Source organism: Lynx rufus, unplaced genomic scaffold (assembly GCF_022079265.1).
Source record: "Lynx rufus isolate CCGP_SWC_20201006 ecotype Redwood Valley unplaced genomic scaffold, mLynRuf1.p SCAF_7, whole genome shotgun sequence".
Classification (NCBI taxonomy): domain Eukaryota; kingdom Metazoa; phylum Chordata; class Mammalia; order Carnivora; family Felidae; genus Lynx; species Lynx rufus.
In genome coordinates, this window is record NW_025814889.1 from 111,326,236 (window position 1) to 111,398,324 (window position 72,089).

At 38.5% G+C, this 72,089-nt stretch overlaps 1 long non-coding RNA gene and 1 pseudogene across 2 annotated transcripts; both read right to left on the bottom strand.

The window, feature by feature from the left end:
• Positions 1 to 4,641: 4,641 nt before the first annotated feature.
• Positions 4,642 to 59,086, bottom strand: LOC124502219 (uncharacterized). Of its 2 annotated transcripts, XR_006959874.1 has the most exons (5): positions 59,002 to 59,086; positions 53,598 to 53,686; positions 53,194 to 53,410; positions 15,459 to 15,563; positions 4,642 to 4,906 (listed from the first exon to the last, which is right to left on the bottom strand). It is a non-coding gene; the product is annotated as an uncharacterized LOC124502219 (long non-coding RNA). The 2 variants fall into 2 exon arrangements; XR_006959875.1 differs by lacking the exons at positions 53,194 to 53,410; positions 53,598 to 53,686; positions 59,002 to 59,086 and adding an exon at positions 38,473 to 38,546.
• On the bottom strand, positions 46,559 to 47,134 carry LOC124502217 (60S ribosomal protein L23a-like; annotated as a pseudogene).
• Positions 59,087 to 72,089: the final 13,003 nt, after the last annotated feature.

The window sequence follows — 72,089 nt, forward strand, 5'->3', positions numbered from 1 at the left end:
TACCAGCAATTGAGAAGACAAGACAGACAAATAAAGGGCAATGAGAGAATGAAAGAACAATTGGCTCCAAGTATTCAAATTCATAATCCATTAACAAAAAGTTGCAAGTAAAAAGAAAAGTGTTTTATGTTCTATTATTTGCTTGCACCAAAATCTGAAGGCTTTATGAATACTGCCCTGAAAGAGCCAAATTTGTGTTGGGGGGGTGGGGGGGCGGGCAACATATGTCAACAATCACCAATAAGCATTTATTTCCTGGCACTCTGTACAACTCCTTGCCACTTAACAAATTCACAAGTCATGGCCCTCGTACCTAAGGCCCTCACAATCCAAGTTCGTTTTCCAATTGAAGAGGAAGAAAAAGTGCTTTATTTTTTGGCTACTTGAAGTTCCAACAGGAAATATCAAAGGAGAAATCTGTTCTTGCAAGATTCTCAGCCAGAAACAGAAACATTTCCATCAAAACTATAGCAAATAGGACTGTTCTCCTGAGATTTCTAACCTAATTAGTCAGATGAAAACACCTTTCAGATATTCCTTTGCTAATGTGTTTAGAGATGATAAAAAATCGTGCAGTGTATTTTCTCCTTTGCTATCTATGGAACACAGGCTGTGTCACTTGAGGTAAAAGGAGGCTGACGAAAATGAATTTGTGGGTCATTTGGAAAGAAAGCAGGACTGGAATGAAAATAAAGGAGCCCAGACTAATTCTCAGAGATTCCCAACCAATTCTCATCTAACTTCTACTAATGCTGGATGGTTTGTACCTCTAAACCAAATGGCAAGATTGAGTGGGTAGTTCTGAGTTAGTTGAGTGAGGTTAATCGAATCAAGCAGGATTTTACCACAGGATCTTTTGTGTGATAACAACCCCAACCTGAGCCACAGTCAGCCAATGAGAGCATGAGCAGGGGAGGGGCAGAGACAGAGGGAGACACAGAACTCAAAGCAGGCTCCAGGCTCTGCGCTGTCGGTACAACTCGTGTCTCGAACTCACAGACCACGAGACCATGGCCTGAGCCGAAGTCAGACCCTTAACCAACTGAGGCACCCTGGTGCCCCGACAATTACTTAAACAAGCAGTCCAGTCCAGGTTAAGAAATACGATATATCAGCTCCGGAGAAGCCCCTATGTGTACCTCTCCCCCAGAGATTACCACTATGTTTACTTGTGTTAATCATTTTCTTGTTTTTCTTATAGTCTGTACTACTTTTTTAAGCATTTCTAAACAATATAGTTTGGTTTTGTCTGGCTTTGAATTTTATAGGAAGAGAATCATAATGGAGGTGTTTTCTATGCCATGGTTCCTTTGTTTAACCTTATAATTGTGACAAGTTCCATGATATTGCCTGTAACTATTGTTTGTTCATTTACATTACTGTTTAGCATTCCTTGTATTTATCCATTATCCTGGGGCCCATAGGCAAATTCTCTAGGGTATATTCTGGAATTGCTGGGCCATATGGTATGTATATCTTCAGCTTTCCTCTATAATTCTAAGCTTTCTTTCAGTGTGGATTTTACATCTTAATTTTAGCCCATCTGGTCAGTATATCATTACCATTTCAATTTTCATCTTTCTAATTGCTAATGAGGTTGAGCACCTTTTTCTAGGTCTACTGGCCTCCTTCATTTTTAATTTAATCGTCAACATCTCACATTCATACACAACCAGTAACGTGACTATTTTCCAATCATTTTGGAATGATTTCTTCACTATGATTTTAAAACTATCATATCAAATTTGCTTCAGTTTTAACCAGGCATTGAAACAGCCTGCAAAAGATAAAATATTTTTTCATTACATCTGCAGCCTAATGTAATAAAGAAATGTTTTTAAGTCCCAGACTGTATCTAGTCCTTAAACTAATCATGGTGAAGTTGTACAAAGATAAATAATGAAACTTGAACTGTTCTGCCACAAAAAGAAGCCTGTTTAGCACAGAAACTGAGGACTGAAGATCCATCAATGCAGGGCATTATGAAAGTAGCTTATTGAATTGGTTTCTATTTTCTGAGTGCAACTGCAGACTTTGATATTTAGGGTAACACTAGTATTCTCTTCTTCTAACTGAAAGAGGCCTACAATTTCAGAGTAAGAAAGATGTAATGTGCTATTCTGTTTCTTATACAGGCAACCATTAACTATTTACCTCACATGCCCCAAATGGTCAAGGGCAAGCTACGCTCTCACTGATCAAGAGCATTTTCTGAAAGAGTCTCTATTTTGCAGGAATGTGGCCTGCTCTGTATCTGTATAACCTTGAGCACACAGAGCAGAGCCTCCCTGTGCCTGGCATTAATCTTTTAATCCTCTTAGATCATTTGGTTTATTGTCCTAATCTGCATGTTTTCATTGTCTTTCTATTACAAATCAAAAAGAATCTAGCAAGTACTAGAAAATATTTTTATAAAAGGAATTCGAGACTGCTAATTTGGTGGATATAAACTTAAACAAAACTGTTTCAGTTTCTTTCTCAAATTCCATGCATGTATATCCATCTTCTAGGGGGGGTTCTCTCCTTTATGAAAAAAACAAATTTTTCTAAGACCTATCCACAAAGTAAGTATGCTGTTAAAGTACATAACTATAGGGAATACGCTTGAAAGTCAGACGATTCAAACTGCGTAATTGCACACACAGCAAAGAACTTGTTCAAAGACCTGCGTCTTCCGGGGAATTTTGTTTATTTTGCTTTTTTCTGTCTTTTTCAGAGTGAATACCAGACTTACCAAGGAGCACTAAATTCAGTATATAAAGGAAAAATAACTTGTATGTGAGATGTGATGTAAACGCAACTAGCCAACTGTCACTTAGATGAAAATAAAACCGATTGCTGAGCCCGAATTGAATAATACATTTATTCAACAGTTGCTTCAGGAAGCCTGAACGTTTAACGTTCCGTTAAACGTCCGACTCTTGATTTCGGCTCAGGTCATGAGCTCATGGTTTCGTGAGTTCAAGCCCCACATGAGGCTCTGCGCTGACAGCACAGAGCCTGCTTGGGAATCTGTCTCCCTCTTTCTCTCCGACCCTCTCTCATTTGCTCTCTCAAAATAAATAAAAACAAACTTGAAAAGAACAGATAGGGGCGGTGGGGGCGAGAAAAAAAAGAACAGTTGCTTCATCTGGCCGTTGGCTTACTGTCTTCAAGAAGCACATCAGAGAAGTAGAATTGCCTCAAGTATGTTAACAATATACTCTTTATCAGTGGTGTGTACATGAGGCAATTTTCCTAAATGGGCAACTGCTTTTAGATTTCTAGCAAATGTTTCTGACAAGGAGAGTTTTACTTCATTTTATATCACAATATGTTGAACTATTCTTTTGAAACCCATTTCATGTTTGAGACACGATATCAAATACAATATTCCTAGTACCTAGCACAGTGATAAGTACTTAGTACACATTTAAATTTTTTAAAATAAATAAGTGAATTTTGTAGCCTACAACTTACTTCATTTTAAAGGTTTAACTTGAAAAGTACGGTATACTCATTGTTTTTAAATCACAGCATATACAATTTTTGGTTTAGTCCCGTTAAGGCTTTATAACCAGAGCAGAGCAAGAGAATCTTTCATGAACTTTCTCTCCAACAGCCAGCATAAGCTTCAATAATCCAGTCAGGAGATTTTAAATTATAAAAATAATGACTGAAGCCTTGTCTGTCTCATTGGAGGGGAAAAAAATCTCTCTAATAACATTACAGGAAGGATAATTTAGCCCCTTTATCCAAATGCCTCACCGTATATTGGAAAGAACATGGACACTAGCTCCACTCACATTTATTCAGCAAATATCTGTTGAAAACCTATGTCAGGTATTGTGTCAAAAGTGAGCAAAGTAGACAAAAAGTAAAGGAAAGACAAACAAGCAGGTCTGGCCAATCTTACCTTTGTTTGGCGTGTTCCATTCAGTGTTGTGTTCAAAATTCATTTTTACCACTTAAATGACTTTAGACAAACTGAGATCCCAAAGTCTCAACCCAACCTGTCATTTGCCTACTTTCGAAAGAGAAACTGATGTTTAAAATATTGTACTTATACCTTAACTTTACTCTATGACAAACAACCGTCCAACCTGGACCCGAAGTGGCAATTCAGTCCCAATGTCAAGGAGACATTGGAGAGTGGAGGGAGCTGTGTCAGATACAGCACATGGCCCTTGGAAGTGGCGTGGGAAGCTCATTCCTCAACTCCAGTCACAGATAATACAGGTCCAGCATGACCAATCCTCTCCATTTCTCAATTTCTCAGAAAGTTAGATTTATGCTTTAGCATTGGAGAAAAAAAAATTTTTTTTCCCAATTATAAGCACTCTGAAAAGTCCAACAAAACACATCTGATGGTCAGACATGCCTTGTGTACTCTTGCTTGGGCCTCCACTAAACATCTACCCTAAAATAATTTTGTGTGTCTGTATGTGTGTGTTGGTTGGAGGTGGTGGTGATGAGGAAATCAAGGGCATCATGTCCTACAGAGTGGAGAAGTGGAAAAGAAAAGAATGTGAAAGTTTAGGTCTACTAGAAGTTGAGTTCACATGTTGCCTTGCTTCTTTTCATTAGTTGAAATAACTTATAACCTCTAATTATAAATTAATTGAGATCATTCAGAGCTCTTATAGTAACTTCCCCTCTTCATGAAATCGACCGTGATAGATTTTATTAATTTATGACATCATATCTAACAAAGTTTTGGTGGCTCGAAACTTCTCAAAACCACCAGAAGAACTTGGCAAAATTACTTCCGTGTGCTCCAATTCTGGTGTCCAGCTTAATTGCTTGACTTGATAGAAGATGATAGAAGGGGTCCTATGCCAGTTAGTTTTCTGTCAACTTGACTGGGCTAAGGGATGCCCAGATAGCTGGTAAAATGTTGCTTCCTGGCATGTCTGTGACGGTGTCTCTGGAAGAGATTACATTTGTATTAGTAGACTGAGTAAAGAAAGAACCTCACCAATATAAGTGGGAAAACCATGAGCCAATTTCTGAAATAAATAAATACATAAATCCATCCTAATTATATTTCTCTGGAGAACCCTGTCTAATACAGATATTTTGGTATTTTGGTGAGATTAGTATTTGAAATGATGGGATCAATGAAGTGGGTGACCCTCCCCCCCAATATGGGTGGGCATCATTCAATGCATTTAACATCTGAATAGAACAAAAGACAAAGGAAGGAGGAGTCCATCCCCCTTTTTTTTCCTGTCTCACTGATGAAGCTGGGATGTCTCATCTCATCTTCTTCCTTTGAACATCCACTACCCAGGTTCTCAGGCCTTCAAACTGGGACTGAATTACATCACCAGTTTTCCTGGGTCTCCAGCTTCTAGAGGGCAGATCATGGAACTTCTCAGCCTCCATAATGACATGAACCAACTTCTCGTGAGAAACATATCCTATTAGCTTTGTTTCTCTGGAGGACCCTGACTAATACAGGTTCTTTTCTGAACCAGAGTAAAAATGTTGCAGACCAGACTGACTCTGGCCAACCCAGGGAGTTTGCTGATTTCCTGCGTCTCAGCTTTCATTGCCTCATACGGTGACTATCAAAATCTCATCTTCACCATATTTCACTCCCAACATTCTACATTTTTAAATCCTTAATTAATTTTTGGCTTAAATGGAGCATGTTCATAATTCTTCTTTATAAAAATATATTTTAGTAAAAGCTGGTACTTAACTGAACCTTTTTTCAATTTCAGTTGGTCCAAAACTTACCTACACTTAACTACCGAAAGAACAACTCTAGCAAGGACAGCCATTCCTAATCAGTGCCAACTGTTCTTTAAAAAAAAATGTCAAAGCATTTCATATCAATGACCTGAAATGACAATAACCTGGATTTCTGACAGCCTACAAGAATAAAAAGGTTTCTTTTCTTGATAATTACACCACATCTGGATAGTGGTGAAATGGGAAGAGTTTCAATGACTCAGTATTGTACAACACCAAAGGGGTAGGGGAAAGACAAGCAAGCACAAGGAAACTAAGAGCTACCAACTTCCTTATTTCAAAGAAACAGAAGTACTGAGAAATGGAAGCTAACTCTATATTATCCAGAAACGGCTTTCAGCTCTCTGATCTTCCCAGTGTTAGTTTTCTGATACTGGTGAAATAATTTATTAATCTCCAGCAAACTCTCAGTTGCACACTCTGAAATGGAAAGATGGAGGTGATACAGAAACATCACATGGGAAAGAATCAGTGGAATATTTTTTTTCAAGTACTGTACATGTTTGGCTTTGGCAGGAACCTCATGCTTTCATGTAGTAACATTATATTTCCTTTCCTAATCAAGTTTGGATTAGTTGAAATGAAAATTAGTTTCTGTTTCCTAAGCCACTGAAAACAAGGGAGGATGGCTTCGAGCATTCTTCTGGCTAAAGCGATTGCTGTTTAACCAAGGACGTGCCACAAAGCAGAATCCCACACTCCGATAATCTGGAGCTCAATTTAACACAATTCTGCATAAAAGAAATCCAACATTCATGACTAAGAGAACCCAACTCAAAAGCAATAGCATCACCTTCCTTCACTCCCACCAAGTGAAAATAAACTGGAGAATGGCTAGGCTCCAAAACAGTGAGTTGCTAATCATCATGGTTTTCGCCTCTTTCAGAGGAAATGAGATGTAATCCAACGCCTGCATGTGCCTTTTCAGGAAATTGCTCATCTGTCTAATTAAGCTCTTCTTTCTTCACAGGTCTGCAGATACACTGAACAGACATATGGTTTCCAGAAAACCTTCTTGCCCTCTTTCTGTTGGTCACTGGAAATTTCTGAGGTGATGGAATCTCCTTAAAATGGAGATTTTTTTTTTTAATCTCCATTTTAAGGAGATTCCATCACCTTGTATTAATCACTGGCTACACTTCACTGACACTTCATTAGAAAGTGTCATTTCCTATCGGGAAGCACTTTTGAAAGAGCATAAATTAAAAGGCCTTAGAGACAATGCAGATGGCTTCATAAACCTTGTCACTAGAACTACCATAGAGCATCTAGCTGCTCATAGACTCCAAGTTTATATGTACTCAGGCAAGAATGTTCCAGCTTGTTTATTTGCTTTTCCAGTGGAATAAGTATTGTACTTTGCCCTCTCCTCCTTTCATAGCAGACCACAGAGAACCTGCCCTCTGTCCTACCTTCCACCAATTACCTTTGCTTTATTTCCTGTCCTTGCAAAGTTAGTATAACCTACTTCACTTCTACCACCATCATTTACCATTTCCTTCCTTCTGAGTCAGCTTCTCTATTTCTACTGCAATTAAAGAACAATGTAACAGACATTTTTGGAGTCCAATGTCAGATCCTGGGGACATGAAACAAAATAAGATGAATATTTTGTCCTCAAGAAACTTGCAGTCCACTGGGAAGAAAAATACCGAATTAACCCCAACCCCCTCATCCCATTACAACACGTGTTAAAAAAGAAAAAGAAAAAAAAGAAATGTCTTATAAAGAGCATGTTAAAGAAGCCAAGAGGAAGATGCAAGACGGACTTATCCTCTCTACTTATGGAAAAAAAACTATTATTACTTTGAAATGCTTTGATACGTTGCCAATAATACTGCTTAAATATATGGTCATTCATACATAATTAGAGAAGGGTGGCTACCAAGCGTCCTCTGCCACTGGCCTATTGAATCTAAAATACTTACAAGAAAGAAAGCTGATTCTTATTTATGAAGTTACATGCACACAGAATATAATAAGTGAAGTTAAAAGAAACGAAGATCATAGCACTGAAGTCTGTTGAAGCCAATAACCTCCACCACCATCTCAAAAAGCATAATACAGGGATAATAGTACAGGCCTAGAACCTACGTCTCATTCAGCTTTACCCTCTGCGTAACCTACCTTGAATCAAAACTGCACAACTTCTTAGATCTGTTGAAAGGCATCACAATAGAGATAATTATGGGCCTTCAAGCAAATCTCTGAATTTGAGATTTAACATTCCAGTAGTTCTGGAATGCTTTCAGCTCTATTCATGCACACCAAAATGGTTGGGAAAGGATTTAGTTCATCTCAGTGCAACCCAAGCCTGTAGGCTCCTAACATCTGCTACATTTATAAGGTCAGAGCAGATCCAGGCCGAGTCAGTTCCATTTCATTCAACAATTATTTGAGCCGAGGGAGTCCTTATTATTTGAACCTACATTAGGCCCCATCTCACAGTTACCTGGTCGCTTGGGGAAGCACAGAGGCACCATCCCACAAAAATATTCACAAAGGGGCAGACTGATCTCTTGTAATACTCAGTCGCCACTTACCCTTCACTTGGCCCTAGCTTGTATCTCCACCCATCACATCAATACCAACTGTGACTTACAGTTTAGATGTTGTAGACATTTAATCAAACAATGCAAATGCAATGCACTAGATTGCCAAGGAAAATGACAAACATTGCAAAAGTAGTATTTCATAAGATTGGTGAAAGTGATTTTGGAAAACTCCTTGGATCACACACAGAAAAAATGAATTGGCAGAGGTGAATCTATTAAAAATTAATGAATAGGAGGGGCACCTGGGTGGCTCAGTCAGCTCAACATCTGATTCTTGATTTTGGCTGAGGTCATGATCTCACAGTTCATGAGATCCAGCCCCACGTGGGGCTCTACGCTGACAGAGCAGAGCCTGCTTGGGATTCTCTCTCTTCCTCTCTCTCTGCCCCTTTGCCACTCAAGTGCAGTCTCCTCTGAATCTGTCTGTCTCAAAATAAATAAACTTAAAAAAAAATTATGAACAGGAAATCAAAAAAGATATGAGTGTGATAGGCATGGCAAAAAAAAGAATTATTTGATAAAAGAGATTAACAGAGTCCTTTAGGATAATTGAGAAAGCCCTCACTTAAGGCAAAAAAATAACCTTGATTGTAATACAAAATGTATACATCCATTAAGTGAAGATTTCAATATTGCTGTAGTATCATTTTGTTAGAAAATGAGGCTGAAAAAGAATGATCAGTATTTGACTCCTTTCTGTTTTCTTAAAATACTAAATATAGTTTTTTTCCAGTAACGGATACAATTTTCTCTTTCTTCAACTGGCCATGTTAAACTTAATGAAAATGATAAGCATTAACAAGGTTCTGGGGAAGATGGACAGTGTACTTAGGAGAATAGTTTGACAATATCTATCAAGATTTTTTTTTTAATGTAGTTGACTCACAATGTTACATTAGTCTCAGGTGTACAACATAGTGATTCAACAAGTCTGTATATTATGTTCTGCTCACCACAAGGGTAACTACCATCAATCACCCTACAAGGCTCTTACAATACCATTGACTATCTTTCCTATGCTGTACCTTTTCTCCCTGTGACTTACTCGTGCCATAAAACTGGAAGCCTGTACCTCTGCTCCCCTTCATCCATTCTGCCCGTCTCTCCATCCCCCACTCCTTTGGCGATCATCAGTTTGTTCTCCGTACTTCTGGGTCTGATCCTGCTTTTTGTTTGTTTAGTCATTGTTCTGTTCTTAGAGTCCACGTATAAGTGAAATCATATGTCATTTTCTTTCTCTGACTTATTTCTAAAGTGCTAAATACAATTTGACTTAAATTGATTTAAATATAAGCAAGAACAAACAAATGATCACCAGGAGATCTAGTTTCCCTTTGAAGGCGCAGAACCAATCATACTTCTTTTTCATTATTCTTATAAAAAAATATTTTAAGTCGATTCATTTTCAAAAGACTTAAAGATATATATTTAAATATGCATATGTATATATTTAGTAATTTTCCTCGGATAATGAAGACCCATTCGCTATTGCAGCCATGGTCCTTGTCCTGAAGAAGCCTCTGAAATCCTGCCAGGCTGCATCACCCAAGTCACAGGTGAGGGCTATGGCTGCAGCTAGTGCAGAGGAGTCGTCCGAATGTTGCTCCCACATATCCATGGTCAATTAACTTGGTGCTGATGAGAGGGTTTTGCTACTTATTGTAACCTAGGCTTTTCCTCTGATTACAAGGAAGGACCTACACACTAACTTCATTTTCCCAGGACTCATGAAAGAACATCCATCAAAGAAAAAAGTCTCTATTGAATTCCAGGTGCCTCAGGTGGCTAAGGATGCTTAGTTGGAAAGGTCAGGTGCAATACTACAAGGCACACATAAGCACAAGAGGATCCTGCCCTAAATCAGCCTTTGGGTAAAGCAAACAGCCTCCTCCACCCCAAACACCCTGGCCCTCTGGTCACGGAAAGTTTTCTGGAACTCTGTTGGGAAAACTCTGGTCTCTCTACCATAGGCTACAAAGCCCTCCATGGGAATCAATTTTATATCAGCCCTTTTCTTCTGAAGAGGTAACCTTGTACAACATAAAAGAGCCCAGATGTTTGGAGTCAGACAGGGGAGTGTCAAATTCCACCTCTGTGTTTACAAACTGTGTAACTGGGACACATTTCCTACCCTTTCAAAGCCTCAGTTTCCACCTCTGTGATATAAAAGTAATAAAAGCTACCTCACGGAGCGGCCAAAAGACTGCAAATGAAGCAATGGTTCTGAATGCCCAACAATGTGCAGGCTCCACAGTAGGCACACTTTTAAAAAGAAGTTGGTTCCCACCACTTCCCCCAGGGCTAGAGAGATTATGGGGAAGCAGAACCCCTCTGGCACCTGGTGGGAAAGGAGGAAGTGAAAGGCGAGTAAGGGAGTGAGGAGGAAATGGAGAGGGTGAGACCCACTAGCCTTGCCAGCCCCCCTCTCCCCCACCCTGTCCCGTTTCACCCACGACTGCTTCTCATTTCACAGGGATGAGGGTGATGTGTCAGAAAGTACAAACTCAGTGCATCTGACTCAGAAACCGGGCCAAGTTGTCCAGTTTAATACATAATCATAAATAAATACAATCACCCTGATCTAATGCCGAGGCATGGCCACTCCCAGCCGAGCGGTTCTCCTATCACTGGAAGGAAACCCGCTCCGGCCGGCATGGGACGGTTGCTAAAGGTTTTCTAATCTCAGTGTCAAACCTTTCATGAATGAGGCTCGATGTGTTTGTGTGTGTGTGTGTGTGTGTGTGTGTGTGTGTGTTTTAAAATGGTATATAAAAGAAGGTCTTTTTCAGAACTTGGAAAAACATAGATTCAACAAAAAACTGGCCAATGTTTATGTTAGTCTTTATCTTCAAGGTCTGAGTACTTTCATCTGTAATCAGTCAACAAATATTTATTAAACCCTGAGAATATTTGCTGTGCCAGGCACTGTGAGTAATACAGAAGAGGCAGAAGGTGTGGACTCCACTCTCAAGAAAACTGCAACCAGCTGGGGTGCACAAGACCAACCCCAGTATGAAATAACTGGCCAATGGGACAAGACAAAACCTCTATGCTCTAGTGATGGTGTGCAAGAACATCTCCTACCTCAGAAAGTTGTCCTGAAGCTCACCTACCATGATACAGAGAAGGCTCCTAGCAGGAGCAAGTGTGTTTAACAAATTCATTTTCCCTTCCCCCTGGGAGAGAATCTAGGGCAGAGCAATGTCAAGGCCACAGCAGCAGGCCGTTACAAGGAGGAGGTTATCAACAACTAATGCTGCTGAGAGATTTTGACAAAAAGGAAGTTACAACTGACCGTTTAGAGAACTCTTTCTGATGTGTGATGATCAAAGTCAGTTAATAGCAAAGAGTTAGGAAACGAAGGCATATCTAGAAAGTGAAGGCAAACAGGCATAAACTGTACCTTTGAGAGGCTCAGAAGGGAAAAGGAAGAGAGCCATAGGATCTACTGATGGTCATTCTGTTTCTTCTTTACAACATGGATCTCTGTTTAAAAGATTTTTCTACAAAGGGGGAAAGCATTAAAATATTCTAGAACCTTCTACAGCTCGAATCTGAAGCCAACAAGGCGACCACAAGGCATCATGTCTCCAAGGAACCCAAAAATAGATGGAACCAATTCCTTTTTTAATTTTTAATTTAAAACATTCTAAAATAAAAATAAAATCACTTCCCCGGGATTAAAAAAAAATGAACAGCCTTGTTTATTTTATCAGAATGTGATATAACAAGGCAGGCAAAAATAGTGGTTAATTAGTTTTGTCTACAGTATAAAGTTAAGGGACTTTTGCCTAGGATCTTGCTAATCTTTGTTCAAATTATTAAGAGTTAGTCTATCCTTTAAGCCAAGAAACATTGACTTATTATATTGGCTTTTTATATCCTCCTATCACTGAGTAATATTATAGAAAATATAGGGATGTTCATGGTAAACCCTTTGCCCTCTTCAACTCAATATAGACGACAGAAAATGTATAAACAACTTGTGTATAAAGGACAGCGTGACCAATTTAATACAAGGCTAAAGATATTAGGAGGAGAAAAGAGAAAGAAGTTAATTCTGGGCTGGGAGAATGGAGTTTTCCAAAAAAAAAAAAAGGATTTAAGTTGTGTTTTGAAGAAAACAGGAGTTTCTACGGCAGATAGATACGGCAAAGCCAAAGAAAGGGTGAGGGGAGGTGCATTTCTGCTGGAATCCAGGCAGGAAGAAGGAACGAACAAAACCAAGGGTCAGGGCGCCTGGGTGGCTCAGTCAGGTAAGCATACAGCTTCAGCTCGGGTCATGATCTCGCGGTTTGTGAGTTTGAGCCCTGCATCAGGCTCTGTGCTGACAGCTCGGAGCCTGCTTCAAATTCTGTCTCGTCTCTCTCTGCACTTCCCCCACTCAGGCTCTCTCAGTCTCTCTCAAAAATAAATAAATGTTAAAAAATTAAAAAACAACAACAACAAGGGTAACGAGGGCAGTCGTCAACAAGACACCAGTGCGACAGCATAAGACATTTGAAACATCCACTGCACCAAAACAGACCTGACCAAATGCAAGTCCTCTAGATGGAATATCCACACCTCTGGGCCTTTCTGTCTCATTCATTATTGCATTATTACTCATGCCTCTGTTTCCTAACTTCACATTTCAGCTCTAGGATCTGTTTTTTTTTTCCCCCCATTGTACTCATACAGCAGAAAGAGGAAATAACTCATCCAGCAGTGGGGATTTCTTCGTCGGGTGTTGAAGAGAGATGCTGGGGGTGGCTGACTCGGCCAAAATGTTTCCTTTTTCTCTTGCTGTTTGTCAGATATTGCTGTTGAGCAACCCTGGTCAGTGTCATCAACATGCAATCTCATCTGATTTATCTTCCTTTACTCACTCAAACTCAGCCCTTTGCCCCCTTTTCTTTTCTGGCTCATTTAGAGTTTCACAACCTCTTACCTTTAATTGCTGAGTAAGTGTAACATGTTGTGTGTCTGGCATCAGATATTATAATCACCAAGGAAAAGGACTCATGGTCACAGGAATCACTGTGGCTATCCATTGCACCTTAATCTTTTCTTTGCTAGTATTTCATTTTAAAATTACATTTCTATTTTTCTCACAGATTCAGACTCAAAACAATACATTTTTGTGGCTATCTTTTCCTCCAAGTCCCTCCCTTTTGAAATGTGGATGACTGCAATAAACATTCTCACGAGCTCCAGAGAGCCCCTAGGGTCAGGCTCTCTAGAGACCCATAAAAAAAATTCCACACCAATAACCCATTGATACAAGTACAGGCAATGGAATATTTGTGTCTAATGGAATCCTAAAACTGGCCTTCAGTGACACACATAGAAGAAATTAACCTCATTTGTAGGTCAAAAGCTTTTACAGTGTCCTAGAGGCAGGGCCACCACGGTTACCTCCTTCACCCTGCAAGCACAGATATGGGACCTTTATACTTTATCCCCAAGTGAACCCGACTTCCTATGGATCAGCCAAGAACACTCTCCCTTCTCCCCCAATTTCTCCTGTGTACATCCATCTCAATAGGAAGAAAAATGACTTGGGTTTTGATAGAGGCTTCTTGAGCACAATTCCAGATCTGATTGTTAAATACACATATGCAGTTTGAGCCTAGTGAGAGATATGGATGTACTAAAAATGGCTAAATAAAGCAGGAAAGAAAAAAAAAAAGGAAGCATGTTGATATTTTCAACAGTCTGTAGCTTTTATAGACCCTGTCACTCCATCATGACGGTGTCTGGACTCACAGACTCAGGGGCGACAAGCATTTTTAAAGCATTCAAACCAGGAAGGACTGTAAATACATTACAACGTTTCCAGGATCTCCCTTCACGTCCCTGGATGCAAGCGGGCCACTCTACCTATTATCTTTTTATATAAATATCTTCTCTTGCCCATAAATCCTGAAAGGGTCAAATTCTGGGAAGTCACTTGTTGTCTCTGTCAACACACAGAGGAAGCACGTGCTGTAAGATGTTTCCTGCCTGAGGCCATCTTTGCTTCCAAGTTGCTGCTGTATCCACAAAGCCTTCAACGGCACCTGGAGCTTAGTAGGAGTTCAGCAAATATTTGTTGAATACTGAATAAATTAACAAAGAAAAGAGGCTTATTGTTGGTGAAGTGTCCTCTTAAGTGCCTACCTGGCCAAAAGTCAGCCTGACTGAATCAACCAATCTCGATGCTCTCTAAATCCTTGCCATTTTCTTTTTTATTAGGCTTCCAAGTGTTTCTAACCTTTTGAGTTTAGCCTGGATATGGCCCACCAGCTCCAAGCAGACTAGCAACTTTTAAGGCTGTCTTGGAATGAGATGGCTTATTGAAATGGCTTCAGCACCACTACCTGGCTTATCTTGGTTCTCACAGTCCTCAGTCCTAAATTCCAGAGCTACGTGGATAGAAATCCATATGCATCATGCTAACATAAAAAAGTGAAAATGAGGGGGGAGGTGGTTATGAAATGTGATAAACAGGCTCTAAGATGTCTTCCAATGATCTCTGCCTCCTAGTCTCCGTGTCCTCATATGGTCCCCCCTTCTTGAGGATGGTCTGGACTTAGTGCTGGCTTCTAACAAATTCAATACTGTAGAAGTTATAGTGTATCAATTCCAAGGCTTGACTATAAAAGAGTGCTGATTCCATTTCATCCTCTCTCTCTCTCTCTTTCATCACCTACTCCTGGGAAAGCCAGCTGTCATGTGGAGCAGCCCCATGGAGAACCTTCCGTGGCAAGGAACCGAGGTCTCCACGCCAACAGCCAGTGAGGAACTGAGGTCTGCTGACGACCTTATGGTATGAGCTTGGAAGTGGATTCTTCACCCCCAGGAAAGCCTTCAGATGACTGCAGTCCTGGCCAACAGCTTGACTGCAACCTCAGGAGACACCCTGAGCAGGAATTCCCCACAAGGCAGCCCAGATCTCTGACCCACAGAAACATCAGAAAATAAATGTTTGTTGTTTTAAGCTGCCAGATTTGGGGGTTGTTACATATTTATAGAGAATGAATACATCAAACTGGAGGTCAACAGACACTTTTCTTAAAGGGCCAGTTAGTAAATATTTGGGGATTTGCCGTGTGTCTACTGCATTCGTCCGTTTCTGCCATTGTAGCCCAAAAGCACTGAGACAATTTGTAAATGGTTACACATAGTTGTATTCCTACTTACAAAAACAGTCAGCCAGTTTGTGGGCTATAATGTGCCGATCCATGCATTAAACCAGTGTATTTTCAGTCTTTATGGTTTCTTCTGTATCCTTGTCCTGAAGCTACCCTATCAAGAAACAAACGTGGTCAATTCAGATGATAGTTTCTCCTATAATGTGAAGGGGATATCCTTCTCTATTAGTACTCTTAAAATTACTGTTAAAAAGGGAGGTTGGGCTACTCTGGGTAAGTCAAGTAAGATGCAGGGAAAGTACCTTCCAGAGTTGGAAAAGAAATAAAAATCCAGACCTTTTTAAACCCAGGAGAATTTAGAAGGAGAATAAAGACAGGCGGTCTGAGGAGATAAGGTGTCCAGCTTCTACAAATCCTTGGCAAACACTATGCACAGTATGAGGGAAATGCTTTAGATACATCTGGATAAGCACAAGAATCCTAAGAATGTCAGAACTGGTCCCCCGTTTGCCTGGGTATAGTGGAACGCTCAAAGCTGTGAGAAGAAACGCTGAGCCATTTAGACCAAAGAAGCCCAAGACTGGTAGCACAGCTTCGGTGAAAGGAGACCTAAAATAAGGTTTATAGCCTCCCATGCGCTTGGCACAGAATAGAGAAGATGCAGAAGTGCTCACGTGGCCACCCAGAAGTTGCAGAAATGCTAAGACCACTTGGTCAGCAGAGTCCAGGGCTGGTTAGGGATGGGACCTCATTGACAGAGGCAATAGCAGTGTCTACTGTAGGTAGCAAGGGAAGAGACCAGATTTTTACTTCTTCCTCCTCTCTGGAAAGAATTCTTTCTGCATCTTACTTTTCTTTTCCCCAAAGGACCATTCTCCTAGTGCATACTCAAAGGTCAGAAGGGCCAGCTATAACAGCAGCACATTTAGCAGACACCAACAAGGAAAGATTAGTGGAAACAGATCCACAACCAGAGACTTATGGATAAGCCCCCTCTCCCTCATTCCCAAGAAGATATACGGCCCCCTTCCACACCACTGGCCTATGTGTCCCCTTGGCAAAAAGAAAGAAAGGGAAAATAACTCTGGGAGAGCAAACATTTACCCAAAAAGGAACAAGTGACCTCAACACACAACAGGTTAAAGCAGAAGGGGTTGAAATACTTTTACTTGATGAGTTCACATTGTTTTTCCTGCTAGCCAGTGGAATGGGGCCTCATGAGAAAGTTTATCTCAGCTATTATATTAGTTTTCTATTGCTGCCACAACAAATTGCCATAATCAAGGTGGCTTAAAAGAGCATGAATTTCTTGATCTTACAGTTCTGTGAGTCAGAAATCCCACATGAGTCTCACTGAGCTAAAATAAGGTCTCAGAGGCTATTTCCTTTCTGGAGGATCTATCCTTTCATTTCTCAGCTCCTAGAAATGGCATGTATCCCTTGGTTCCTGGATCCCTTCTCCCATCTTCAAAGGCAGCAATATGGTATCTCCCTGACCATGTATCCATCATCACATCTCTTCCTCTCACCCAGCTTGTAAGAGATCTCCATTTTTAAGGCTTCGTGTGATTAAACTGGACCCACCTAGGTAAGGTGACAGATGCACAGGTTCCATCTGAACATCTTTGGGGAGGGAGGTGACATTCTGTCTACTGCAGCTTTGGGGAGGTACATTCCACTTCAATGTGTGCCATCAATAAATTTGGGAGCCTGATAATAATAATACCCAATATTTCACTATAATTTTACTCAGCACATATTGTAATGTAAAAACTTCCCAAATATAACACATTCTACACAAGGAGCTAATTCCTTTACTCTTCAACTAACATTGAATTAAAAATTTAGGGGAAAAATCACAAACTATGCCTATTGGAGGTAGCAGTCTCACTCAAAAAAAAAAAAAAAATCCAACAGCTCTTACAAACATTCACCTAACCAAAAGCGCATTTCCTTGTAGAATTCTCCAAACAGAAATGTATGAGCTAGTAACCAGTAAGAAATAGACAAGACTCTTCAGGGAAAGGGTCTTAAAACCACCGCCTGAAGTCCTGTTTTGCTTCGATTAAAGCCTAACAAGCCAGTATGATCTGTCATTAAATTAGGCAGCCTAATTAATTATAGAATGGCACCAAACATGTAAATCATATAAGAGACTCCTGCCAGAATAACGCTTAATGTTTGAGGATAACACTATAAATTATGTGCACTCCAAATAAACTAATATTGCCATTATTATAAACATTGATACATGCATATTGCTTGAGAATTTTGTGTTAGTTTTAGTTGTTTGGAGTTCATGTCTTTGTTTTGGGGGCTCTTTTTAGTTTTCAGACTATTATCCAAGTTGAAGCTATATTATGAGAATTATTATTGTTATTCCTTTTAGCCATCTCTTATTACTAGAATTTTAATTTTTTTAATAGTTATTTATTTTTAAGAGAGAGACAGTGAGAGCCAGGGAGGAGCAGAGAGAGAGACAGAGGGAGACACAGAATCTGAAACAGGCTCCAGGCTCCAAGCTGTCAACACACAGCCCTACACAGGGCTCGAACCCACAAACCAGGAGATCATGACCTGAACCAAAGTCAGATGCCCAACCGACAACCACCCAGGTGCCCCTTATTGCTAGAATTTTTTAAAAAATGTTTAATAATCAATTATTGATTCAAATAAAACACATCCATGTTGTATATGATGGCCTTATCTCAAATGAGTTTTTAAGCATTGGGTTTGCCATAAGTTAGACCACTTCCACAAAAGGATGTTTCAAATATAGAGAAGGAAACAATGAATGTATCTGTAAGTGAGCCTATCTAGAAATTCCTTTGGAAAAGCAGTGTGGAGGTTCCTCAGAAAATTAAAAATAGACCTACCCTATGACCCAGCAATAGCACTGTTAGGAATCTACCCAAGGGATACAGGAGTACTGATGCATAGGGGCACTTGTACCCCAATGTTCATAGCAGCACTCTCAACAATAGCCAAATTATGGAAAGAGCCTAAATGTCCATCAACTGATGAATGGATAAAGAAATTGTGGTTTATATACACAATGGAATACTACGTGGCAATGAGAAAAAATGAAATATGGCCTTTTGTAGCAACGTGGATGGAACTGGAGAGTGTGATGCTAAGTGAAATAAGCCATACAGAGAAAGACAGATACCATATGGTTTCACTCTTATGTGGATCCTGAGAAACTTAACAGGAACCCATGGGGGAGGGGAAAGAAAAAAAAAAAAAAAAAAGGACGTTAGAGTGGGAGAGAGCCAAAGCATAAGAGACTGTTAAAAACTGAGAACAAACTGAGGGTTGATGGGGGGTGGGAGGGAGGGGCGGGTGGGTGATGGGTATTGAGGAGGGCACCTTTTGGGATGAGCACTGGGTGTTGTATGGAAACCAATTTGTCAATAAACTTCATATAAAAAAAAAAAAAAAAAGAAATTCCTTTGGAGAAATTAAATGTTTTGGGTTCATATTGGTTGCGGTCATCATTGGTGTCATATGCATTGATAGACTTGTACTTTTCTGAGGTCTTACAGCCACTAAAAAGAGCACGTTTTTTAAATTATAAAATATTCAGCTTAATGAAATTGCATAAAGGCCAGTTTTCATTATTTTATTCTTGTTGTTGTTCTGTTTTCTTTAGTTTTTTAGAAGTAGCTGGATTACAGTAGCACCAAAAACCATAAAATACTTAGGAATAAATCTAACCAAAGAGGTGAAAAATCTATACACTGAAAACTATAGAAAACTTATGCAAGAAATTAAAGAAGACACAAAAAAATGGAAAAATATTCCATGCTCCTGAATAGGAAAAAAAATTGTTAAAATGTCAATAACACCCAAAGCAATCTACATATTCAATGCAATACCTATCAAAATAACACCAGCATTCTTCACAGAGCTAGAACAAACAATCCTAAAATTTGTATGGAACCAGAAAAGACCCCAAATAACCAAAGCAATCTTGAAAAAGAAAACCAAAGCTGGAGGCATCATAATCCGGACTTCAAGATGTATTACAAAGCTGTAATCATCAAGACAGTATGGTACTGGCACAAAAACATACACTCAGATCAATGGAACAGAAAAGAGAACCCAGAAATGGACTGACAAGTGTATGTCCAACTAATCTTTGACAAAGCAAGAAAGAATATCCAATGGGATAAAGACAGTCTCTTCAGCAAATGGCTCTGGGAAAACTGGACAGCAACATGCAGAAGAATGAACTTGCACCACTTTCTTACACCGTACACAAAAATAAACTCAAAATGGATGAAAACTTAAACATAAGACAGGAAGTCATCAAAATCCTAGAGGAGAAACAGGCAAAAACCTCTTTGACCTTGGCTGCAGCAACTTCTTATTCAACACATCTCCAGAGGCAAGGGAAATCAGAGCAAAAATGAACTATTAGGACCTCATCAAAATAAAAAGTTTATGCATAGCAAAGGAAACAATCAACAAAACTAAAAGGCAACCAACAGAATGGGAGAAGATATTTGCAAATGACATATCAGATAAAGTGTTAGTATCTGAAATCTAGAAAGAACTTATCCAACTCAACACCCAAAAAACAAAATCCAGTGAAGAAATGGGCAAAAGACATGAATAGACACTTCTCCAAGTAGGACATCCAGATGGCCAACTGACACACGAGAAAATGCTCAACATCATTCATCATGCGGGAAATACAAATCCAAACCACATTGAGATATCACCTCACACCTGTCAGAATGGCTAACATGAACAACTCAGGCAACAACAGATGTTGGCGAGGATGTGGAGAAAGAGGATCTCTATTGCACTGCTGGTGGGAATGCAAACTGGTGCAGCCACTCTGGAAAACAGTATGGAGGTTCCTGAAAAAATAAAAAATACAACTACCCTACGATCCAGCAATTGCACTACTAGGTATTTATCCAAGGGATGATCAGGTATGCTGTTTCAAAGGGACACATGCATCCCAATGTTTATAGCGGCACTATCAACCATAGCCAAAGTATGGAAAGAGCCCAAATGTCCATCGATGGATGAATGGATAAAGAAGATACACACACACACACACACACACACACACACACACAGAGTGGAGTATTACTTGGCAATCAAAAAGAATGAAATCTTGCCATTTGCAACTACGTGGATGGAACTAGAGGATATTATGCTAAGCAAAATTAGTCAATCAGAGAAAGACAAATATCATATGACTTCATCCATATGAGGACTTTAAGATACAAAACAGATGAACACAAGGGAAGGGAAGCAAAAATAATATAAAAACAGGGAGGGGGACAAAACATAAAAGACTCTTAAATATAGAGAACAAACAGAGGGTTGCTGGAGGGGTTGTGGAAGGGGGGATGGGCTAAATGGGTAAGGAGCACTAAGGAACCTACTCCTGAAATCATTGTTGCACCATGTGCTAACTAACTTGGATGTAAATTATAAAAAATAAATAAATTATAGGGAAAAAAAATAAACAATTTTAAAAATAAAATAAAATAAGAACTAATTGCAATTATCTTCAGTCCTTTTCCAAAGCTTGCTTTTCAGGCAAGCTTTTATCCATTTTACAGAAACTTCCCTCAGGAGGAAGGAAAGGATCAAAACATACATATTTTATTATTTTATTTTATTTGTTATGATAAATAAATTTATTTATTATTTTTATTTATTTTGAGAGGAATAGAGCAGGGCAGAGAGAGAGAGAGAGAGAAAGGGAGAGAGAATCCCAAACAGGCACCACACTGTCAGCACAGAGCCAGATGCAGGGTTGGAACCCCCAAACTGTGAGACCATGACCTGAGTCAAAACTGAGAGTTGGACACCTGTCAGAGCCACCCAGGTGCCCCACAAAACATTCTTTTTAATAATTATCTACACTTCTGCAACTTTTCACCTTCTTCTTTGTCCAGTCACCTGAAGACATACAAAGATCAGTGCAATTGGTCATTTGACAAAAACTAGTCGCTTAACAATGAATGAAGCAGCAGCATGTGGACATTTGTCGTATGTGAGACACCTTCAAGTAGCTAAACCAAACATGGACACAACAGAAGGGGAAGGTTGCAAAGGAATGTAAGAAATGTAAGATTAAAAGTTGTGGAAATTTCAAGGATGGAGAGATGGTACAACTGGGTAGGTTAAAAAAAAAGTGTATTACGAGGATGGGGCATTTGAACTGAGCCATGAACATCCAGGTAGCTGTAATGATTGAGGGGAAGGGTTTATCAATCATTAGGAACAGCAATAAAAGTTCTTAATTTTTCAGAGAATCAGAAAGCAACACACATATCCCTATATTTACAAAAATGTAGCAGATACAGATCTTGACCACACAGAGTAGTAGAAAAAGCACAAGGCGTGGATATAAAAAGACATAGAGAATGAGGAGTGTGGTCTAGTCACCATGTGGTCACTTACAATCCTGTTACCTTAGAGAAATTACTTCATCCTCCTGAGCCTCACTTTCACATTCTGTAAACATTGAGAGTAATAAAAAACAAGACGGCATTATTGTTTTTGTAAGCAAGAAGTGTAGCTCCTGGTACAACATGTTATGTTTGAAATAAATGTTAATTATTTTATTACTATATAGTTTCTCCATAGCAAAGATCTCACAGATCTTACTACTTCCTTACTTGTAGATAAATTTCCTCTTTTAAGATTACTCTGCGTCTAACTTCTAAATTCTCTTTCTAAAATTAACTCTGGGATCTTGAGACTAGAATAATAGAATTCTCACATAAAATTTTTCCAGGAGCCAGCTACTGCAAAACTGCTAAATATAGAATATGCAAAAAAGAGGGATATGGAAAAGTATGGACATATAGGAAAATGATGGCTATAAAATTTCAAAATCACATTGCAAAATGCCAAATGCTAGAATTTCCTATAAAACTTAATTGTGTTTATTTCAAGAAGAAATATTTTGGAAAGTTTGGTTTGAAAAGTTCCTCACATTTTGGCCTACCACTTCCAATAATGCTGGAAATTCACTATCAGTCCTCATACTGGAGATGTATCATTATCTAAACAATCATTTCCATTTCACAGAAATCCCAGGACTGTTTTTCTAACAATTGAGCCATAACAGTGCTGTTCCCATGGTTACCAAGAGTTCTAATTTCAGTTCCTCAATATGCATTTTATCATGTAAGATTGTACAATGCTTCAGAATAGGCCACTTTTAGTTCCACATGCTCTTTCTATTATTTTTCTCCAAGTTTCTCACACCCAATCCCCACTTAAGCTTCCTATTTTGCTCATTTTTTGACTAAAGTTTGTGTACCCGATATATATAGTGATCATGTTTCTGGCCAATAAATACAAAGCAGTGGAGAAGTTCAGGGACAGAAATTGGACAAAGATTATAAGAATTAGCTCCTCCTCACTGTCCGTGGCCCTAGATTTAGCCATAATCATGGTGGTAAAGGAAAGAACCACATGAATCCCAGATTATGGGGTCCTCAGTGATTCAGTGATTCCAATTTTATCTCAGTTTGAATTTATTGACAACAAAGGAGTTTGATTGTCACAGCTCTGAAAGGTGCTTTCTCTAGAGATTATAGAGTCTTATACCAGAGTCCATAGAATGCACTTCAAAGGTGTTCCTCCAAATGTCTGAAATTATGTGTAGAGAGGTGTGTGTGTGTGTGTGTACATGCATATAACCCCATGTACCTGAGGGAATTCAGCTGTGGAGGTGGGAGACAATGTCCATAGTCTTAATCAGATTCACAGAAACATGCATACAGCAAAGATAGTTTAAAAGACACTTCTCTTGGGGGCGCCTGGGTGGCTCAGTCAGTTAAGCGACCGATTTCAGCTCAAGTCATGATCCCATGGTCTGTGGGTTTGAGCCCCACATTGGTCTCTGTCTGACAACTCAGAGCCTGGAGCCCATTTCAGATTCTGTGTGTGTGTGTCTCTCTCTCTCTCTCTCTCTGCCCCTTCCCTGCTCAGGCTCTATTTCTCATTCAAAAACAATAAAAAAAAATTTTTTTTAAAGACACTTCTCTTGGACAAGATCTGTGTTTTGGGAAAGCACTTGGAAGGGCCAAGTTATTAATAAAAATTAGTATTATCTCCTCAGTCATTGAGGGGTATTTGGTAACATTAGTATTATCTCCTCAGTCATTGAGGGGTATTAAAATTGGGTATAAAATTTTAGGAAAATCAATATGGAAATGTTTGATAAGACTCATAAAGATGATCCTCCTCTTTGATCCAGTCACTGTATGATAAGGAATATATTTTTAGAGAAAAAAATTCAAGAAGGCAAAAAAGTAAAGAGATATTCATTTTGATATTATGAATGATAAGAAAAATTTAGAACCCAATATTAGAAACTTGTTGAATAAAAAATGTGACATCAGCACAATGAAACATTATAAGGTCACACATAAGAATATTCTATAGGAAAATATAAAATATTTATGATGAAATATTAAATGAAATCACCAATGCAAGTATGTATAGTATGAGCAAAATGATTGTAAAATATGTAAGCTTTTGAACAATAAATTTTGAAGTAGTTATAATAAAGTAATGGAATTTGTAGATTTTGTTAGTTTAAAATCCTCCCAAACTTTGATATCCCATAAGGTAAATGTTGAATTAAAAACAGAGACCTCATGGGAGTGCAAACTGGTGCAGCCACTCCGGAAAATAGTGTGAAGGTTCTTCAAAAAATTAAAATACAACTACCCTATGACCCAGGAATTGCACTACTAGGTATTTATCCAAGGGATGATCAGGTATGCTGTTTCAAAGGGACACATGCACCCCAATGTTTATAGCGGCACTATCAACCATAGCCAAAGTATGGAAAGAGCCCAAATGTCCATCGATGGATGAATGGATAAAGAAGATACACACACACACACACACACACACACACACACACGCGCACATAGAGTGGAATATTACTTGGCAATCAAAAAGAATGAAATCTTGCCATTTGCAACTACGTGGATGGAACTAGAGGATATTATGCTAAGCAAAATTAGTCAATCAGAGAAAGACAAATATCATATGACTTCATCCATATGAGGACTTTAAGATACAAAACAGATGAACACAAGGGAAGGGAAGCAAAAATAATATAAAAACAGGGAGGGGAACAAAACATAATAGACTCTTAAATATAGAGAACAGACGGTTGCTGGAGGGGTTGTGGGAAGGGGGAGGGGCTAAATGGGTAAGGGGCATCAGGGAATCTACCCTTGAAATCATTGTTGCACTATATGCTAACTTGGATGTAAATTTTTTTTAATTAAATAAATAAATAAATAAATAAAAGACTTCTGTTTGAACATGACAATTTGAAGGTATATTTTAAAAATTTTTTTAATCTTTATTTATTTTTGAGAGAAAGAGACAGAGTGTGAGCAGGGGAGAAACAGAAAGAGGGGGAGACACAGAATCCGAAGTAGGGTCCAGGCTCTGAGCTCTCAGCATAGAGCCCGTCGCAAGGCTCGAACTCACGAACCACAAGTTCATGACCTGATCCAAAATCAGATGATTAACCAACTGAGCCACCCAGGCGCCCCAAAGACACATTTTGAGCTTCATTCCTTTCCCACACTTCACTAGAATGATATCTTCACAGAAGATATGGAAGGGGAAAAAAGCAATAAATTTACAAGGAAAATGAGGACAGAGAAAAAAATGACAGCATCAAAATTTGGAATCTATGAAGCCAACAAACGAAGATGACTAACATTAAAAAGGGGAAAAGTTAAACATATGCCAGCAGTGGAATAAAGTCAGGAATAAGCTTGAACCCTGGAACATTTCAAAATCAAAGACATCTTTATCTAAAAGAGACATAGAGGTGTGGCTCAAACAGATTTGAAAGCAAATTCTGGATCATAGCCGAAAACAATTAGACCCATTCCCTGCCCAGGTTCACCTTGCCCAAACTGCTCAGCCAGAGAAGTTTCCCTTCCCCACCCAAGGAAAACTATTCTTTAGAGGGATTAAAGCAGGACAATCTTATACTGTGAACGGCTGAAGTCAAAGTGACATTCTGAAAATAAAGCATTTAAGGGACATATCAAAGAGTGGGGTCCCTCTCCCGTCCTCAGTCCCCAGAATGCACCAGCATCCAAATTAGATCCCTGGGAAGGAAATTTTCAGCTGACCAGACTGTGAGAAAAGATCTACAACTATTGATGGTTGTGGTTTGCCCAGTAAAATATCCAAATCATATCATGCTGGAATAAAGCCCATCAGAGATTCCAGACAGCTTCTTAGTGCATTAAGCGTAAATATGAATGGACACCCAGAAGACACAAGACATTTGAGGAAAACTTTGAGCATAAGGGACAGCAACCAAAACAAACAGTAAAAGAGACTGGGAGGGATGAGACAGGGTAGAGACAGAAAAATTCTTCTCCAAACAAATATCTACAGAAAGATAAGAAAAGATATTACAGCCATGGAACAGTGAGAAAGATGCTGGTTTTAACAGAACACTAAGAATACAAGAAAGAGCTCTTGAAATGAAAAGTCTGATATTAGAAGTTTAAAATGCAGTAGTGGGATTGGAGGGTAAAGTGGAGACAGCCATCTAGAATGTAAGACAAAAGACAAACAGAAGACAAGAGAGACAGTCCAGAATGCCCAATATTTAACCAACGGAAGTTCTAGATAAAAAGAATGGAGAAAAGAAGAGGCAAGAATGTGATGTGTCCATCACATTCTCAATACAATAAAGAAAACTCCACATTAAGGTTTAAAATCACGAATCTTCAAAATACCAAGAGTGAAGAGATCTCAGATCTTTCCAGAAAGAAAAGCAGATCAGAGGCCAAGAATCAAAATGACATCAGACCTGATTTTCTGAAGACAATCCGGGTGAGAAAGTAATGCTTTGAAAATTCTAAGAGGAAATGACATCTAATATTGAAGTCTATACCGAGATAAATTATTCATCAAGAGCGGTAATAGGCTTGAAAGGTTTCAAAACTGTAGTTCCCATGTTCCTTTTCTCTGGAACTAGTGGAAAGGATAAACCAAGAAAGAGGAACCAAGAGATGGGAACCAGGAAACAGTCTCCAACACAGGAGAGAGCTGAAGGGAATTTCCATGATGGTGATGATGAAGGGGGATCCCAAAGACAAAGCAGTGCAGCTAGACTAGGGAACATCAAATCTACCCATCCAGGAGGGATAGCTTCAATGCTCTTAACTGAAACCGAGAAATTATTTGATAAATTTGAATGCACTGAGAGAGGATTTATAATCTGGCAAAAATTTGGAGTTGAATTGAGATAGGTACTCGGAAAATGAAACAAAAAGAAAAAAGCTGGACAGTGATGACTCCAGGAAAAATAAAATTTATATGGGAAAAGAAACGAAATGAGAGTCCATTGCCCAGTTCATCTGTGAATGAAGTCTACGTGGTTATAAAAATATAAACACTGAATATTGATTTCATGTGAAAGAATGAGAAGATTTTATCTGGAAAATGGGGGAAAAAAAGTGTTTCTATTGAGGGGGAGAGGCATGTATCACAAAGTTAAATCCTTGGCTTCAGGGTAAAAAAAAATAATCAGTAGCATCATTTTAGGGAAAAAAAGTCACTGTAAGCATGTTATTAGAATGGTGGAAGCAAATACTAGAAGTAATAAGTATGAGAACTTAGAAATGAAAATTGAGGCTAGAGAGGAGTTGAGGAGATGACTGATATTTTTAAAAGTAAGTCTTACTGACTTTCTAAACATGTACATAATGAAGAAAATAAAGTCAAGAGAAGAAAACAGACAATTATAAAACAGGTAAAATAGAATGGGAAAGTAAAACCGAGTCCCTTCCTAGATTCAGTTTCATAAAGGTTCACTATTCCAGAAGACATTCAAACCGCAGCTTCCATTAATATTATAAAGTGAAACCAGAAAGAAAAAAAAAGAAAAGGACTAAAATTATTAAGAAAAAAAAGACTCATAACAGGAATTTTCCAGGACTAAGAACATGAACATTTCAGTAAAAAGCTTCTACTAAGTGCCTCAAACAAGAAAGGAAAAACGCTCCAGCTTAGATGCATCATGATAAATTTTTTTAGAACATGAAGGATAAAGGAAAATCCTGAAAGTTTCTATATAAAGAAAAATGCAAATGGGACTAAGACTGTTATCAGATTTCACAAAAGCAATACTGGATTTATTTTCTTTATTCTGTTTTCCTTAGATTTGCTTTTCTTCTCCTAACGTTAATATAAATGATTATATTTTCTTATTCTCTTTAAATAATGAAAACATTGCAAAGTTATACATGTTAATATGTTTGAAAGCCAGTAGTTAATAAAACGCTTTAAAAAACAGCAGTCACAACGAAAGAAAAATGGTTTTAAAATTAGGGAAAATAATTTTAAACCTACAGCTCCATATCTAGCCAAACTAGCAGTCAAATATAATGTAGAATAAAAACATTTCAGGCATACAAAGACTCAAAATGTTTACTTCCTACACATCCTCTCTTAGGCACTTACTTAAGGATGTTTTCCATGAAAACAAGGGAGGAATCTAAGAAAGAAAAACTTCAAGCCAAAAAATGGGAGAACTATGCCAACACAAAAGACAAACCAAACCAAAACTAAACCAAGAATTAGTACCTGGATGAAAACTGCAAAAAGCTAAAAGATCAGTCTAGATGTAACAGAGACACCCAGAGAAAATAAGGACTTAAAGTTGGTACTTTCCTTAGTAAGCTGAAAGACCTTAAGTATTTAATGAAAAGGAGACAATATAAATTAGAATCTAAGAAAAGCAAGGGTAAAAAAATCTATTTAAGAATGGAAATTAGGGACGCCTGAGTGGCTCAGTCAGTTGAGTGTCCAACTTCGGCTCAGGTTGTGATCTTGCAGCTCACAAGTTTGATCCCTGAGTAGGGCTCTGCTGACAGCTCGGAGCCTGGAGCCTGCTTCGGATTCAGTCTCCTTCTCTCTCTACCCTTCCCCCATTCATTCTCTCTCTCTCTCTCTCTCTCTCTCTCTCTCAAAAATAAATAAAACATAAAAAAAAATTAAAAAGAATGGAAATTAGCATTTGATACGCTATGAATGATTTTTGAAAACTATAAAAATATGAATAACATTTACTTATTTATAAACTTTAGACACAATTTATACACCGGAAGTCACAAATTGGTAGCCCAATGGGCTCCATCCAGCAGAAGTGTTTTATTTGACTTAGTGTGTGTGTGTATTTTAATTTAATGAGGTTCAGCATTTTCAAATCAGAAGATTTCACATAAAAATCTGGATTATCAGGCTTCTCTTAAAATACCGGGATATTTTGCATCACTGGGTTCACTTTCATCCAAACAACACTCAGCATACACTTACCAGCTCGCCAAAGTCTACCAGTTTTTAACGCATGCCTGCCTGGTCTCCACAGCTTTTGAAGTTTCAATACATCCCATATACAGTGTACTAACAGTTCAATTATGGTCTCAAAATAATAAAGAGGTATTATCAATATTTCTTGACAATGTTGTCAATTACCTTGACAATGTAAAAATTACCCATGACTGACTGAAGTGAGGAGGCGAAAAATGAGATGAAATGAAAGCAAGAATGGAGAGGCTAAAACCTTCATCGTTCAAAGTCAAAACTCAGGAATCAATAGAATAAGGTATAAATGTTAAGATACATTATTCAAACTTACAAACTCACAAATAGAGGAATTAAAAAAAATAATATAACTATACTGGGATGGGAAAAGCAAAGAGTGAGAGGTTGATTTAGCTGCCATAGCAGATTGTGCATAGATGTCTAAAATTGATACATCAAGGACTAGTCATATAAACATTTTAATCACTGATATGCTACTAACCCCCCCAAAATTAAAAACAGTAGTTTCAGAGTTCACAATTATCCCTCTAGGACTGAGACTGTGTGTGTAAGGTAGGGTATGGCAGGGGATTGCTGCTTTAAACTAGGAGACATCTATCTTCTCTCCCACCAGCCATTTGGAGTCAGAAGTGAAAATGCCTTAAGATTGAGATAATCAAATGAGTAATGTGTTTATTTAATTCTTTCATTTGTAAGTTTTTATTTAAATTTTTAACGTGTGCATAGAAAATTTCAATAATGGGTGAAACACACATAATTTACACATGGAGAAACACACAAAGCAGAAATCTTAGAAAACCCATGGTTTCAACAATCAAAATAATGCAATTGTGCAATATTGATGCAAACGCCAACCTACAAAATGAAACACAAAACACCCGCATATATATGAAATAGGGTTTTTAAATGCAACTTTCCACATTATCCCAGTTTCATCTAAGGAATACAACAATACAATTCATCCAAAACAATTCCAAAGCTACCATGGCTATGGGTGCTAAGTGATTTCCAAAAACTGTGGGTTGAAACCTGTTTTCCCATCATTACTATGTGAGAGGTGACTAAGTAATCAGTTGAGAAGACCAGAGAGTGGAAACTGGGGGACAGGCGATAAAGTTGCCCTTGTACCTTAGCATTAAGCTGGTGACCATGAGTGTGAGGGTCTTTTTCCTATTAGATGATAATGCTTTATTTTGTTAAATAAGTGTATTCTTGCATATGAAGCCTGAGCCTGCTTGCAGTAGGAACTGAAATGAATTTTTAAGATCCAACTCAGGGGGCTCCTGGGTGGCGCAGTCGGTTAAGCATCCGACTTCAGCCAGGTCACGATCTCGCGGTCCGGGAGTTCGAGCCCCGCGTCAGGTTCTGGGCTGATGGCTCAGAGCCTGGAGCCTGTTTCCGATTCTGTGTCTCCCTCTCTCTCTGCCCCTCCCCCGTTCATGCTCTGTCTCTCTCTGTCCCAAAAATAAATAAACTTTGAAAAAAAAAAAAAAGATCCAACTCAGTATGACATCAAAGATCCAAACTTTTATCCCAGATGAAGCTTGTTTCCTCTTCCCACCGTAGGCCTAACTTGGGCTGTGAAACCTGTGTCGGAGACCCGGGACCTGGCTGGTTTCTTCTCTTTCCCCCACTCAACATCCCACACCTTCTTTACCTGGTATTTTTGACCTGCTCTAGGATCAGCCTTAGCAGAAAGATTTAAGAGAAAAAATCAGTCTCAGGTGGCTTTGCTAGAAAAGTTAAAGAAAAATAGGCTAGCTAGAATGGACTGCTTAACAATAGAACAAAGACACAAAGCTTTGTTTCCAAAGCTTTGTTTCTCAGAGTACTGTGCCATGGCACAAATTTGGACCCTCTGAGTGCACACTGTGAGTGCCACAGCATCTTGGAATGTACTCCACACAAAAGGATGTCTGAATGAGTGGAGCCACCCAGCAGGGTGGTGACCTGGGAGAAGCCGAGGCCCTGAAGGGACGTCAAAAGCAGACAGTTGAAGGATCTGGTCTAAATCAACAGAAATGGAGTTGAGTTTCCAAGCAATGAGATCTCTGAGGAAACCAATAAAAGTGACATATGAGAGAAGTATTTTACAGGTAATATTTTCCTTAGCATTTTTATGTGAACATATTACATCCATTGTTCTGAACATATTACGTATGTTCATTAATTGAATTTTCACAACAACCCACCATGGTACAATTTGGTATTATGCCCAGATAACAAATTATGAAACAAAAGCACAGAGGGGTTAAATAACTTGGCCCAGGACACACAGTGCCTAGTAGAGCCATGATTTGAATCCACAGACTTTGACTCCGGAGTCTAGAATTATATTAAAGGATCCCCTTGAAAAACAGACAATTGTTTATCAATCACACAGAGGCCTCAAAGTCAGGTTACACCTCTCCCAACCACGCAAATTCTTATGAAGCTCCTCTACTTCTTGTACATTTGCCATGCAAGGAAAACACCTATGATAGTCTGCTAGAGAAGGAAAGCAGCCCAGCTGCTCAGTCATGCCCAGCTAACGGCCAGCCATCTGCCATATGTGACCAAGTTTAACAGAGACCAGAGTACTCATCCATATTAACTCGTTGGCCCATGAACTCATGAATTAAATAAATGCTTATTGTTTGTTGCAAGCCACTGATTTTCTGGGTAATTCGTAGCAATAGACAATTGATACTCTCTTAGTGAAGATTTCCTTCTGCAGTCACACAGGAAGTAATCAAGGATTTAACCAATGCGTGGGAGTGGTAGTAGGAGTTTTCCAGAGAGTGGCTGCCAGTGTTACCTAGAAGCTAAGGATCTGTTTACAGGGAAGATACAGGATCCACAGGCTGGTCGAATAGCCACATACACAGGGAGGGCTGCCCCAGGGAAGGAAGCTACATGCTCTATTGTGGGTTTTAGACTGGATCATCCATGAAGGCGTTCAGCATGTGCCTTTAGACAGACTCAGCCGATGGCCAGTTAAATAATCAGTCTCCAATACAGTGCTTACAGGCAAGAATTTATATTGTATTTTAAACGTCTGTCTGGCAAGGGGTGCCTGGATGGCTCAGTCAATTGAGTGTCTGACTTCGGCTCAGGTCATGATGTCACAGTTCATGAGTTTGAGCCCCTCGTTGGGCTCACTGCTGTCAGCACAGAACCCGCTTCAGATTCTCTGTCCTCTCGCTCTGCGTCTCCCTCGCTCATTCTCTCTCTCTCTCTCTCTCTCAAAAATAAATAAACGTTAAAAAAAAATTGTTAATATCAGGCTGGCAAGATAAACCTTAAATGATGCTCATGGAAGGCTAAGTATATTGGACAGGATAGCCTTTGTGAAAACAGTGTAGTCATATATTAAGAACCACAAACATACTCAATACCAATTGACCTAGAAATTTCAATTCTCATCATTTATTCTAAGAAACAAAATTTAAAGGCATTTTAATTTTTTTTAACCATGTGTTTGTCCGAATTCTCACACCTCTATCTGGACAGTCATGCAAGTATAGTCCATTACCAGATAGAGAACGTTCTCATTCTGTTCACTGAGCATAAACACGCTTGTAGAAAAAGGATAGAGCAACTTCTAATGTCAACTTTTTATTTTGCGTCATCTTTCAGTCAATAGCCTCACATGAATGAGTGGGGAGCCTCATTTCCCACAATCTGCCTGCCTCATTTTTCTTTGATCTTTAAATCACCCTCCAAACTCTCCCCATACATCCATACTCCTTAACTCCATTCTGGTGACATTCCAGAAGGTCAAGGCTGTGAAACTCTTTGCCTCAGGCTCTATCCTGGGAGATAAAACCTGTGGTAGTTCTCCAAAGGAACAGGCTTAGGTCTTCACCTTTTGTGAAGCACGTGCAAGAAAACCAACTTAATTATATCATCATTCCAGGGGGCTTGATGATAATTTCTTAAAAGATATCTTTCCCATTATAGGTAAGAACAAAGAGGATAAAAAAACACATAGAATTGGATTTTTTGCAATATGGCTTTTATTAAAATTTTTACTTTATTTCCTAACCATAAGGAATTTCAAATAAATTCTAAATAATTGCTCCCCCCTGCTAGGTTTCCACTTGCTGCCTTCTTCTTACTGTTCTTTACAGAGACCTTGAGAGATTACCACCCACCACCATCCTTCAACAGTTTTTCATTATCTCATTTCTGTGTTTTATTTTTATAATAGCTGTAATCACCAATTAATTACATCTTTTTAAGAATCTGTCTCTAGGTTTATCATCTGTCTTCTCCCATGAAGAGGTAGCCTTTTTGAAGCCAAGAAACTTATATACTGAGCACATAATAGGTGTTCAGTAAATATTTGGTGAGGAAATAAATTTTAGATATTAAAATTATAAATGTAAAACTGTATGGTTTGGAAAAAAATCTGATGTTTAGTTGCTTAAACACAAACAACATAAACTATAATTTTAACAGTGTTGAAATATTTTGCGTATGAATTAAATAAATAGCTTAACTCACTGAGAAGAATAATTTTTTGAGACAGAATAATTATAAATAATATTTTTCTTGTATCGTGAGTTGCTTTAATGTCATTAAAATAGTGTTTATGAATTTTTAAGCATCCAGCCTATCCTTGCTTGTGTGTCTCAAATAACACGAAGGGATATCTTGGCTTTCCTGGTGAAAAAAGCTGGTGGACTGAAATGTCAACTCAAACCCTTGAAATGCTCAGGGATTAATTTAGATATAAGGAACTAATGTCTTTAACAAGCACTTAATAAAACTTGGTTGAAATTAATGTTTTTCTAAAGTATAAATCATAAGTTCTGAATTAATTGTAGAAGAGTGTTTTGAGCTTGTTAAGGCAGGAAATCAAAACATCAAGCATCATCTTACTTATATGCCTTTAAGCTTTTCTATAAGAAATAATGACTATTCACAAAAGGTTTGTTTTGGCATAGTTGGTCTCATCGCGCCAAGGAGGAAGATGTTGCAACAGCATCATTCCCTAAAACTCGAGCTCCAGGCTGCATGGTACATGTACCTCCGTTAGGACAATTATCTTGTAGCTTTGTCACTATTTGTTCATATGTATGTCTCCCCCAACCAGCTATAAACTTCTTGAGAGCAGAAGAATATATATGCATAAGTTATTTGTTGGATTAAAATAATTCAATAGTATATACTTGTGTACCTTAGATACTAAAAGTTTACAGGAAATTGACTTTCAGATATGAACATGGATCGGGTACCTACTCTGTATGTTTACTCTCGAACATGATCCGGAAGAATTTGAGCCTGTTCACAACAAAGAAGCATGCAAGAGAATAGCAGATTACAATTCAAAATTTCTAAAGTTAGGGAAAATTCAATTTAAATATATAGTCAGATCAAGGCTAATTATAAGAAAGAAGGGAATTTCACCTCTACAGAACATAAATGTCAACATAGTGGCTGTAGCTGAAGCATGGATTTGGTATTGATATTCCTGGTAACAAAAGCAAAAAAAAGGGAGACAGCCAGAGTTTTATTATCATAAAAACCATTTAGGCAAGAGAAGAAACAAATCGTTACCTAGATATTAGCTAGGGATTATTCTAGGGATTAGCTAGATATTAGGTGGAATGCTGGCTAATCATATGAATAATATTTTTGTGTAACATCCCCAGAGCAAATGTAATAAAGAATTTTTTATGGTTGTTTCTCAACTCCTCCCCCCGGGAAAGCTAACCACCACAAGGTAATTCTGCAAAGGCGATTCATACCGAAAGAACATGGTCCAAGGATGTGAGCAAACTATGATTCCAGGCCAAATTCAGCCCAGTGCCTGTTTTTATAAATAAAGTTTTATCGGAACACAGCCACAGCCATTCATTTGCTCTGTGTCTATGGCTGCTTTCATGCTACAACAATAGAATTGAGTAGTTGCTATAGACTGACCCACAAAGCCTAAAATATTTCCTAACTGGCCCTCTCAGAAAAAGTTTGTCGACCTCTGCTTTAAACCAAACCTCTATTATTATCACTTTTATCCATAGAGTTTTTGATAAGAGCTGGATAGCAAACAACTTGATTTCAGTTGAATTCATACACTTGGCAGAACCACGTGAAACTGCTAATTTTCAATTATTTTTTTATCTACAAAACATCAAGTTTTTGAGTTCAATCTAACATTTTAGAAAAAATATAAGATTGAAATCTTGCTATGAACATTAAGGAGCTAAACAGGTCTTCTACTTGGATGGGTAATAACCCTCCCATGAGGAGTGAGATAGGAAATAATGTGAAACAAAGCCAGGATGTTTCCGAAGAAGGAATTTTAATCTTCCCACAACATAAAACCAGACCTGACGATATTTCAGTTTTTGAATGCTACCATTCCAAGTAAAAGAAGGAGAAAATACCAATCATCCTAATTAAAAACCCAATTTAGTGTCAAACTCAACAATGATAGCTGCTAATTTGGCATGATGGTTTCCACTGAACACCTGTTTGTATTTATGATATGTGAAATAGTTGCACAAAAGACTTACCGTTGTGTCCATGGAATTATACCAATTGCTGGGGACATAGTGGTTATTCGGTATATCCCCCTTTAATTCACTAACAGTACATAAAAATGTTACATGAAATTTTAAACAAAACTGTGGACAGATTCATCTATGCACTGAAAATGGTACAGCTTGAAACATCAACAGAACACTTCACCATCAACTAAATTATCAATAATAGATGTGTATATGAGAATAAGTTCATATCGTTCTTGAATGCATAATCAATAGGTCACTAATATCCTACTCTACACGCACGACACTGGTGGCTATAAAAAAATATGTGGCTTAGTTCCTTTGGACAAGGGACTTTCAATCTAGCCGGTGAAACACCTATTAAAAAGATGGAATGGGAGCCCATAAGGCATATCCTCATGAATAAAACTAAAGTGTTAAGTGAATAAAACTGACAATAAGTGAACCATTACTATATTGTGTTCAATTCATTCTCCACAAACATGAAACAGGAAGGAAGTCAAGAGGCTCAGGGTCTAGTTTCGACTGTGACATTTCCTCACTAGAACATGAATTATTTTATTTAACAGTGTTAAGCTTGTTTGTTTTGCTGGATTGCACACACTTCAGTTCAGGAAAGCCTGAAATAATTACCACACCACCACTAACAACTTTTGAGCCCTGGGTTTCTGTGGAAGAACTTCTGTGGAAAGGGCTCAACAGATATTGGACTCAATTTGCATTTTAAGGAGTGTGGAAACATTTTAAATATCACAATATTTAGAACACTCCAAGGAGTTATATGCCAGATGTCAGCACATTGGAAACCACTAATGCATTAACTTGTGTTTCCAGTTTGACTCATTTTTGAGTGGACCTCAGGATAAAAGATTCTCCTCCAAGAATATCCTGAGATTACAAAGGGATCTGCTGAAACCTCCCATTTGCAGCTAGCTGTCTGCGGAAATCGGGACTTTTTTAATCATGTGCAAACACACAAAAATCCTAAAATAAATGAGAAGCTAAGGATTTCATGAAATCACAAGTGCCCCACAGTAGCTCTGATTCCAAGCCTTTGTATTAATCAAAACAACTCCATTAGGTCCATTTGGTCACTATATAAAGAATAAATATGTTCAATTTAAACTTCTAAGGTCATTTTTACTAATAAAATACCATGTTTTTATTTTTTAATTTTTTTAAATGTTTATTTGGAGAGGCAGGGGGCACAGAGCAAGTGGGAGAGGGGTAGAGAGAGAGGAGAGAGAGAAACCCAGACAGGCTCCATGCTGTCAGCACAGAGTCAGGTGTGGGGCTCGAACTCACGAAACCGTGAGATCATGACCTGCGCCGAGATCAGAGTCTGATGCTTAAGCAACTAAGCCGCCAGGTGCCCCCATCTGTTTTTATATAGCAGAGTTCAATTTACTTTTTTAAATTATTTTTAAGCTTTTTTAATGTTTATTTATTTTTTAGAGAGAGAGAGACACACAGAGTGCGAGCAGGGGCGGGTAGAGAAAGAGGGAAACAGAATCTGAAGCAGGCTCCAGGCTCTGAGCTGTCAGCACAGAACCTGATGTGGGGCTCAAACTCAAGAACCTGGAGATCATGACTACGAATTGGACGCTTATAACTGAGCCACACTGGAGCCCTTAGCAGAGCTCAGTTTAAAATTTTATTTGAAAAGAGTTATTTCTGCTAAAAAATAAAAAGCCCATTAGAAGAGATGATCTGAAAAGTCTTTTCCAAGTCAAATAGTGTATGAGTCTCTGAGCAAAACTCTCTTTTACAACAGAAATATAAAACAATTACCTTGTGCCTTAAGATTTTATAATCTCACACACTATATATAAGGCAACTGCCAAAATCTGCTTACTAGTTATAAAATATTTGCTCTTCCCACTTGCTTTTGCACAACACCTGCAATTTAATCAGGATGTTTTTGGGTGTGCCCACACTTCCCTGTCAACATTACAGTTTTGGGCAAATGCCAACCTGTAAGAGATTTTCATCTTGAGACTATTTCCCTTCTTGCAACATCAGTTGTAATGTTGCCAAAAACATCAACCTACTGAGGGAACATCCCCTTTTACCCACTCCCATCCATTTCTGGACTCAAATAATAAACACTTAGTACCTACATCTGAATCAAGTTTTTTCTGTCCTTTCCTTAGTAACTGACCCAAAACAATCCTCACCAACCTCATGGTCAATCTTCTTTTTCATGTGTTCTTAATACCCGAAGTGTTAGGCTACCCTCCGTTTTGAATTTTTGCTTTTGTTTCTGTCAAGGAGGATTCTTGTAAGATTTGGTACTTCCAAAATATCTACTCCATCATCCTAAAAGAACTCAGCTCTCTAATTCTACACAGAAGAATAAAAGTCATTTCTGTTTCTACCTATCGTGGTATTTTAGAATGTTAACCTCCTCGGTACCAACAAAGAGCTTTGTCCTTGCTTACATGGTGGACATTGCTTGTGAAGTGTGATCAAACCCAGAAGCCAATTTCCCAGTGAGATGAAATGCTAGACAGACAGCTCTGATCACCGAACAGAGACTCAGTGTGTTAAAAGGACAAGCCTAACCTGAAACAATGCCATTGAAGATGTGCAAGGTTTCCTGAAAAGTTTATAGACAAGAATGCTGCATTTATTTAGATCTGGATTTGTATTCTGTTAGAAAGACTTTTCATTGCTATTGCATTTTTAATATCAGAGCAAACTATGATTGCTCAAATTGCTCAAAGATGTTAAATATTTATACTTTCTTGAATGCCTTAGGAGGAAATTGCACCTAATAGCAACAATCTGCTGGAGTGGTCAATAGACCTGGTTTGGACTATGGGAAATGATATTATTCAATGTGGTGAATTATTTACACTTGGATATTTTAAGGAGTAGAAATATTTGTTACCTAAAGAGTCTCATACTCAATAATTATCTGTATAATACTGAGCATAAAATACTATGATTTAAAAAAAAAAAACTCTCCTGTCTATTGTCCTAGTATGCTCAGGATTATTGCATAGAGTACAAATTAGAAGCAAATTGACCTTCAAATTATTAAAATAGTGATTGAGATAATGAGTCCAAAGACTAAAGTATAAAATCAAAATTCTTTACTCTGGTTTCCAACACACTTTCCCATATATAATATTTTTTTTCCCCTAGCTTATTCCACACAAGCCACTCTAGACTTCTTCCCATTCTTCAACATACCTGACTTCATACCAGCTTAGAGACTTTCCCCCTGCCACTGCTTTTTCTGAAATGGTTTTCTCCAGTTCTTCATGGAACTTAACTACAAGAGCAGAGACTTTTTAAAGCAGAATTGGGAGCACGAGTCCCAGGACACGTGAATTCATGTATGTAAATGACTAGAATATAATTAAATGCGCAATGATTAAAGACCATTTGTCATTGTTACCCTTCTGTTCTCAGCTCAAATATTACTTCCCCTAAACATTGAATGTAGGGTTTCTCCTGTCTCTCTTCTCCAAACGGTCACTCTCTGTCATATAATTCTTTCATTTCCTTCCCTGCAAATGAGGATTGCCTAACGAGTACCATTTTAGAGAAAAGCTCAGTTCTGGATGGATGACTTTATTCTTAATGGTCAGAAATGCTCTCTTTAGTTTCTGCAGGTAAGAAAATATGTTAAACCTGTCACAGTGATAGTAATGAAAAGTCGGTACTTTTTTTTTTTTAATGAATGGAATGACAGTGTAAGTGGCACTGTGGTTTGTTACTTATGGAAAAAGGGGGCTAGCTTAATGAACTAATGATTATATATAACATGCTCTCTTGACTTCTGAGCATCTCAAGGCAATAATATCTCAGGCAGACAGTGACTGGGAAGTCTGTATTCTTATTTTTAAATCTAAGATTTGAAATTACATTGAGCAATTTAAATTTGTGTGGGGAAGATGGATTGAGAAGAGGACAGTCTTGGGAGTGATATTCTAGCTTCATCTCAGAGATAATAATTCTCTATCCCTTATAAAATTAAAAAATTACTGCTTTATGAAAATAAGCACCCAAAAGTATAATATTGGCTGAAAATACACATTTATCCCAGAAAGCGATGGATAAACCCTTGTCCAATAGATCTAGTGAACAATTAAATATAGTGCTTATCCTTTAACTTTGGAAAATTATCTTTCTTGGGGACGAACAAGGAAGACAATATCCTTTGGTGCCTATATGAGCAAAGTCCTGGGGTTGAATTGACAGTAACTCTGACCATCCCATCCCCAGCACCAACACCCTGGATCTCTGATATTTCTTCCCATTCCTTTCTCAGCATTCTTTTACTCCTTTCCATGTTTAAACTAAGTAAGAAGCACCAAAACATTTCCAGTATAAGATGGATTAGTGTCAGAATATTTTAGAAAAGTCAGGTCTTTCCTTTTCTTCCCATACTTTAATTTCCAGTCTAAAATCAAGAATCTCGATCTCTTGATTTCTCTGACAGTGATCTTTTCGCCCAACACTTTCCCAGTGCTGCTCACCATAACACATCTCCAGTCACCAGAGGCAACCCAACCTTCCCATTTCACAATCATCTGTTTTACAAACAAGAAAGCTGAAGCCAGGAAACAGCGAACAACTTATCAAGTTTATTTCAGATCGGTGAAGATGATATTGATACTCATGCCCATAAATTTCTTGACTCATGGGTAAAGTGCGAGACAAGATGCCTCATTTCATTCTTTGAAATAACCAAGTATTTATTCTGAATTTTGCTCTTATAAGTATATATTGTCAAGAGCAACCTGACTCTTGCATAATCATTTGGAGTGGGAGAAAGGGAAAGTCCTGTGAGGGCGGGTGGGAAGCAATTAGGAGGGAGAAGGAAGGGTGGAGTGGGCGGAAGGCTAAACCATGGAAGGGTGCTGCATGGGCTGTGAAGAAACAGTGGGTCCTTGGGCCAACTGGTCTGACTCAGCCCTAAGAAATAGATCATTATCATCAACTTTGTCTTTGCAAAAGAAAGATCAGAACTACAAATGAATATGAAAGCACTTGTTAGACAAGTGGAATAGACCTTCATGTTTGCATATATATGATTTATTAAGCACTCAACATGTATAATACATACACTAGAAGCTTTGACTGTATTATTTTATTTAATTTCTACAACAACCCTAGAATGAAGGTGTCACTATCTTCATTTCGGGACTAATGCAAATAAGGCTTAGAGAGGGGCACCTGGGTGGCTCAGTGGGTTGAGCGTATGACTTTGGCTCAGGTAATGATCTCGTGGTTTGTGGGTTTGAGCCCTGCATCGGGCTCTGTGTTGACAGCTCAGAGCCTGGAGCCTACCTCAGATCCTGTCTCCCTCAATCTCTGCCCCTCCCCCAATCATGCTCTGTCTCTGTCTCTGTCTCTGTCTCTCTCTCAAAAATAAATAAACATTAAATAAGGCTCAGAAAATTAAGTATCTTGCCCAGATCACATAGCTAACACATGGAGAAATAAAGCTGCTAATCCTGATTTCTAAAGCCTTAAATACCAATAGATAAGCTTTCTATAGAAAAAAAAATCTCTACTACCATAGTGAAAAGTTGTATGTCTATGTACACACTGGACTTTGCTACTGTATGCTCTTTGAGATCAAAATTTTGGGGTTTGTTTTCATATCTATGTCTTCAAAGCTGCCTACCCCAAATCCTACCATACATGAGCTATTCAATTAATGTCTTTTATTTCCATGTAAGTGCTCACATTAGTAAAGAGCAAACTATGATTAATAATAACAGCAGGAGCTTATAGATAAGTGGCAGCAGTGATCATCTGTCCCCACCCTCACTTACAAAACTCCAAAGGATGATGGACAAAGGAAGTTGTAAGAGGCTGCTTTACAAGCAGTCTGAGACAAACGAGGAGTTGGAGAAGCCCATCAAAGAGCCACAGGGTCAGCATGCCCTGTCCCACATTCACCACTAACTATGAGGCATAGAAGGTAGTGGGTGTGACTTGTACCACTATAGGCATCATTTTAGAGCACTCTTTGGGCCTCATTGCAACATTTTTCACGGATTACACAGACACACGTTTTGTGTGTATTTTAGTAAGTCTTCTCTCACCTCCCTTCCTCCCCTCATTCATCCCCTCCTCCCTCCACCCCACCATCACCTTTTTTTTCCAAATGCACCCATCACCTCTAACAGGAACAATGAATACAGAGACTTAAAAACAAATACGCAGGATTCCCTCAGTCTCTCTTTACTAAACTTATAGATTACAATAAACTATTCCCTCAGTCTCTCTTTACTAAACTTATAGATTACAATAAACTATAGCTGCTATAAATAATTCTCTAGTTCTTTTTTTTTTTAAGTTTATTTTTTTATTGAGGGGGGGAGAGAATCCTAAGCAGCTCCATGCTGTCAGAACAGAGCCCAAAGCAGGGCTCAATCTAACAAACTGTGAAGTCATGACCTGCACAGAGATCAAGAATTTTACACTCAGGGCACCTGGGTGGCTCAGTCAGCTAAGTGACTTCAACTCAGGTCATGATCTCACGGCTCGTGGGTTCCAGCCCCGTGTCAGGTTCTGTGCTGACAGCTCAGAGCCTGGACCCTGCTTCAGACTCCCTGTATCCTCCCTCTCTCTCTGCCTTTCCCCCACTCATGTCCTATCTCTTTCTCTCTCTCAAAAATAAATAAACATAAAAAAAATTAAAAAAAATAAAAGAGTTGGACACTCAACCGATTGAGCCACCCAGGCCCCCAATTCTATAGTTCTTTATATTGCATCCTCACAAAGATATTGAGAGAAGATCACTAACAAAGATATGAGAGAAGATATGAGATATGAGAGAAGAATCACTAACAATAACACGTCCTTTTCAAAATTTCTCTCAAAGTGATAATATTTCCAATTATTAAATAGTCAAAAAATCTTTGAGACCCCACTATGTACAAATGCTAATAAATGATTTTGAGTATTCAAAGGAGTATAAGAACAGGTCCCCTGCCACTGAGTTTACAATCTAGATGTAAAAAGAAGAGCGTCATGTACCAAGGTCAGCAGAATAAAGGACAGCATGTGCAAGGGGCAGCATATTACTTCAGGTGAGTCGCAAGTACTCCAGAAGATGTGAGGTGATGGCCAACTGATTTGTGCCTCAGGTGGTCAGAGAAGTTTTAATGAAGTCAAGACATAATCCAGAACTGGAAGGATTGGTTAACAGGAAAAAACTAATTACAGATGTTCCTTGATTCACAATGGGTGACATCCCAACAAACCCATCATAAGTTGAAAATATCAAAAGTCAAAAATGCATTCAATACACTTAACCTACCAAACGTCATAGCTTAGCCTCACCTACCTTAAACACGTTCAGAACACTTACATGAGTCTACAGTTGGGCACAGTTGTCTAATACAAAGCCTAATTTATTATAAAGTGTTGACTATCTTATGTAATTTATTGAATACTGTACTGAAAATGAGAATGGGTGCGCAGAATGGTTGCAAGCATATCTGTTGTTCACCCTCGAGGTCACGTGGCCAACTGGAAGCTGTGGCTCCTTGTTGCTGCCTAGCGTCACCAGAGAGTATCCTGCACATATCACTGCCCTGAGAAAAGATCGAAATTCAAAACTCAAGGTAGAGTTTCTACTGAATGTATATTGTTTTCACACCATGATAAAGTCAAAAAGCCATAAGCCAAATTGTCCTAAATCAGCTACCATCTGTATTTATTAACTGCTCTTAACTATGCCATGCTATGTTTCTTCCCTGACTCTTGATACTTTTCTCAAGCCTCTTCTTCCTCACAGCTTCCCTCTGAAATCCAAAAGCCATCTATGACATCTCCCTCTCCCTCATTTCCCCACATCCAGTCAAGGGAATCCAGCTGATTTCCCCAAAAGTGAGTATCGAATGCAACCCCTTTTCTCTATTTCCACTGCTAGCACCCTAGTTTGCAATACCACTACATTAGCTCCCTACCTGTTCTCAATAGGCTCCTCTTGCCTTCTTCTAAACACTTCTCCTCATAGTTGCCAATGTAATCTTTTACTAAACCTGAATGGAATTGTTCCTTGGCTAAGGTAATTCAATGGCTCCTAGTAGCCCTGAGAATAACATAGAATGTCCTTTCATATGCTTCTCAAGGCAGTGCTTATTTTTGGTCTTCATTGGCTTCTGCGGCCACCGACTCTTCTACCCTCTCCTAATAACAAACATCACCCTGACAGGACTCTGTAGTGGCCAAACCCACCAAATATTTCCTTCCTATCGTGTTCTGAAATTGTCTTTCCTTCAGTGTTACCAATCCCCCATCCCTGATAATAGCTCTCAAATGCCCTATAATTTACAATTACATATTTAGGGTTTTCCTTAAAGACTATTTTTCCATTAGTCTTGAGGCTCAGTCATAGTAGGAACTATGTGTATTTTACTCGCCATCATAGTTTCAGTTTCTACTCCCTCACCAAAAAATGAATAAATAAGTTACCCAATTTCAACACTTAAGTTAGTTTCCATTCTTTTCGACCAATACTGTTTCATGGTTTACTTTAAGTGTCAAAGCAATTAACATGCTTAAAAATCCTGCAAATTTTCAACATCCAGGGATTACGTATATTTTCTTATTAGTCAGTGCCACAAGTTCTGCCCCTCCTTCACTCTAAACTCTGAAGAGTTTAGAAAAACAAAAATCCCATGCTTCATGTAGCTTGAAAAACCTTGATTCCACACATTAACTTACTCAATGTCTTTTTTTTTTTAATGATTATTATTTCTGACTTTCCTTCTAATTTTTTTTTTCAACTGAACTAAGCTTGAATTACACAAATCAGGAAATATCTGTCCTTTTAAAACTACTCTCCATAGGAAAGAAAACTGAAACTTTCCAGTGTCCTCAGATGGAAAGAAAGGGAGAACTCATCTCCCTAGAGTTTTGGAAAGAATGGAACAAGAGTAGCTCACTCTAGAGGCCAGACCCAACCCCCAACCATATCTTTTCTTCCCAGGGCTTCAAATATAGGCTCTTTTCTCGCCTGGCCTAGTTCTTAATATTGTATCAAAAACATTCATTGGTGGGGCACCTGGGTGGCTCAGTCAGTTGAGCGCCCAACTCTTGATTTCAGTTCAGGTCATGATCTCATGGTTCATGAGCTCAAGCCCCATGTCAGGCTCTGGGCTGACAGTGCAGAGCCTGCTTGAGATTCTCTCTCTCCCTCTCTCTGCCCCTGCCCTGCACTCTCTCTCTCTCTCAAAATAAATAAACATTAAAAAAAATATTTAAAAAAATTCTTTGGTTATGGCAATTCCATGGGGGGGGAGGGGAAGCAAGAAAAACCCTATAACATCTCTGAGAACATACCCCAAAATTATTATTTAAATTAAAATAATAATAGTTAATTGAGTGCTTATAATGAGCCAGACGCTTGGCTAAATGTTTTACATACATTAAAGCAATTAGTCCCCCTACCCCAATAAACCCTCTGTAGTGGCCATTACTACTGTCACAATTCTGAGGAAATGAGGCCGAAAGAGGGTAATTAGCTTAGTTTCACAGAGCTATTTAATAGGAAAACCACTTTTCTGTGATAAAATTTTACTTATCCACTCTTGTACTTTTGTACATGCTGCCCTTATAGTCCACACTACGTATCTGCAAAAAGGCTAATGGGGTAAATTCTGCAGATATCCATTCATTCAACACTGTACTGGGCTTTGGAGCTCTGAAGATAAATAAATCATTGTCTTTGCCTCCTAGGGCTTATAGTCCTGGAAAAAGACAAAGCAATGGATAACATAGGAGACTTACCATGAGTAGTGTCAGAGCTCCCAGGGGGAACTTGGCTCGCTCAGTCTAGGAGTGTCTTCTCTGGGAAGGTCACATGTGAATGATGAATAATATAATGAATGAGTAGTAAGTGATGTCACAGGTCAATATGGGGCATTGAATATACATACTTACCTCTGAGTAACCTCTTTAAAATTACATAATGTAAATATTTAACCCCAAAATTTAAAATCAATAGAACAAAGAGAATTGGTGAGGAAGTGAGAGACAGACAGGAGCTATTGAGGTGATAAGTGACTGAGCTGAGGGAAGAAGGCTGAAATCTATTGCCTACAGAGCCGGCATCCCAGTACGAGTTGAGTGGATTTGCTCCATAAGATACCAAAAAGACTCAGACAATGGAACCACCAGGTAGCCTCTAAGAGCCAATATTCAGAATGAAACAAGAAAAGGACTGGTTACAAATCTGGAGCTTTTCGAAGTCTCCTATCCCTTCTACCAGGCTGCACAGCCAGTGAACTATACCTTTGAACTCTGCACAAAAGACAAGAGCCTTCCTTCCAGAAAAAGCTGAACCTGAGAGACTCTTAAACACCAAACACAGCTAAGGTCAAGAGCAAGGTGTCATATAAGAAATAGAAGATTAAGTGAAAATCTCTGTCCCAGTGAGGTTTCTTGAACTCCTTTCTCAAGTCTGCAGTTACCTCTCTAAGCAGAAAGTTGCAAGATCCTCCTCTGGAAAAACAGAATGGTCCTGGGGGAAGACCTATAGACATTGATAATAGAGGTCTACAAGGAAAGAGCTGGTTCCCATCTCTATTGAAAGCTGGCAGCCAGCCAGTGCTGCCCTGGCACACAGAGCTGTTAATTAGTTTTTCGGGACCCACTCTACACATGGACAGTCAACGATCTCCAAATATTTGAGGAAGCCCTCTAACATGCAATATAGACCAAAGCAAACAGAAAAAAGTAGAAGACTGGTGAGCAGGAAAAGGCTTTAAGGGGAAAAAAAAACTTTAATAAGTAATTTTAGGAAGATGGGATGAGACTAAACTTATAAAACAAAACTAAGAAACTGAAAAAGGTCATATTTTAAGCATAAGGATTTTGTTATATTATACTTTATATCATTTATATCATATTTATAAATCTTAAATCTCCTTTATTTGTTTTTGTAAAAACCCAACTACACCAAAATTGAAAAGCTTTATTACTTACAAAAATATATATTATATTATTTATGTATATAAATATATATTATATTATATTAATTTTCATATCTTCAATAGAACTTTTGATAAATGAAGAACAAGAACAGAGCTCACAATTCGTGTGAATAATGAACAACCCAAAAATAAAGAACAGCTCTTGAAATTAAAATGACAATAGAAAAAAAGTCAACAGAGGGTTTTAAGACAAAGATCAAAGACTCTCCTGGCGAGAACAGGAAGATAAATAATTGGAAAATATAAAATAGAAGAAGGAAAATAAGAGAATCAATCTAGGATATTCAACATCTGAATAATCTTTGTTCCCAAAATACAGAGTAAAGCTCCAGCTACCATCTTATTTCTTTTCTTTTTGTTTCTTTTCTTCTTTTGGGAAGGTGGGTGGTTAAAAAATTTATATTTATATTTAGCCAGCTGGACTCAGTTTAGATGATCCTAATTTTGTTGACAACATCCAAAGCATCATAGTCAAGAGCCAGTCGAATATATGCCTTCTCTCCATCCAACCTGATCAGGGTGTTGACCTTGGCCACATCAGTGTCATCAGTCTTCTTCCCAGACTGTTTGATCTGGTGCTTGTTGGCCTTGACAACACAAGTGTGTTGTCTTCTATTTTCTTTATGACTGACTCAGTAGTCAGGGGAATTTGACGATGGCATAGTGGTCAAACTTGTTTCTCCTAGGGATGCTCTTTGGAGGATATTTGGGCTGCCTTCAAAGATATAGTGTCTTGGACCATCAGAAGATAGGTGACATATGGATATTTTTTTGTGACTGTGGACACTTTTAAGTACCACTTTTTTAGCTTTCAAAGCCTTGGCTTTGGTTTTGGCTTTGGCTTTGGCTTTGGGAGGGGCAGAGATTTCCTTCTTCACCTTGGAGACCATCTTCATAAGAAGATACCATCTTATTTCTCTTATTGCCTTTTTTAGCAAATCTTCTGAAGAAATGTATTTTCACCCACTAATTGAAATTCTTTCCCTCCTCTCTCTCTGAATCTACTCCAGTCCAATTTTCACCTCACCACTTCCCTACACCTATTCTCATCAAGATCACCAAAAAAAATTTCACTGGTTCGTCCTCATCTCACTTTGTTTATCTGTAACACCTGACAGAGTTGATGATTCCCACCTTCTTGGAAAACTTTCTTTTCCTTGTGGAACTACACACATACCTGCTTTCCTCCTACACCTTGGCCACTTCCTCTCTGTCTTTCCTGTTTCTTACTCATCAACCTGATCTCTAAATGTGGGCAAGGCCTCCAGACTCAACCTTTAGATTTCCACCCCTCTAATCAGTGTAAAATCTACACCCACTCCCTGGGCTATCTAGTCCTGTCTCATGGTCATATGGACCACCTGAATGCTGAAGGCTTCTACATCTATATCTCTCTAACCCACATATGTCACCTCAACATGCAGAGCTAAATATCAAACTCACAATTTACATCTTTATTTGGGTATGTAACAGACGTCTCATACTTCCAGTGCCTAATTCCAAACTTCTAACTTATATTTTCCTCCCTCTTCCCAGAAATAAAGATAAAAACAATCTTCACCTCCTGTACTTTTCTCCTTTTCAGTTTTTGGCAACTTCTTTTTTTAGGCTCATGCCAAAATCCTGAGTCATCTTCCTTCCTTTTATCTCACACCTCAGATATGGTCTGTCAGCAAAACATGACACTTCTACCTTCAAAACATATAAAGAATTCAACCACATCTCATAATCCTCACTGCCATTACTCTGGTACAAGCCACTATCACTTCTCTCTTGATTTGTTGCAACAGCCTCCGAAATAGTACATTTGCTTCTGTCTTTGCCCTCTTTCAGACTCCCAACATACCAGCCAAAGTGATTCCATTAAGACATGTGTTAGATAATGTTATTCCTCTGCTCAAAACCCTCTAATGGTCTCCTTTCTACCTACAAGGCATAATTTGGGCCCCAATTGCTTTTAACCTCATTCCCTCCCACTCTCCTATTTGCTTCTTTTAGTTTGGTCACTCTGGCTTCCTTACTATTCCTAAAATACATCTGTACTTCAAACTTTATATTTTTTCTACCTAAATGGCTTTTCCCCCTACCTAGGTAACTTTTTGATTCCTCTGGTCTTAACTTAAACCTCACTCTCTCAGTGAAGCTTTTTCTGACCCCATATCTAAAATTGCAAATTTCACACACCCCCCAAATAATAACTCCCTTCTTGGCCTTTTATTCCTCAGCATTTATCACTATCTAACATACTTTTTAGTTTACTTATTTAACTTATCTATCTCTACCATTAGAAGGTACGCTCCATGAGAATAGAGTTTTTAGTCTTTGCACAGTTATACCCCAAGAACCTAAAAGAATTCACAAACCTCACAAAGACACTTATTGATAAATGAAATAGCTAAGAAATAAGAGCCATAAATATTTCAAAGAAAGAATTCAAGAAATAATTTGTTAAAACTTAAGAACCTGTTTATAGGGACACCTGGGTGGCTCAGTCAGTTAAGTGTCTGACTTCAGCTCAGGTAATGATCTCATAGTTCATGGGTTTGAGTCCCGTGTCAGGCTCTATGCTGACATCTCAAAACCTGGAGCCCGCTTCAGATTCTGTGTCTCCTTTTCTCTCTGCCCCTCCCCCACTCACTCTGTCTCTCTCTCTCAAAAATAAATAGTTTTAAAAAAATTTTTAAAAAGAACTTCAGTTTACAAAATGACACCTGGTACCTTATTAACAAAATAAGACCCACAATAAGACACAACGTTATGAAATCCAAAATGTTAGATATTTAGAAAAAGATACTAAAACTTCCCGTAAGAAAATAACTGATTATATACAAGGAACTGAGAATTAGATTAGCATTAAACTTTTCAGAAGTGGTGCAATATACTAGAAAAAAAATGGAGTGTTTTTAAAATTCTGATAAAATTTTATTTCTAATCAAAAATTCCTTATCCAAATAATTTATTATGTAAATATGAAGGTTAAAAAAGACCATCTCAGGCATTTAAGATTTTAAAATAAATTACCTCCCATGTACTTTTTTTAGGAAGCTACTGGAGGATGTGCTTCACCAACATGAGGTTGTAAACCAAAAAAAAGTAAGGCATTAGATCCAGGAAATAAAGAATATAAAAAAAAAAAAAAAACACGCAAAGAGAATTTGGAGAATAGTGTGGAACAGCAAGCCTAAAGGTCAACGAGTTCAAATTGGAACAAGACAACACAAGGTTACAGTAGGAATCTCAAAGACAAAAGAACTGTTAGGTTACCTAACATTTTTATTCGTATTAAAGGAACTTTAATGTTTGGGAAGATTTCTATATTGGCATAGGAAATTAAGTGAACAACAACAACAAAAGTCTACGTTATTTTAAACTCCAGGAAAAATAGAAAGCTTTAGGAGGAGAAAAGTAAAATCATTCTTGCTGGTTTTGCTGGGATATGTAGCATGTATAGAGTCATGATAATTTAAATTCTGATTATTGAATTAACTAAAAGTTGTCTACACACACACACACACACACACACACAAACACATAAACACAAACACACACACTGGGGAAGGAAAGTGTCTTAGCCTTGAATGCTCTGGAAAAATGGGGTCTGGGTCTGACAAAAGAATTTAAATAGTGAGGCTTGGGATGCCTGGGTGCCTCAGCTGGTTAAGTGTATAACTTCAGCTCTGGTCATGATCTCACAGCTCATGAGTTCAAGCTTTGCATCGGGCTCTGTGCAGACAGCTCAGAGCCTGGAGCCTACTTCAGATTCTGTCTGTGTCTTTCTGTGCCCTTCCCTCATTCTCTCTCTCTCTCTCTCTTTCTCAAATATAAATAAAATATTTAAAGAAATTTTAATACTGAGATTTTATTGGAGAGGGACAAATCCAGGTCAATGAGTGACAGGAGTATATAAAGCAATGCAACATGATGGTAAGCAATAAAGGCCATTTGTTACATGTTGGCCTCTCATTGGTCAAAATTTACCCACAGATATAATTCTCCTTCATTTCTGAGTTGGGTTATCTGGTCCCTCCAACAGCCATTGGGAAGATGAATTTCACATTCTGAGCACTGGAATTTCATCTAAATCCAGATGTGGTAACAAGAGCCAGAAGTGTTAAACCTTGTGTTAGTTGGCCCAGCTGTGCTTCTGGCAGCCAAGAGGAAGGGCCCAAGATTCCAGGGCAAATGACTGATTATCTCCTGGGAGCAGTATCACAGTCCGGGAGCTGGACATCACCCGGGAAACTGAGGAGGCAAATAAGACTTTTACCCAGTACAGAAAGTAAACAAATATTGCAGAAAAAGACTTCAAGGGAGCTAAATTCTAACTTTCTATAGTAGTATTTTGAGATCATGGCTAAATTTTTTTTATTTTTTTTTTGAAGTTTACTTATTATTTTGAGAGACAGAGAGAGAGAGAACATGAGCAGGAGTAGGGCAGAGAGAGAGAGAGAGAGAATCCCAAGCAAGCTCCACACTGTCAGTGCAGAGCCTGATGCAGGATTCAATCTCACAAACCATGAGATCATGACCTGAGCTGAAACCAAGAGTCAGACACTTAAATGACTGAGCCACCCAAGCACCCTTAATGTCTAAATTTTTAAAATCAGAAAAGTGACAACTAGCTAGCTAGACAAATGGATAAAGAAAGAATGAGAAGCACCAGAAATACTAATTATCGAATCTGGTTGCCTCTGGAAATCACACATTTGTCCCTGCTCATGGGGCAAAGCAGGGACAGAACTGTAATATGGTTTGCATGATTAATCTATGTTCATGTATTAAAAATTACATAAAGTAGAATGAGTGAAAATTTTATATGGAAAGAAAAAGAGCAATGGCCTCTCAACAGACATGGCAGCCTCTGGAACTGCCACGTATACAGAGGTTGAACATGTGGGTGGGAATGACTGGAGATAAGCCTGGGGACATAGGATGAGGATGATTGTAAGTCATGCTAAGGACTCTTAACTTTATTCTGCAGGACTTGAGGAATCAGTGAAGAGTTTAAAGCAGGGAAGAGATGTGACCATCTTTGTATTTCAGAAAGAATACTCTAGCTGTACTTCAGAAAACACATTAAATGGAGAAAGGCTTGGAGGCAGAGAGTTGCTTTAAGAAGCTAATGGAATATCCAAATGGAAAGATAAAAGTTCTGAATTAAGTATAGTAGAAACAAAGAGAAGAGAGACCTATCAGTTCTTTAGGATCTGTAGACCAATTGGTACCAATCTGCCTTATGAGCCATAAGGAAGAGGTTAAGGATGAGAGAAACAGAAAGAAGCCAATCATCCCACATAGAAATCAAACATGCGGCATTACTCTTGGGAACATCATCCTAACTCGTCTCTCTACGTAATCCAGTGCGAAATTCTCCAAAAGAGGTTTCTATTCCCTCAGCAAATCTATCATGCAGTCTACCAACCGTAGTCATAGTTATTTCTTGAATATTTTAAGTGAACATTTATGATGATTGCAATCACGCATTTCTAAATTACTAAGTGGGAGTAAGTTCCTGTGAAAGTGACCTCTTAAAGGAAGAAATATTTTTAAATGCTAACTCCTCCTCATATGACATTTCTTCCCTTTAAAAAAAGTCTTGCTCTTACCCATGCTGAGAGTGTTGTTTATGGCCCACTCATCTCATTTCTGTACGTCAGTATTTCTCCTCTCCTCCATACCCAGCAATTAAAGTTTCTTTTCCTTTCACTCCATTGTGAAAACTGCCAATGAGTTTCTCTTCTAAAATCCCATTTTAACCATCTTATTTGTTAATTAAAAATCTTTAGGCTTTTTATCTTCCCGTGCAATAAATATATAGACACTGTATAGTATATTCTCTATATCACTATTACTGTTAATCATCTCAAATCTAAAAGGTATGATTATCGTCCTTGTTCTATAGATAAAAAGATCAAAGGGGAAAAGGCAATTTTTGAATTAAAATTGAGTATCTTTCCACTTCTATTTTTCCCCTACTTCTATTTAGTCTGTTATCAAAGACCCTTCAAAACCCACACACTCCAAAGCTCTCTTCCCATTAGTCTCTTCTGAAATGTAGTTCTTAGGTGGAGGGATTTATGAGCCCCCTGGAACCCTATCTGGTGTCCATGAGTAGACTATACATGTACATAAGCACTTAAAAAGTATATAAATTTTTGCATTTATTTTTGTATGGTCATTTGTTGGAAGGTAATTCAAAGTATTTATCAATTATTTCACACTCCTTACCTTCAAGTACTTCAAATTTAGTTGGTGAAACAGACGCATAAACATTGACCAACAGGATAGTCAATGTCAAAATGCTAGCCGAAAAATATACAAAAACATTAATTAACCTGAGTGCATTTGCTATTTCTCAATTATTAAAATTCTGTTTTCTCAATGATGTCATAAAAATTTTGTCATGAAGCCAAACTCCAAAATATTTGATGATACTATAACACTTTCTCTTCTAGATTATATCTGAGAAGCATTTTTTACTACTGACTAATACACCATGCATCAAAATGGCTCTAAGATGAAAAACAATGTCAAATCAATGTACCATCTCAACATGCAATATCTCGTGCAGAGGACTAAAGCAGCCAACACTGCTTTGATCTGCATTGGCCTGGATTACCTAGAAAACAAAGTTGCGGCACAGACTAAGCTCTAATACTTTTAATGAATGTACAACACCAGGGAAGCATGAGGAAAGGAAAGGGGAAATGAGATAGTGAAGGACCAGAAGGAATACAAGATAATGTGTTACCTTGCTGGCCGCTGATATAAACTGTATTTCAAGAAGGCACATGCAGATGGTAGGCAGGTGACTCCTTTAGGCCACAGGGTATGTATGATACGACATAATACAACTTTAGGCTATACAGAGAAACCATGCCTTAGAGTAGTCCGCTGGAAAGAAGAAGGGGGCTAAAACTTCTTTTTCCAGTTCCTTCCTGTCTCTTACCTCCCAGTGGACTTCTGGGTTTCATCACCCATCTCCATAACGTTTTATCATATTTATCAAGTCTTGACTTCTTATCGAGACATGTGGCTGGTTGGCTTCAAGCAGAAGAATGATGTATCCCAAGAGAGGGAAGAAATGACAAGAGACTCTGAGGTGGCATGTGAGATGTGTCCCATGCAATATCAGATTCATCAGGCTCTCAGATTCATCAGTCAGGCTGGGAGATGAAAATCAGAATAAGAAGGAGTGAAGTTTACAAGAAACTGGTTTGGCCATTTGTCACTAACTTGCAAGGTTTTGAGAAAGTGGTACAAAGCAAACATCACAAGCCATGCTAAAGAAGTTGGGTTTAGTGGACAGTGAAGATAATGAGAAACCCTTAGCATCGCAGGTACAGTACTTACACCCAAGGAACTCATTCAATTCCATGCTCATCATTGGTTGTTGACGGGGGAAACAGGAAGAAGAGCCATGAACACTCTCAGTGCCAAAACTTTAAAAGAACAAAAAATAAAATAAAATAATTAAATTAAATTAAATGCCCTTGCAAATGAATGTGGCCAGGACAAGTGTTAAAAGCATCATCTTCCAAAATGCAGTTATAAATAGTAATGCAGGGTGTCCATATCAATATGTCCGTTTTAAGTTTGTTGTTTCGTCCCATTGCTTCAGCTAAGGCTTCAGATGGTGGTTTATAGTCATCTGCTGCTGGAGTCTCGAACATCAAGAAAGACAGTCTCTGTCCACCAGTTTCTTGGACCTGGACATAGATAAACCTCAGGCATTTCCTGTCCCACTCACTCCCCTACCGGCACAGTGCCCCTTCCCCTTCACCGACAGCAAACAGCAATAGTGACCACCCTTCTATTTTTTTCCTCTCCTTTCACCTCAGCAACCTCTTCAATCTCAGCAACTTTTCAATCAATAACTGTTTTCAAATGGACTTATTTTATTTTGCTACTTGTTATTTGAATTCCTGGTGTAATTCTAACATCACATCATGGTTTCTCTACACTATAGTGCTTGCCATTGCAGGAGGAAATTATAATTCGTATCTGATACTGCACATTGTTATTGCATTCTGCATTCAAACATTTGCACTAATGACTGATTAATTATTAAATAATTAGATCAGCGGTTTTGTAAAATGCTTTATATTATGTAAGAAATCCCTTAGAGATTGTAAGTACTTAAAATGCAATAGTGTTATTTGGAGAAACACAATGCACTCTAGTAATGCATTATTTTTTCCATTGAAAACAAGGAAATGTGGGCTGTATTTACCAAAACCTTATGTAACACATTAAAAATGCACTTGATCATCAAATAATCCAGCAACCGCGCTCCTTGATATTTTCCCAAAGGAGTTGAAAACCTACGTCCACACAAAAACCTACCCATGAATCTTTATAACAGCTTTATTCATAATTTCCCAAACCTGGAAGCAGCCAAAATGTTCTTCAGTAGGTGAATGGCATAAATAAACTGTGATACATCCAGACAAGAAATATTATTTGGTGCTAAAAAGAAATGAACTGTAAAGCCAGGAAAACACATGGAGGAAACTTAAATGCATGTTACTAAATGAAAAAAGCCAATCTGGAAAAACGACATACTATATTATTCCAACTATATGATGTTTTGGAAAGGGCAAAACAGTAAAAAGACAGTAAAAAGACAGTAAAAAGTTCAATGGTTGCCAGGGGTTGGGGAGGGGGTAATAAGTAGTTGGCGCACAGGGGATTTTTTAGAGCAGTGAAAATACTCTGTATGATTCTGTAACAATGTATACATGCCATTATTCATTTGTCCAAACCCGTAGAATGCACAACATGAACAGTGAACCCTAGTTAATGTAAACCATGGACTTTGGGTGATTATGATGTGTTAACGTAGGTTTATCAATTGTAACAAATGTACCAAACATACTAAATGTTGATAATGGGGAGGTTATGCATGTGTGGGAGCAGGAGGTATATAAGAAATCTCTGTACCTTCTCCTTGATTTTGCTTTGTATCTAAAACTGCTCTAGGGGCGCCTGGATGGCTCAATCGGTTGAGTGGCCGACTTTGGCTCAGGTCATGATCTCACCGTCTGTGAGTTCGAGCCCCGCATCGGGCTCGGATCCTGGAGCCTGCTTTGGATTCTGTGTCTCCCTTGCTCTCTGACTGTCCCCGGCTCATGCTTTGTCTCTATCTCAAAAATAAATAAACATTAAACAAATTTTTTTTAATAAATAAATAAAACTGCTCTAAAAAAATCTTTTTTAAAAAATATAAATATAAAATAGTATGTGATTTAGATAACAAAGGAGGCCCTTGTATGTCTATGTATGGCTCCTATAGAAATGTGGGCTTATATATATTTGTGTTTATGTACATGTATATATAAATATACACTCACTTATCTATATCTGTATAAATATATGTATTGTTTGTATATATGTATACATATTTCTCTTTTCAGCATCCCAGGGTGGAAAGAATTAGTCCTTGGCAGCAGATAGACCTAACGCTGAATTCTCGCTCCCCTACTCACTGGGTGACCCTCAAGCTCTTCAGTAATAAAATGGCTAGTCCATATAATATCGACCTTATAATTTTTCCATAAGGATTAAAAGTACTAAAGTATGTAACTGCCCTAAAAAGGTCTACCAGATAGCTCAGTGGTCAACAAATTTTAGCTTCCTCCGTGTATATTCTCATGACTCTCTGTCACTACAGAAGTTCCTTGAATCTAGAATCAGGGCACATTTGTCTTTGTGTTCTCGGCATCTACCCCATAATAAGCGCTCTGTGAATGTTAGTTGAATACAATGGAATTACAATGCAGGCTACTAAGAAATCAAATACTCATCACTAAAGGATTTTGAAGTTAGTGGAGGAATCTTATTTAAAGGCTGTCTGGGATCTTATCAAGAACATATCACACACAAAAAATTTTCCTTTTCTTGGACTTTTCAAATGTATTTTCTAGCTTACAGTCTTCTAGTGTAAAAGTTACTGTTATTTGTGTCAGTTTTATTTGAAAGTGGCAATTTCTATATCCCTTGAGAGAGAATGATTGGTTTTCTCTTTCTATAGGAATAAAATAAAATAAAATTTAAGTGCAGGCTAGATCTTAGAACTAAATTTTTTTTTTCCATTTCAGTCTTTCACCTTTCCAATTTAATTATAGGAAAATTTCTTTTCTTATTTTTCATTCAAGCCCTGTGTTACCAATTTTCATCATTATTATTTGTTTTTAACAAGTTAGACTTTTACATTTTTTTTTCCTATTCACCACTCTGTGGTGCATCTGGCTTCCCATTTGTTAAGAAAATAGGCAGAAGATGCTATTGAACTATTGTATGCTTCCCAAACGGAGGCCTTGATTTCAATGATACCCATGCAAGGACAAAATATGACCCTAGTAAATGCGAAACAGGTGATCATCATAGCCTTGAGATTGGCCAGATCGCAATCAACTGGAACTTCCTCCTACCTAATTTTAATTCCATTTGAGAATTACCCATGATAATTTGACCCAGGTCTCTCCACAAAGTAACATTATCTTAGAGTTTACAATTTCGTTAACCTCTTGTGATTAGAAAAGGGAGTATTTCAAAACTTCCACTTGATTACTCTGAACTGTGACGGTTTCCTTTGCATGGGTTAAGCTTGTGTTACTTGCATTTAACATGGCAAATTCAGTGTGACCAATGCAAGCTGATGCAATGCCTTCACAGAAATAATACTGTGAAGGAGGATCTCATTGAAATCATATCCAGCATGAGACTGCCTAAACGGTGATTTTTTGAATCAAAACTACTAAGTAGCAGAGACTATTTTGAACAAATTCAAACTAAAAGATGAATTAATTTAGAATAATTTAAAAACCTACATGACACTGACTTACCTGATTGAATGGACCTTTAATAGCTTACTCTCTTCATCAGAGAATGGAAAATCTTAAAATAAAATCTGGTAATCATTTTTTAAAATGTAAGCTAGAGCTCAGCATAATGAAATGAGAAGTTTGAAATATATATTCTAATCACCAAGCGATTAACAAAATTGCAAACTCTAAGATAATATTGCTTTGTGAAGAGACCTATATCAAATTATCATGAAGTGAAATATGAAATTAAAATTAGGTAGAAGCTGGAGTAACATTTTAGTAAGTCACGTGCATTGCAGTGGATCTAAAAGTTATCATACGTGCTTTTAAATGTAATGCTGATCTGATCATAAGGATGAGAACAAATATTTAAGACTTAAAGCCAATCGCCAGGGGGATGTCCAGAACTCTTTTCTTTCACAGTCCTAAAAACAAAGTTAGAAGATGTTGATTATACTTGAATAAAAAAAAAAGTTAGAATGTAATCTTCTAATTCTACCTTAAACTCCTTTTGAAAATAACAATGATAAACAAAATAAGTTTTTGAAGTTTTCAAACGTAATGTTTAAAGATACTGAAAAACTTCAAATAAAGTTCATACTTAAGTAGTATGAAAAAAAAAATCTTTCACCTTCTCACAGTTAGAAGTATCTACTCAGTGCAATTCTTGCAGCACTAAAACCATAAGCTCCAAGAGGGCAGGAGCCATGTGTCTTTTGTTTCTGGCTCTATTCCAACAACTAATGTAATGCTGGCTTATATTATGTGCTTCACCAATGTTTGTTGAATGGGTGAATAATCATGTACATGCACTAATTACTAAGAGATCCCACTAATTCATTAATAATGGCTCCCATTTGTTCAGTCTTTCAAAACTAACTGAACAAATATGTGTTGAGAAGTTCTACGTACCAAGCTCTGTTCTGGGCACTAGGGATAGAGCTGTGAATGAAGCAGACAAAATGAAATCCTCATCCCATTGAATCTTCTCTTGTAACAGGGAAAGACAACCAATCAATGCTATAAGCAAGTAAAATATATAGAAGGTTAGTTGGTGATAAGTGATTTGTAGAAAATAAAACAGTGGACACAGGTAAAGAGTATTAGGTGGTGGGGAGAACTTTCTGGAATATTGAAGGCACAGTAAGGAGGGGCTAGTGTGTTTGCAACAGACAGTCAAAGGGAGAGAAGAAGGTGAAATTAAAAACATACCAGGGTGCCTGGCTGGCTCAGTTGGTAAAGCATGCAACTCTTTTTTTTTTTTCTTTTAAGGACTAACTCAATTTATTTTATTTTATTTTATTTTATTCATTTATTTATTACTTTAATGTCTATTTATTTTTGAGAGAGAGAGACAGAGCATGAGCAGGGGAGGGGAGGAGAGAGAGAAGGAGACACAGAATCCGAAGCAGGCTCCAGGCTCTGAGCTGTTAGCACAGAGCCCCATGCAGGGTGAACCTATGAGCTGTGAGATCATGACCTGAGACGCTTAGTCGACTGAGCCACTCAGGTGCTCCAATCATGCAACTCTTGATCTCGGGCTTGTGAGTTCAAGCCCAATGTTGGGTGTAGGGATTACTTTAAAAAATAATATCTTGGGGCGCCTGGGTGGCGCAGTCGGTTAAGTGTCCGACTTCAGCCAGGTCACGATCTCGCGGTCTGGGAGTTCGAGCCCTGCGTCGGGCTCTGGGCTGATGGCTCAGAGCCTGGAGCCTGTTTCCGATTCTGTGTCTCCCTCTCTCTCTGCCCCTCCCCCGTTCGTGCTCTGTCTCTCTCTGTCCCAAAAATAAATAAACGTTGAAAAAAAAAATTAAAAAAAAAATAATATCTTAAAAAAAAAAATACCAGGCATTTATAACGCTTTTCCTCTGAGTGAATCAGAAACCATCAGAAGGTTTTGAGCAAAGAAATGACACCATCCAACTTACATTGTAACAGGCTCATTCTGGCTGCCATGTTGAGAATAGAATGAGGCAAAGTCGGAGCAGAAGCAGGGACACGAGTAAGGAGGTTACTTCAACCATCTAGGGAGGAAATGATGACTTAAATTTATTGTTCACCATGTTCCAGACATGGTTTAAATATGTGAGAACTAGTTTATATATTTCATATTTACATAACCTATTACCTAATTCTTACAAACTTCTGAGGTTAATATTTTACTGCCATTTTCTGGATCAGGAAATGTTAATAATGTTTAACGTGCCCAAAGTCACTTGGCTAGCAGCTGGCAGATGTGGGATTCAAACACAAGTCTGTGTCACTGTTAACTTCCCCACTGCAATGAGACTCTAAGTTTTTATACATATTTTTCAAATGTTTTTGTAATAACTATCATCAGTATATCCAGAGATTACAATGGTAGTCACTCTAGGAATAATGTGAAATTAATAAGAAACCAAAACATTCTTCCATCTCTGTCCTTAACTTCTCTGTGCCATGAAGCTCTATACCAGCCAAACCAACTGACTATTATCTCCTAAATATTTCTTGAACTTTCCTGATGATCTCACAAATTTAGAATTTTAAGAACCAACTTCACACTCAAAGCAAGAGCCCTGTCTACATAAAGCCTGATATTAGATCATTTGTTCTCTGAATATTTCCAATAGTTCTAGGACAAAGAGTTCATTAGTGGCTGTACCTGTTCATGCACTCATGTGAAACGCCATCTGAGAATCCCAGAAATTCCGGCAATAGATCTTGCAAAGAGCTACCCACATTAAAAGCATGGCTGGTGGGTGATAGCTTTCACATTATTGAACATTCCCCATCTCCCAGGGCTTCTTATGATACAGAATTATGACATTAATGAAAACTGGGACTTAGGGTAAAAAAACAAAATCTTGCTCCTATTGCTATTAGCATACTAAGATTTCTTGGCTTTAGGTCCAAAATTTCATATTTTTAAAATTGTAGTTAATTTTCACTTTCATCTATAACTCATAAAGGAAGCCACTGAATGAGGGGCAGAAAATAGAACCATGAGTTATAATATTAGAATCTCAGTCCTGCATTTACTCCCACCCAGATGTGGGTTTCAGGAAGTGAATATTACCATGTGAACGATCTGTCTATTCTGTGGCCTGACACTTTAAATTCAACCCCAGATAATGCACTAGGATGGAGAGAAGAGGAGAAAATCACAAGAGATTGGGACACTTTGGTAGCTTCGCCTGTTGACCTGGCTCTGTGGGATTCTGCTGAGGTGCCTGGATGGGAATAAACTTTCAATTAGCAATACTATTCTCCCAGAGTTTGGTAAAAGTACAACACAAAAGGCAAGGGACAGGGGATGTGTGGGGCTTGTTTTCAGTTCTTCCACATTTTATAGAGCTTCAGACAATAACAATGGAATAAAGATTGTAAAAGCCATTCATTTCTTTAAAGTTCCTTCTTGCTCCATTCCCTAGCGCTAATGACTGGATGCCGGAAGCTTAGTAAGAACAGGATTCAAGCATCATTAACAGGTGAGATTTAACACAAAAACTTGGAACAATTATCTCCATTGGAACCGTTCAAGTGAACTTAGGAAAGGCAAGTCAACTATCCATTGCTTGCATCCGTTTACATCTAAGGCTAAAATTAAAGGCATATCTGCTTTTATCTAACGATATTTTAAACGTCATTTTTGTACTTCTCCTGTGTATTAGCATGGAAAGTTGTAGGCATGCTAAACAGAATTGAGGGTCCGGACCAGAAGTCTAAGTTACTAAAATAAAGAGCTTTGTATGATGGCTTCTCACATTGTTATTACAATGTCATGTAACAACTCTCTCCTTAAAACATCATCCCAGGCTATTGCCTGAGTCGTAAGTAAAAACACCGGTATGGTCCTCGGGCCGGCTCTGAAGCAACTTCTTTAGAACAGGATGTGCTTCTTCCTTGAGGTGACAGGTTACATACTGTGAGTTTTTTTCCTCCCTATTGAAAACATCTCATTTGCTGCCAAACTATATGTAAGGCAAAGAAGCACGGTCTGCCCTCAAAGGCTCCTTGGAGACTGAAACCAGAGAATAGCCGGACATACACGCAGTATGAAAAGTCTAAATTAAACAATGGCTTTACAAGAGCTCCTTCCCATGTGACTTTGAATCAGAGTAAAGGGAAGTTCACCAAAATCAAAGCAGTAAAAGGGATCTTTATTTGGAAAGTACTCATTAACTCGGCAAAGCCAAGCTTTAAGAATTAGATCTGTGAGGAAAATCCTCCTGGCAATGAAACCAGGGCTTTGATTTCTACTGGCTCATAAAATAAATAATAATATCCACTTACAGTTCTATATTACCTTTCAGTGTACAAAGTGCTTTTCCATACATTATTTTATCTTCACAACATTCTTGTGAGGTATTGAGGTATGATTGCTCCCTTTCATGGGTTAAGAAATTGAGGCTGGGTAAGCAGACAGGATTTCCTCAAGGTCACATAGTAATAACTTATTAAGAAGTAGAGCCCAACCTGCAGTTCTGGTCTCCAGACTCCCATTAGGATCTCCTTCCTCTGTTGCATCTCTAAAGTCAGTAAACCCTAATTCCAGATTATCATATCTAGTTAAACGCTAATTGGGGAAATTCTAAAAGGCCCCTGGTTACCCAAGAGCTTGACAAAAGATAGGCCAGACTTGGAAGAAAGCACACTTCCAAGCTGCTTTATATGTGTTCCCTGTGACAATGGCAAGAACCCAAGGTATATTTTGAGGAAAAACAAAATTTAAATGAACCCTATTTTTGAATTTCATAACAGTAATGTCAAAGGCTGAAGCTATGGCATACAATAGAAGCTCTGCCAGTGAAAAAATACAAAAGAAAAAGTTCCGTGACTAATTTATAAACTCGAAACAAGTCTTCTAAGGTTCTCTGTCAACTGAACTAAACACTATAATTTGACGTGCTGAAAATATTCAAGGGGGCGCCTGGTTGGCTCAGGCAGTAGAGCATGTGACTCTTGATCTCGGGGTTGAGTTTGAGCCCCACGTTGGGTGTAGAGATTACTTAAAAATAAAATCTTTAAGAGAGAGAATATTTGAAACTTACTTTTGGTTGGCTGAAATTAGAGGTGTTGTTTGTTTGTTTGTTTTACAAATGTGGGGTGAAAGGCAGAGAGACACAGAGCAGAGAATAATGCTGGAAGGGCATTGTTTTGGTGTCCAGAGAGGTTGGGCTTTGAATCCTGTCTCCTGGAGACCTGAGCACTCTATGATTTAACTCCTGACAGGGGCTATATCTATGAATGGAAGCAAAACTATAAATGCTTGGTGGTTTAGTTAGCTCAAGCTGTGCTTTGACAAAATACCAGAGACTGGATGGCCTGAACATGTATTTTCTCACTGTTCTAGAGGCTGGGAAGTCCAAGATCAAGGTACCGGCAGGGTTGATTCTTGGTGAGAACCCTCTTCCTAATGTGTCGATGGGCACCTTCTTGCTGTGTTCTCACATGACCTTTACTGTGTGTGGCAGGGGGGCAGAGGGAGAAAGGAAGCAAACTCTCTGGTGTCCTTTCTTATAAGGGTGTTAATCTTATGATGGGGACTCTACCCTCATGACTTCATCTGAACCTAATTACTTTCCAAAGGCCCCACCTCCTAATACCATCACATTGGGAGTTTGGAGAAACAATCATTTAGTCCATAGAACTTGGTTCCTACCCTAGCATGAAAGCAAACTGGAAAAATAAGGCAGTTAGAAATAAAATAGCAATATTTTTAATTAAGTAGGTACCCAAAATAGTGAAGACCACTGGAGCCCAAAAGTTCTGAGTCACTAACATTGGTCACAATCTGTCAGGTAGCCCTTAAAACAATCGAGAACACTGACCAGTATGCCAAGAGAGGATGCTGGACTTGAGATGGCAATCATTGTCTGCTGCCCATGACCTATTTTCAGAGAATCCATCTGTTTGTACCAAATGATACCTACCATTAACCGTGATGTGTAAACAGCTGCCCTGAGGAGAAACCAACTATAATTCAGCTGAGCAAATCAGATTCTCTGACATAGGAATGTAGCATTAGATTTAATAGCTGAGATAGTAAGGTGACAGTTGCCTGGGATAGGGGTGGAGAGACATACTGACAGCTATAGAATGAAAGTCATGTCTGGACCCATAAGCAAAAGCTACATACAAGCGGAGGTTAAGGGGGAATAGGGCAGCCATGGAGAAGGTGGCAAATATGGGGGTGCCTGGGTGGTTCAGTCGACTGAGCGTCCACCTTCGATTCAGGTCATGATCTCATGGTTCGTGGGTTCGAACCTCATATCAGGGTCTCTGCTGTCAGCACATAGCCCCCTTTGGATCCTCTGTTTCCCTCTCGCGCTCTCTCTCTCTCTGCCCCTCCCCCACTGGCACTCTCTATCTCAAAAGTAAACATTAAAAAAAACCCAAAAAGTTAAAACAACAACAACAAGGTGGTAAACAGGCAAGCAAAATTGAACAAATGAGCAGAGAAAGTAGACCCAGGAGGCCAGTCATCCAATGAGAGAAGGGAATACACTCAGGTACTGATCTGCAATCCAGGGCCTCCTGTGGCTTGACTGTCCTTTTTTCCCTGCCTCCAGATATTTCAGAGATGCCTGGTCTCCTTTCCATAAACTCTCTTTTTACTAGAAATAGTCTGAATGGCCTTCTGCCTCTTGCAACTAAAAAGCCTTGAACATAAGACCATGAAAGAGGGAGATTAATTTGATTAATACAGATCCGTGTGATAATGGCAAAGAACAATCTAAAAACAACACGGGTGGGGGCTGGGAGAAACCCAGTGAGCCTGCAGTCAGAGCTGGGTCATGCAATCAGAGCTGGGTCAGGTTAACCGAAGAACCCTCCCGAAGAACATGAACCGAGTGAAGTTTGGAAAGAAGAGAGGCACTGCCCGCAGTGAGAAAGGCATTTATCTAGGAAAATATCTGCAAAGAGATGTAAAAAGAAAACCGCTGAAAGTGAGTTCCAAAGCAAGCCAATAAAACAGCCTGATGTTTCACAGAATAAATCATTCTTAAAATTAATTTCATTTTAAATGCAGTATCTTCTAACCTAATAAAGATTTTCTAATTATTAGATTGCTTTGAAACTCACCTTCCCTTCAATTCAACAAAAGTGATTTTTTTATTAGTTTTGCCGTTTTTAATTCCAAAATCAATTGACGCTTTAGTTTCTGGTCAGTTGCTAACTATCAATTTTCAGTGAATCAAGCCTTCACATGCTCAAGTTCTCCTTATGGGACTTACACAGATTTCCTAGTTTGTGGTCTAATTATGAGAGCAAAGAAGCTTTCTGAGGATCCACATTCATGGTTTAATGCTGTGACTTAACGATTTAACTTGATATTAGACATTAATTCTAACATGCATACACGTTAAAACATCTTGACATAGAAAGATATTCCTATTATTGGCTTGACCCTCCCGTGTATGCTTTAGCCTCAAAAAATATTATAAGCTCCTCTTATTAGGGGTATGTCACAATGGATTACTATCTGAAGGAGCATTTGAGAGTTTTTGAGCCCTGACCATGCTTGACACAACCAGAGAGTTGTCAGATCAATCAGTAATTGCTGGCAAAGTAACAACAGGTGACTCTAATGGGAATAAATGGACGGGAACAGCTGTTATACGGCAGAGTCTTTCCCTTTGGGGATACTACCAAAAAATCATAAAAGCATAATAAAGGCTAGCTACAACTGCTAGTATCGTGCTACTATATATATATATATTAGGGATTTCTAATAGATATATATTTATATGTATATATTTATATATATATATTTATATATATATTTATATATATATATTTATATATATATATAGTAGCACGATACTAGCAGTTGTAGCTAGCCTTTATTATGCTTTTATGATTTTTTGTAGTATATATATATATATACACACACATATATATATATATATATATATATAAATATTTGCAAACAAGTTCAGACTTACTTAGTACTCAAGGCTGTTCGTTTGTTCCACAAATATTTATTGAGCTCCTATTATGTGCCAGCCAAGCTCTGGGAGTACATCACTGAATGAAAGAGTCCCTCTCTGTGGCACTTAGGATGTAGGGAGATTTGGGATCTCTTACCTAGACTTGCTCTGGGATATCTTCCTCACTCATGATTCTGTGCCTTCTAACATGCTGTCACCCCTCTACTGAGGATGTTCCCACAGACACAAACCACACACACACACACACACACACGTGCAAGGACACACCCATAAGGAAGACATTCTTTGGGCAGCTATTTCTTATTCCTCAAATTTCAACCCAAATGTCACCTCCCCTGCAAAGTTTGTTTCTAATTTCCTTTCTTCCGATTTAAATGTGTCACCCTCTTCTATTCCATTGGTCTGTGTGTCTGTTTTTGTGCCAATACCATGCTGTCTTGATGATTACAGCTTTGTAGTAGAGGCTAAAGTCTGGGACTGTGATGCCTCCTGCTTTGGTCTTCTTCAAAATTCCGAGGAGGGCACCTTTTGGGATGAGCACTGGGTGTTGTATGGAAACCAATTTGACAATAAATTTCATATATATAAAAAAAATAAATAAATAAATGTGTCACCCTCTGTGCTCCCATATATCCCATCTATGAAAGTATTTACCACAACGTACAATCTGCTATCATCGCTGATTTGTTGTGGGTTTCCCCTGTAAAGATAAGGGCCTACCTCTAGCACAATACTGGACACACAATAGGAGCCCCGGAAGTGTTTCTTAAATGAATAAATAAATGAACTACTAAGAATCAGTGTTGGCAGATGGGCTAAGAAAGGAAACAATTTTAGACATTGTAAACAGTGGTTTGGGTCCAAACCAAAAAGATTTTGATATGTGAACAGGAAGAAAAGACTATTCATCTCACAATGTCTTAAGAGCTTGGAAACAGATTCTATTTAATACCCGAGTCTCTTAAGAATGTTATAGCCTGGGAGCACCTGGTGGCAGCTGGGGGGCCCAGTCGATTAAGCGTCTGACTCGGTTTCAGCTCAGTTCATGATCTCATGGCGCGTGGGTTCGAGCCCCACGTCAGGCTCTATGCTGACCGCTGGAGCCTGGAGCCTGCTTCAGATTCTGTGTCCCACTCTCTCTGCCCCTCCCCTGCTCGTGCTCTGTCTCTCTCTTTCTCAAGAATAAATAATTGTAATAAATTTTTTAAAAAAGAATGTTGTACCCTGCCCTGCCCTTCACCAATTCAGTTCTTCAATTTAACAAAAGTCTGGAACTGCAGCCGCTATTCTTTAATACTGATCTATCTACCACACATGACAAGCACATACACCCATGCACACACAATGTAAGTCTTCTTCTTAAAGTAAATTCATTGGATGCATTAGCTTACTCTTTGGAACACAGCACACACAAGGTATTACATAAAAGATATTCCACTGGGGAATTTAAAAAAATAAATTCCCTAATTTCAGAAAAAAAAATTATTTTAACAGTCCCATAAGTGAAATTGTAGCAGATGGCGCTAAATAACTTATCACATCTCTGAGACCTGGCTTATGCCACATTATATGGGGCCACAACTGAACAGCCTGGCCTCCTAATTTAATTGCAACCTAGAGATAGATTTGGCATTTCTATGACAGTGAGTGAGAAGCTTCAATTCATGCTCATGTTGCTTTAACACCACCTAAACTCGACATGAGCTAGAGAAGACATGAACTATTCTGTCACTATCATTAGAAAGAAGTCTTGGTGGAGCACCTGGGAGAAGAAAGCCCTGTTTCTCCATCTTAATGGGTCTTTCTCAGACTCCGAGTATTTGGGATTCAGATCAAGGGCCATTTCTGGGACAAGGACAAAAGAGATTGGGAAAGTGTCTCTGTACAATTGAGAGCAAGCAGGGCAGGGCCCACTGAGCATACACTTGGAACTCAGGGCAATGTCAGATTGCCATAAAAGTTTCTGAATGCTTGTTCTCAATTACCATACTTGTTTTATTGCAGACAAATAGTCCAAAGCCACTCCAATGCCAGTCTGGAGGCTGCACTTTGAGTAGCACTGGTCCAAAACTCTTGGACTTTTTCTGTTTTTTAGGTTCACGACAAGGACCAAACAAGGTGGATGAAGGTGATCGGGGATAATTCGTTGACAGTTTGCTGGTGATGGGCAGCTTATGGTATTCAGTCTAATGGATGCTGACACCAAAAGCTGGTTCAGCAAGGGACTGACTACAAAGATATTGCTTAGAGCCTGCCTGTTTGCAAGAGAGTTGCCTTTTTAAAGGATGCCGTCTAGAGAGTTATGAAGAAGGACAAAACAAAAAACTACAAGTCCAGTTGAAAAAGCATGCTTAACGGGATGTGTGAAAACTGCAGAGACCACGTCAGAGGTAGCAGGAAGTTTACCCCTCTCTCTGTTGTTTATCCTCCTTTTCTGAGCCTTCAGTTTCCTGAATTCTGATAATTCAGATAATAATTGCTAATTTACAGGACTTGAAGGAGTATTTATAAAGAAAATAGATTTAAAATTTATTTTTCAGCCCACCCTAACTCCCTGTTAAAATACTTACGGGGTCACAGAAAACGATCAAAGACAAAAGTTATTACATCTCCAAAAACAAAATTTGTAGCCTTTTGCAAGAATCTATTAGGGATTTCTAATAAGTCTAAGAATAAAGCTGCATTTTAAGAAATTCAGAAGCTGAAGGGCACCAGGGTGGCTCAGTCAATTAAGCATCTGACTCTTGGTTTTGGCTCAGCTCATGATCTCACAGTTCATGAGATCAAGCCCCTATTCAGGCTCTGTGCTGACAGCATGGAGCCAGCTTGAGATTCTCATTCTGCCTCTCTATCTGCCCCTCCCCCACTCATGTTTTCTCTCTCTCTCTCTCTCTCTCAAATAAATAAACTTAAAAAAAAAAAAACATGGACTTCAAGATGTATTACAAAGCTGTAATCATCAGGACAGTATGGTACTGGCACAAAAACAGACACTCAGATCCATGGAACAGAAAAGAGAACCCAGAAATGGACCCACAAACATATGGCCAACTAACCTTTGACAAAGCAGAAAAGAATATCCAATGGAATACAGACAGTCTCTTCAGCAAATGGTGCTGGGAAAACTGGACAGCAACATGCAGAAGAATGAACCTGCACCACTTTCATACACAAAAATAAACTCAAAATGGATGAAAGACCTAAACATAAGACAGGAAGCCATCAAAATCCTCAAGGAGAAAGCAGGCAAAAGCTCTTTGACCTCGGCTGCAGCAACTTCTTATTCAACACGCCTCCAGAGGCAAGGGAAACCAAAGCAAAAATGAACTATTGGGACCTCATCAAAATAAAAAGCTTCTGCACAGCAAAGGAAACAATCAACAAAACTAAAAGGGAACCAATGGAATGGGAGAAGATATTTGCAAACAACATATCAGAAAAAGGGTTAGTATCTAAAACCTGTAGAAACCTTATCAAACTCAACACCCCCAAAACAAATAATCCAGTGAAGAAATGGGCAAAAGACATGAATAGACACTTCTCCAAAGAAAACATCCAGATGGCCAACCGACACATGAAAAAATGCTCCACATCACTCATCATCTGGGAAATACAAATCAAAACCACATTGAGATACCACCTCACACCTGTCAAAATGGCTAACATCAACAACTCAGGCAACAATAGATTTTGGTGAAGATGCGGAGAAAGAGGATCTGTTTTGCACTCCTGGTGGGAATGCAAACTGGCACAGCCACTCTGGAAAACAGTATGGAGGTTCCTCAAAAAATTAAAAATACAACTACCCTATGACCCAGCAATCACACTACTAGGTATTTATCCAAGGGATACAGATGTGCTGTTTCGAAGGGACACATGCACCCCAATGTTTATAGCAGCACTATCAACCATAGCCAAACTATGGAAAGAGCCCAAATGTCCATTGATGGATGAATGGATAAAGAAGATGTGGTGTATATATATATATATATATATATACAATGGAGTATTATTCAGCAATCAAAAAGAAGAAAATCTTGCCATTTGCAACTATGTGGATGGAACTAGAGGGTATTCTGCTAAGCAAAATTAGTCAGTCAGGGAAAGACAAATATCATATGACTTCACTCATATGAGGACTTTGATGTTCATCCAAAACAGATGAACATAAGGGAAGGGAAGCAAAAAATATATAAAAATGGAGGGGGACAAAGCATAAGAGACTCAAATATAGAGAACAAACAGAAGGTTGCTGGAGGGGTTGTGGGAGGGGAGATGGGCTAAATGGGTAAGGGGCTTAAGGAATCTACTCCTGAAATCATTGTTGCATCATGTGTTAACTAACTTGGATATAAATTATAAAAAATAAATTATTCGATAAAAAAATTAATTAATTTTAAAAATATTTTTAAAAAAGAAATTCAGAAGCCTATTCATGCTTCATTTGTTGAAAGAGAATATCTCAGCCACTGAAAAATATAAATAAAAAAATAATAGGAGTCCCTAGCAATCCTCTTTGTTCCTCCTCTAATCTCTTCACTCTTAGAGATGCATAGACCGTAGTCCCACTACTGCATGGCATCTGAGGCAGCTAAAATTAGCTCTTAACCCGGCATCATTCTACAACCAGTCGGAGATTAATTCTAAGAGAAAAATAGGTGAACACTTTTAAAATGAAGAGGTACAGAAAACATTCCAGCCATTTGTTCTTGGCATTGCTAATCTCCAAGTACACTGCTCTATTACAAAGGAATTCCCTACATGAGGTCCACAGAAGAGTAGCACTATGAAATGGCCTTCCAGGAAGCTTTGTGAACAAAGAATTTGAGGAAGGATGCATAACCCTTTCTTGGATGTTCACAGTGCATGTAACCATTTTGAGATTCCCTACAGGAAACCATCATGTTTAAATTTGTATCCATCATTGCCTAAATTCTTTGGCCTGGATTAAAAATTGACTCACATAACTCTTAATATCCTACATAACAAGTATTTTCAGAAAACACATTGAGGAAAGCTTATTCAAAGATTAGGAAAAGCAGAAAGTAGTAGTCGCTTTTCTGTACATGACGCTACCCTAGATGAATGTCTGACTGATTGTGAGGGATGGATAAGAAGGCTTGCCCACCAATTACCTAATATAATCAAATTATTCTCCAATTTTGACCTGAAGGGAGAATTCATCTAGGACCAAGTGTCAGTGAGGAAAGCCAAAGACAATCTACAAACCCTAACTGGTCATACACACTAAGTTAAAAAAGAGACTTCTCTCTGTCCCAGGATGAATAAAGAAAAACCAAGTTTAAGTCTATAACTTAGGGCAGAAATAGGAAAAAAGAACCTGATCTGAAAGACTTCAAAGCAGATCACTCTCTAGAAATAATTTTACGTGCCACTTAATGTTTTAAATTTTATTTTATTTTTTTTAAATTTTAGAATATCAGCGAAATACACAACTTCAATCAATTGCTAATGGAAAACTTACAAACAAATCTAAATAGACTTAATAGAGTTGAAATAAATTGAAATATTTATTTTTTCAAAAACTAGTTCTAAAAAAAAAAAAAAAAACCTCCAGAGTTAACCTACTTTTCTTTTTTTTTTTTTTAAAATTTTTTTTTTCAACGTTTATTTATTTTTGGGACAGAGAGAGACAGAGCATGAACGGGGGAGGGGCAGAGAGAGAGGGAGACACAGAATCGGAAACAGGCTCCAGGCTCTGAGCCATCAGCCCAGAGCCCGACGCGGGGCTCGAACTCCCGGACCGCGAGATCGTGACCTGGCTGAAGTCGGACGCTTAACCGACTGCGCCCCCCAGGCGCCCCTAACCTACTTTTCTTTTAAGAAATACCACATTGGGGGGCGCCTGGGGGGCGCAGTCGGTTAAGCGTCCGACTTCAGCCAGGTCACGATCTCGCGGTCCGGGAGTTCGAGCCCCGCGTCGGGCTCTGGGCTGATGGCTCAGAGCCTGGAGCCTGTTTCCGATTCTGTGTCTCCCTCTCTCTCTGCCCCTCCCCCGTTCATGCTCTGTCTCTCTCTGTCCCAAAAATAAATAAACGTTGAAAAAAAAAATTTTAAAAAAAAAAAAAAGAAATACCACATTGGGGCGCCTGGGTGGCTCAGCTGGTTGAGTGGCTGACTTGGTTCAGGTCATGATCTCGAGGTTCGTGGGTTTGAGCCTCATGTCGGGCTCTGTGCTGACAGCTTGAAGCCTGGAGCCTGCTTTGGATTCTGTGTCTCCCTCTCTCTGTGTTCCTCCCCTGCTTGCACTCTGTCTCTCTCTCAAAAATAAATAAAGATTAAGAAAAAAATTAAGAAATACCGTGCTACATAGACAATTTCAGGATATATAAAAAGATAAACCCTCCTCATTTACCTTATAAAGGTGACATAATCCCGACACTAAAACTACATAAACCATACACACACACTCACACACACACAAGTTGCTGCTGCTACTGACACAGTTGAGGACAAATAGTAATAAGCATAAATGCAAAACTCTTAAATAAAATTCAAATATGTATGAAAAGCATAATCCACCATGAAAAAGGAGGATTTACACCAGGCACACAAGGATTGTTGTAGTGCTAATACCCAGTAATTGGCAAAGAACAGTAAAATTAAAACTCTAGCCCTGTGTGTGAAAAGTGTATCATTAAGGCTTCTCTTGACCTGTTTCAAACACATACTTTGGGTCTCAGGGACTCATTTCCAAAGTTTTCTTCAGAGGAAAAGACACAAGCAGCTTAAAGACACAAGCGGCTTTCCTTGTTGGAAAGAACTGCGTTCACCAAAGTGAAGAATGAAGACTTCTTGGAGAGGAGAAGTGTCCTTGAAGACAGAGAAAGGAGAGCACATTGGAAAGGGGCAGATGTCAACAGGTGAGTGGTGGCGGAGATCAGGGACCCCTTGGTGTGCTTCCCCAGGAAGACAGCCAGATTTCAGGATTGTAGGAAGCACATGGGGAGGCTGGGCCCTCAGCAAGAGGCTCTAACCACACCCAGGACTCCTGTGTCTGAAACATGAAACAAAAGCAGCAGAGTCATGAAGAAATCATGCCAATTGAGACCCTCAAA